Source organism: Microchirus variegatus (assembly GCF_963457635.1).
Source record: "Microchirus variegatus genome assembly, chromosome: 5".
Taxonomy (NCBI): Eukaryota; Metazoa; Chordata; class Actinopteri; order Pleuronectiformes; family Soleidae; genus Microchirus; species Microchirus variegatus.
In genome coordinates this window covers 35,573,126-35,645,214 of record NC_139806.1, presented here as the reverse complement: position 1 = coordinate 35,645,214, position 72,089 = coordinate 35,573,126, and the positions used below count along the sequence as shown (strand labels likewise).

The window sequence follows — 72,089 nt, the reverse complement described above, 5'->3', positions numbered from 1 at the left end:
CTACACTGGTTACGGAGACCCCTCTACGTCACCGGAGAGCCTGTCGCAGAGCCTCTGCGTCGTCTCAGACTGCACGAAATATTAAGTGTTAAGTTAAGAGGGGGTGAGCAGAGGAGCAGTTCTTTGTGGTAAATTTCAGCCTCTCCTCTAGATGGCACTATAAACTACTTACTTCACCTTTAAGTTATGTGTGATTCATTGTGCCGACAGTGGCTATGCAACCGCGGCCCGCGACCATGTTATTTTACATGACTTTTTGAAACACTACGAAAATGAATCAAAAAACTATTATACAGCGACTAGACAATGCAGGAGCACATAATATGTATAAAAAAGTGGATTTTGGGTTATATAAACCTATAAATACTACACAGTGTCCCTTTAAGTGTGATTCATTCACAATGTCACACACGTCATACAACCTTAGAACAGTATGTCATGTTGTGGTATACTGTCTATAAGTCACGTGTTGTGTAGTAACTAAACTGAATCTAAATGACACGTGTTTACCTTCTGTACACATGTTCAGCGAGCCAAATTCAAACACGAGACAACAAACATAATAACAAACATTGTTGCTGTGTTAGCTGCAGTATAATCTCCCACACTCGACAAACGCACTGACACGCGTTTGACCAACACAGAGAGAATTAACAGAGCGTTTAAAGTGTGAACTTCTTCAGCAAAAGACACAGGACACGTTCTGTCTTTGAAGGAAGGAGAAATAAACACACACTTACTGTGGGAGAAGTCGTCTCACAGCTCGGAGCATGGGAGCCGCCATGTTTGTTTCGCTGACGTGTTAAACGGAGCGCGCGGCGATTGGCTGCATGAGTCGTTCCTTGTTGCAGCCCGAGAGACGCCATTGGTCACCTTCAAGAGGGGGGGCGTGGTCAGGAAGACGGCACATGGGAACGTAAATAGAAAAAACGTAATGGGGGCGGGGTCAATAGGGACAACTGTTTTTTTTGTTTTTTTTTTCAACTTTATTATACATTTTCCAAGACTAATCACAAGACTACACCAGGTAGAAAAGGGGAAACAATATAATTAAATGCATGGAAAACATAATAATTTGATATTATCATTTATTATTATTATTAGTAGTAGTAGTATTATTATTATTATTTATAATAATAATAATAATAATAATACAGAAACAAGTGATTATTAATTATATTATTAATTAATATTATTATTATTATTATTATTATTATTATTAATAATAAAAATAATAATAATAATACACCATCACGGTTGCTGTAGTGGTTAGCACTCTTGCCTTTGCAGCAAGAAGACCCGGGTTCCTGGGTTCGAGCCCCGCTTGGAACAACTTCGGAACAAGGGCCTTTCTGCAAGGAGTTTGCATGTTCTCCCCGTGTGTGTGTGGGTTTTCTCCGGGTTCTCCGGCTTCCTCCCACAGTCCAAAAACATGCGATATGGGGATTAGGTGAATTGGTCACTCTAAATTCACCGTAGGTGTGAGTGTGTGAGTGATTGGTTGTTTGTCTCTATATGTGGCCCTGTGATGGACTGGCGAACTGTCCAGGGTGTACCCCGCCTATCTCCCAATGTCTGCTGAGATAGGCACAGCACCCCCCACGACCCTCTGGTGGAGGATAAAGCGGTAGATAATGGATGGGATAATAATATAATCATTTGATTCTGGACGAGTTTCCTCTTTATTTACAATGCAGTTTGGCCATAACAAACTCCAAGTTGCCAGTAAAGTACTCACATGTAACATACCAAGTATAAATCACACAACAGAAGCCGACCAGTATACAAGAAGAAAATGGGCAAGTTGAGGGAAACAAAACCTTCTCACGCATTCACTGCTCACTTTATTAGATACACTAACAGGACATAAAGTGCCAGGAGTGGCACCTGGTGTGGTCTTCTGCTGCTGTAGCCCATCTGAGATGTTCTTCTGCATAGTTTTGTGGAAATTAGTAGGTCATTTGAGTTACCATTGCAAGTTACAGTTGCCTTGTTGTCATTTAGAACCAGTCTATCAATTCTCCTCCGACCTCATGGCATTTTCACCCAGGGAACTGACACTCACTGGATATGTGTATGTCCCAGTAGATCAGCAGTTTCTGAACTATTCAGAACAGTCTGTCTGGCACCACTAACCATGCCACATTCGATGTCACTTCAATCCCCATCTTAAACGTTTGAATGCTCAGTTTGCACTTCAGATGGTCATCTTGACCATGTCTACAGGCCTGAATGTTTTCAGCCATGTGATTGGCTGTCATTTATTTCATTATTCAAACAAAGTCTGCAACAAAACTGCATAAGAGAAATGATGTAGTTTGATTAAGTCTCATTCTTTGTAGTTGACTTTTTGATGGCTTATTTTTTTTTTCTTTTTTTAACATCACAGATGGTCTCTGTCTACAATGACTCTGGTGTCCTTCTGCTCTATGAGACAGAAGGAACAGAGACAGGCTGAGGCTCACAACGAAGGGGAATCAAAGGAAAGAGAGAAGAGAGATTTGAGCACACGGCACGTCACCCCAGGGGCTCCCTCTCACAGCAGTGGTGAATTACTACCACTACCATCAGCCAGGTCCAAGTGTAGTGCACAAATGACACGCAATATTTGCCATGATGAAGTCAGCAGGGGATTTGCTCCAAATGTCAGCATTCAGAGGACAGCCATTGGGTTGTGGGTGTATTTAAATGTGCACATGCTGCTGGACTTCACCATACTTTATGAAGTGTTGTGGAGTCAAAGGTATTTGGTGGCCAACCTTGAGTTAAATAAAAGGTACAGATAATTTCCTTTCTTGTTTTTGCTTTAAAAGGAAATCTTCAGGTTCAATAATCCAAATATATTAAAACAGATAAAACAAAGGATTCGCCCTTTCTTCAAGTTCACATATTTCATTTAAGATAAGATAAGATAAGATAGCTTTATTTATCCCACAGTGGGGACAGAACAGGGTTTCAGCAGCTCCGTATACAGATAAACAATTACACAATATTATAAAAACTGTACATGGAAAGAAATAAGATAAGAGTGAATGTAAATAAGGTGCCTATTAGGTTAAGACAAATCTAGGCAAACAAGACAAACAGGACAACAACTGTAAACAATAACTAAACAGACCAGCTAAAGACAAGGAACAAAACTGTAAACAATAACTTAACAGACCAGTAAAAAAACAAAAACTGTAAACAATACCTTAACAGACCAGTTAAAAACAAGAAACTGAACTGTAAACAATAAACATAACATTTATTTTCACTTATTGATAAAAGGTTTCCAAAAATATTGATTTGTAAGAAGGAAATATCTGTCTTATTACTCACAACGCATGCAACCCATAATGTGACTAGGGCTGACTAAAGGGCGATTTGCCATTATTTACAGTCCCAGTCATTTGTATTGAATAATGTCCCTTCTCTACCAAAGGCCCATAAGCATATCATCACAAATAACAGAGACATGAGTGATCCCTCCATTTACACAACATCTTACATGACCTCAACGTATAAATAGGTCACTGGTTTTTACAATAAATGTTTAATACGTCTTCGCATGCTTGCTGCCTCGCCACAATATCTGTGTTCAGGTAAAAAAAAAAAATCTCCAATATAGACTTTACTCCTGAACAAAGGGAGCTTATGTGCACATCAATTCCTACATGGGATAAAAATGCATTAGAGTTGGGAAATTCCATCCATCGGTTCCTTGGAAACTGCTTCTTCCCCCCCACCCTTCCGCTCATCGAACACAATTGTTGTCTACTAATCCAGTTTTGATAGCATTTGGCACACTTTCTTTGGATCACAGCGAGATGCTCAACTTCCATTCTGGTCTCCCCGAGGAACCTCCGAGCCCAAGTAAGCAGCCGACACCAGGTCTCGCCAGAGTAGGGGGGGTTTCTCTGTGTCCCCATAAAGGACAGAAAATTATTATTTTGATGTCACCCCGCTTGCCACATACACACTTGCACAAAATTATCAGTCTGGTAGTTAATTTCTGATATATGCTGAATATGTGTTTATTCTTGTCAGTCTGTTGTGTTGTTAAATGTTGCAGTCACCTAATGACCCCCCAGTAAGGCAATAGAATATAAAATAATATGTCAAAGGCAAAAGCTTTTTTTTGCCTTTGTCCCCCCCCCCCCCTTCTGTACTCCCTGATCCAAATGGACAATGCATCACTAGGCCTTGATGCCTCAGAAGTCTGGGTTCATTAAAATCTTGAACGAGTGCCAAAGCTGTAGTCATAGATAAAAGGAATATGAAAGGATAACGAAATTTATGGATGGCAAGTCACAACCTCGCCCTGGCATTTATAATAAACAAATGGTTTCTCTTTCCAATTTAAATTTCTCATTATACTGTGACTTTTGGAAAATGTGTTTTGATTTACCAACATTTTATCTGAAAAAACTGTATAATTGATTAGATTTACATGGCTCTGATTTTAATGCCGATCGCCCGCCTTCCTGAACAGCCCCCACCCACAGCCCGACACTCACCAAAAAAAAAAGAATGATCTGAACAGCTCCTGAGGCACATTAACGTCATATAAAACAAACCGACATTTCAAACATTTTATTTTCTGATAAAATAATTGGCTTTAACCAGCATAGAGTCCAATTCATCCCTTTGAACGGAACTTCTGTGAGAGCACCAACAAAAAAAAATGGTGAGATAGACTTCACAGCCCGAGTGAGATGGACATCAATGCAGTGTGCCAGCAATGGCTATATTAACCCATGGCTAAATCCCATCACACAAATGTCAGTGTATCCGTTATGAAACCATGACATTTAGATCCAAGGTCTCCATTGTGGTTTTAGCGGGAGATGATGTTTGTCCATTCTTTGCATCCATCAAACTTGCACACGGCCTCACAGCCAACTGTACTCTCACTAGAGAAAGGTTAGACTGGGTTTATCCGTATTATTTTTATTGCATAATACATTATGTGTTCGTACATTTTCATTAATAGCACATTTTCATTTTCATTCTTTCCTTTTATCTAAATGACAGACGCACAAATGAAGTCATTATTCAAAAGTAAATTATTATTAAAATCAAATATACAGTGATTTATTGTCCCCTCATGGACATTTGTGTTAAAAAAAAAGCTGTAGAACCACACGACAAAAAATATTGCACCTGTCCTAGAAATGAGTATTTGACAAAAAAAAAAAAAAAAGATCACCAGCAGAGCAGGACCACCAGAAACAGCATATGACCATAAATTGTACAGCATGTACAGAAACAAACAAACAAACAAAGAAACTTGACTTATGTGATTGTGCTGAAACCTGACAACATCTGACTGACTCCTTACTTACCCCGTATAACCTCCCTGAACATCATCACCATCACTACAGTGCACTAGAACAAGCCCGAACTGACACAACCCGTCCACTCAGAGTCATGTGCAATGAAGAGCAAGAGCCAAGTTCAAGAATGGGACAATGTGTCACAAAGGCCTCATGTTAAGGGTGCAACACCTATAAGCCACTTGGCTGAGATTCACGAGATATTTAATTATTGCCTCCTTACATTAGCTTGGATTTCCCCCCTCAGGCATCCGTTTTGGGGTGAGGGTGTGGGCTTGATGGGGGGGTGGGGGGGGGGGGTCGACAGTGGTGGAGATGGTGAAGGGGAATACGACCCCATCATTACCAGATCCCTCTCTCACTCTCTACTGCACTCTCTGCGACCAACGGCAAGTCCAGGATCAGGAGTTACAAATGATATCATGACAATTTTTCACGCTCTTCGGACCAGTGATGTTTTACCGACTCATTTGCTATGATACCTTGTTACGGCTCCAGCTGTGAATCAGGGACGTGTCATGGGGCTAGAAGCCCGCCTCCTGCTGAGCCTGGCCAATGACCTGGAAGGCAATAGGGGATGCCAGTGCCTGCAGCATGTGCTGCACTGACAAAGCAGCAGGGCACCGTCAAAAACCCTCTCGTACAAACTTCGCAGATCACTCCGTTTTTAACAGATGAGTAAGCACTGGTGCTGACTTTTTTTTTTTTTTCCCTCTGCCCCAACACGAGGATTATGGCTTTCTCTTCGCAAGTCTGTGTCTCTGGTTGACGCCTAGGAAAACCATTGCCTGCGAGCGTAATAGTGCAGGATCTGGGATCTGGGGTAGAAGGATGTAGATAGCATGTGGCAGGGTCACTGCGCAGGTTAAGCAACAATTCAGTTGAGTGCCTGCAAGGAAGTGGAGTGTGGTTGGAAAAGACCAGCACACCAGCTAAAGAGGCTACACAATCCAGATTAAACTTTGGCCTTTGCACAGAAATGACAACATCCCTTTAACTGGCACAGTGGTCTATGTTTATGGACTTAAACGTGAGCAAATCTATTCAAATATTCCTCACGTAACACGTCTGAAATTGAAAAAAATAAGATTGTAATCCAATAAGAAGCAGCTTAATCCAATGATTAATTGTTCTGCATTCTTCATCAGGAATTCAGTGAGGTTAAGGTTGTTTTGGGTTTCCAGATGAGAGCCCCCACGCAATCCTGGGCCCCAATGACTTCTGCATTACTAGAATGATGCGGCTAGGACTGATGGACCTCAGAGTGTCAGGAAACATTAACCTTTACAGCCCAAAGCTGGTGGACAAAAACCCAAACTGTGCCCCCTGACCCAACCCACCACCCGATTATTGACCCAGCAATCATGAGAGCGAGGCAATGGAGCAATGTTGGGGGGAAAAGCAAAGTGAGAGAAATCAGATGAATATGCATTTGCAATGTGAGGAAATCAGGGAATGAATGAAGGGAAGACAAATACTGAACCACTGAGTTTTCTGCATGTTACCCAAATCTCAGGAAATGGTTTTAAGGGCTTTTTTCCTGTTCGGTTCACTCTGATTCCCCTCTCTCACTTCATTTAACTGAATTAATGAGCAGGTCCAGCCAGACCTCAGAATATCAACATCTGGGCCGTCTGTTATTGTGTTGAACGACTTAGCTTTTGTTGTTCAGTTATTGTGAGGAATATTTTTACAAGAAACAAAACTGTTTATTTTGGATGTAGATGAGCTGGAACAAAACGTTTAGTAAGGATTAACCCAAGGCAAAAACAATATACATTAAAATCAGAATCCAATATGTTCTGTTTGCCCCGATGTGAGTTTATGAATGAACGCTGCCGTATAGTGCCCCATTCAGCGCACTGACGTCGTGGTGCAAAACACAGTGGGACGGTGGCCTTGGAACACATCACCGTGCGGACAGAGAAACGCCGACATCATAGAGGACCTAAAGCTGTGTACACACGGTTCACCTCAGGACAGACGCGGTTACAGCACCATGTCAGTGCCGAACTCCCTCTGTGCGCTCTGTGGAAATGCACCTCTGTGATGGTACAGCAGAGACAGTGTTCTCATGGCATGCTGCAGGCGATTTATCATATAGGATACAGTACTGCTGCAGTAAAAAGCTGTCTTCGTTTTAACACTGAAACTCAGCAGCGAGAACATTATTTCCGTACGTCGTGCATCCTATTGGACTCGTGAAATGTTATGAGTTAATTCGTTATTCATATTTGTGGCGGAGTCATTACCAATTTTTCCATCAGGCTTACCTGCTGACAGTGTAAACATTATGAAATCATGGTTTTCCTACAGTGGAGAGTGGTCACGAAATGAGCATGCTGGAGGAAAGCACTAAATGCCATAATAATAAGTGAACTGAGAATTCTTAAAGGGACAATATGTAGTATTTATGGGTTTATATAACCCAAAATCCACTTTTTTATACATATTATGTGCTCCTGCATTGTCTAGTCGCTGTATAATAGTTTTTGTTTCATTTTCGTAGTGTTTCAAAAAGTCATGTAAAATAACATGGTCGCGGGCCGCGGTTGCATAGCCACTGTTAGCAGAGAGACGCCATGTTTCTACCGGAGCCTGTAAAGGACAAACGCGAGAGAACAAATCAAGCGTCTCTTTACTTGTAGCAGGAAGTCCCGCCTCCTCTCTCTCCGCTTCGTCTGCTACGGCCACGGTAGCTCCGCCCTCTCCCTCGCCTCGCGAACCTCATCCTGCTGACACGGAGAAAGACGACGAGGACGACATTTGACCGGCTGAGGACACCGTATCGCTCGGGGAAGGGAGGGGGTGAGCAGAGGAGCAGGTCTTTGTTGTAAATTTCAGCCTCTCCTCTAGATGGCACTATAAACTACTTACTTCCCCTTTAATACAAGCAAAGAGATGACAATAAAATAAGTGACATGACATGGAGGAAAAATGACAGCAGGACTGAATATTAGTTTATATTATTAATATATTCTAAATATGTAATATATGAATATAATAATATATGAATATATTAGTGTTGAGTCGAGCCTGAATCAGCACCGGAACAACAGTGTGTATAACTGTTAACTCAAAGTGAGCAGTTGTCACACCAAACCCCAAAAACAGGCAATCAGCAGGTTCCACTTTAGAAGTGAACTTGCTCGACTGCAGGGAATATGAGTTTCACACTACAGCCGACTTAGTTGTAACTATAAGCTAATTTCTCACAGGCCTATCAAGACCTATTCAGTGTTGATCCTGTAATTACCAGAATGAGCTATAAGGGATAACCACCCCCTCGTCCCTCTATTTCCCTGCAGCGATGGTCAGCCTGTAAATCCAGGATGTGTTGGCAACTTTATGATATAAATACACACACACACACACACACACACACACACACACACACACACACACACACACACACACACGTACACACACACCCTGGGCATAAGAAAGCTGTCAACAGAACATTTGTTTTCCATTTTTCACCACCCAAAGCACTTCAAGCTGACGGAGGGTGGAAAGGAGACAAGGTGATAAAAATGCACCGCTACACTAACTATTTTGCCCCTTGGTGGATTTTGGTGCTTAAACAGATGGGGCCCCCCCGAATCGGTTTTTCTTTTATTTGGTGCAACTGGATTGTCCAAATTTCTATTCAACAAGCTCTCACCTACACACATGATTGGTTTCGGGCTATCGCACACATATTTGAGGCATAAACCAACAGGCAGTGCATTCACACATCCTTGACAAATGCATCTACGCACACGCTCACATAGCAGCTGCTATCGCTGTATTCTGCTAATGCCCATTCATCACTAAACCTTTTTTTTTTTTTTCCCTGACTGAAAAACACAAGTGCACGTCAAGCGAACTGAGTGAGAAGGGATGTCAGAGGTGCGTGATTTGACCCACGCATGGAAGTAAGCTGTTATAAACCCCTTGCCCCATCCATCGTACCGTAAATAGATCAAAGCACATCTGTTTCTGTGTCCAGCAGCCACACATCTATAATTGCAAACTGGCCTTAATGGCTTAGAGCGACCCATCAGATGCTAAGCAGTTTGGACACAGGAGATGCTAAAGCATATGAACGGAGTGCTACCATCACTAATCGCTGGACAGGGAATTCTCTGGAGCCACTGTGGCGGCTGTCTGGTCTCTAGCGGACTGAAATAGATATCACAACTTCAGCCGAGGGGATGGAGGCCCAGAGGGGCCAGAGCTGACCACACAGCTGTGATTTAAGAGCAGGGATCGACCAGTGGTCAGAGTCGGGGATACCACGGGGATCAAAGATCGTTGCGAGGAAGTTGTTGGTTAAAGATTTTCGAGGAAGGTCGTGGCACGAGATCCACGTATTCAAGGGATTCAAGAAAGTGCAGCAGGCACCTGACGTAACCTACAAGGTCCTTGATTTTGGTAAGAAAGAACCGAGCCAGAGCGGTTTTACGGTTTTAAACGGAGTCTGGGAGAGTCTGAGCCGGTCTTAACTGAACGGAGTGAGCGCTGAGTGATGGGAGAAGTCTCAAGTCGGCCACTTGTCACAGTGTGACACTGATTCGGCCTAATGAGCGTTGCGCTGTCACCACACATCTGCCTCTCATTCACTTGTAGAATCTGGCAGACTCCGGAACCTGCTGGAGTCACCGCGAGACGCTGGAACCTCGAGACACACCGCCACTGTCACCGCGTCGAGCCGCGGCGGTTGTTGGCAGAGGAACGAGGAACTAAACAAACTAACTTGTTCTGAAAATCCACAAGGGACACGAGAGACGGACGCGACAACTAATGCAAACATTTAGTCATGACTCATCGAAAGATTAAACTGTTGAAGCTGACAAGCAGAAGGAAAAGTTTGGATGGCTCAGGGACATTTATAATTCAATATGTCTGTGCAACACATTCTTAAACCACTGATAATCATAATAAATGTCTGGCTGGTTAAGAATATTAATAAAATATAAGAAAATTCATATTTTACTATAAATTGTGATACACACACATATACATACAAATGTGAATGTGTGTATGTGTATGTATATACAGTATATATACTGTATATACTGTATATATATAATTTTTATGATCCACATGTGCCAGTCGAGTAACTCTAACTCCTAATGCTTCATGACAACAAATGCCACACTGTTGACATTGACTCACTGTACATAATTCATCCTATATACTGTATATATAGAATGTAACAGTAATGAAAGTTGAGTGTATGAAGTTGATCTCAGGCGTGTCTGTTGATCAGAAGAGACAACGAGACTTTGAGGTGGACTGCGCGTCCTTTAAGGTGATAATTATATGATAAGGTCGCGGCGTCTCTGATTCACAGAGGACAGCGAGTCCTCCCGTCGGTCCTGACTGTGTAGATCGTGCAGCCACACATAAATTCCTCGTGGGCACCCTCCTGGAAAACGGCACAAAGGTTTACTAAACATCATTACGGCGGTGGCACCAATTATTGTTAATATACATCAAAGAGCCTCGGCCGCCGAGTCTGCGGAAACGGACTGATCACTCCAATGATGGCAACTGTCAGTCTGCACCCAGATGAAGAGAGCTGTTGGAATAATTAGTCCATGCGCTGTAAATAAAACAATAAATGCAGCAGCAAGAGATGCCATTCAAAATATGCGTGTTGCCTCAGATGACCTGGCTCAGACTTTGGAACAAAAATTGCAGCCATGGTCAGAGGCCACAGGTGAATACAGGCTTTGTGAATCAAGTCTAGTATGTACATATTGGTGTAGCGTCAGTGAAGAGAAACATTGACCAAACGCAGCAGTGGTCGGAAAACATCTTTTGTTGGAGCTTGTACTCGTGAGTTTTGATCTTTACACACTGTAAACATGAAGTAAAGGAATAACAGTTTGCTGCAATTCTAGCATGTATTTCAGGCTTCAATAAATGGGAAAACAAATCATTTAACTAAAATCAAAACAAAACAAAAATAGGTTCATAGTTCCTATTTAAAACACACAACAAAAGTTATATTGTGTTCTGTATCATTTACATATCCTTTCATTTTAATTTAAAAAACTCAAGACAGTATGTATCTAGACTGTATGTACTATGAAACATAAACAAAAAGCTTAACGTGGGACAAAAAGTTTATAGGGCGTAGAACAGAGAAGATTATTTGAACGCAGATATGCATTTCTGATTTTTTTCAGCAATTAAACACACACACACCCCAAACCACACATCGGTGAAAGGACAGTTTCGTGAAAACCTCACGTGGAGTGGTTTCAGAAACTGTAACAGCAAAATATTCACGCTGCTTTCAAGTTCCTGAACTCGCACTAAATGCCTACCAGCCCAGGGGGCGCTGTACAAACTTCTGACCTCAGATTCACCTATGGAGTGCAGCGGGCTAAAATCACACACAATAATTCATCACGTTTTCCATCACAATAATGAAGCAGACTAAAACTTTACTAATTAAACCATGTGTCTGAGTTTGTGAAAATGCTGGGTTTTATAAAACCTATATTTTCATCAACTCAAAATGCATGGGTTCGTTTTTTGTATTTCTATTATAAGTGATTTGTGCACAAATATGCTTTTGGAAACATTTTTCTTTTTACGAAAACAAATTCCCAGCTGCCGTAACCTGTGTGTGGTAAATGTAAATCATTGAACTTAGCCTTCACCCCACTTTATATAGCAGTGCTGTACATCTAAAATTTTCAAGAGTGGTATTTTTGAGCAGTCTTTTTGTCCACATTCTCTTGTATTGAAGCAAACTCTCAAAAATTCAACCGTTTCCAGTTTGACCAGTTTTAACAACAGCACCTAGAAATACAAACACAATAAAAGCCTTGAGAAATAACACTTTGCCAATACTGCACTAAATTACCACAGTACCATAATCAAATGTGTCCTGTATTGCGTCCCAAGTTACAACAGTGCCTCTTCTGTCCCATTGTTATCGACAAAGTTAAGTCTGCAAAATGTACAAGAGCTTCTGAGATACTAAACTATATTGATCAGATAGTTAAGAGTCACTAAAATCAATGTGTAACATTCAGGGCCTACCATCATGTGAGGAGTGTGGTGAGCCCCCAATGACTTTATGCACCATGAGATGTTTCTTAATGTCGGGGAAAGATGGTGTGAAGTCGTGAAGAGTTCAAAAAAAGACACCAATGAGTTGTTTTTCCACAACCTGCACCTTCACCATACATGAAACTATTCATGAAACGAAAGAGAGCGAACACATCCTTTGTTGATGCTTTCCACAGACACCTGTGACAAGCGTACGATGGCTGTTCTTCACACTCGCCCCGGCCTCTGCTTTGCTCAGACGTTGGGCGTGGAGCAGTGAACTTGGGTTTCAATGTGCTATAGATGGAAAGAACAACAACAACAACAAGTAGTTTATCACTAATAAAGCTGACAAGCGTGAAAGCAAAGTGTGAACGGAGAGCCTTCACACGATCACGGTGGAGCAAGGGACAGGGCCGTGAGCAGAGGCAGGCGGCGGCTGGTGCATGTGTGTGTGTGGGGGGGGGGGGGGGGGGGGGGCTGAATGGTGATGATAAGAACAGACACGAGCCACATGAGGCCCCCCTGACAATGTTGGAGTCCCCTGCGGTATATGTCCAGTGGTGGACACACATACGCACACGCACACGCACACGCACACACACACACACACGCACACACACACACACGCACACGCACACACACACACGCACACACACACACACACACACACAGATGCATGCATTCATGCAAACAAATGTAGCACTACTACATTGACTTCATAAAAGTAGTTTATTACAGCAAAACAAATACACACGCACACACACAAATGCGCGCACACACACACACACACACACACAAACCCACACACACACACACACACACACACACACAGATGCATGCATTCATGCAAACAATTATAACACTACTACATTGACTTCATATAAAAGTAGTTTATTACAGCAAAACAAATACACCCACGCAAACACACACATGCGCACACACACACACACACCCACGCACACACACACACACACACATGCATGCATTCATGCAAACAAATATAACACTACTACATTGACTTCATAAAAGTAGATACACACACGCACACGCACACATGCACACATGCACACACACACACACACACACACACACACACACACACACACACACACACACACACACACACACACACACACACACACACACACACACACACACACACACATATATATAACAGCTACAGTAACTGTCAAATGTTCATGAGAAAATATAACCGTGAAATATTTGATCACTGCTGGACTATTCCCTGATTTGTAATCATTGACCGCCCTCTAGTGGTACTCCGCTTTAAAGCAGTTAAGTTTTGGAAACCTGCACACACACACATACAGTGAATATTGTCTATACAGCACAGTGCATATGCAATCATACATAAAAATTAAATATTGCTGTATGTAATATTGTCAAAGAAAATATCGTCATCCATCAGTTTTTGCTCATCTGGAGATAAGTGTTCTCACGATAAAGCAGACATGTTTTTATTTAAACTGTGTTCGTGTGTGTGTGTGAGTGTGGGGGGGGGGGGGGGGGCGGTCATACACAATTCACTTTGGCAGCAAAAAACATCTCAAATTTGGTCAGGCATTGTTTGTGGAACCATGCTGGCTTTTCCACACATGTTGTGTGGACACCAGAAGTCATTCTTATTTTGACTCACCCACTCACCGCACGCTAACCCCTCCACCACGAGGGTGCCTTTAAAACGATATGCCTTCTGGGGTGTTTTTCTTTTATAGGGCTGGAGTTGCACCAGCGAAGATTGTATCATTCTCTTTAAATCAAGTCCACCCCCTCACACACACACACACACACACACACGCTTTAGCCCACCCCCGTGACACAACGACCAGAAAAAGGTCACATTTCTGAGAAGTGACTTCCATGCATGTTCCATGCTGGGTCGTCACTTTCAATTTCCTAAGACCTTTCGTGTCACACACACCCATCAACCCAGAAAACACACAACCATGTGCACCAGTTCAAACTTCCGTAGTGTTGGTGACAGTGGGAACTCTAGAACTCTTCTTCCTTCTCCTATGTTTGTAAAAAGTTGACATTGTGTATTATAGAAATATGAAATATGATCCAATTTGTAGCACGTATCTTTTAAATGTGAAATAAGTAGTTTATAGTGCCATCTAGAGGAGAGGCTGAAATTTACAACAAAGAACTGCTCCTCTGCTCACCCCCCTCCCTTCCCTGAGCGCTACGGTGTCCTCAGCCGGTCAAATGTCGTCCTCGTCGTCTTTCTCCGTGTCAGCAGATGAGGTTCGTGAGGCGAGGGAGAGGGCGGAGCTACCGCGGCCGTAGCAGACGAAGCGGAGAGAGTGGAGGCGGGACTTCCTGCTACAAGTAAAGAGACGCTTGATTCGTTCTCTCGCGTTTGTCCTTACAGGCTCCGGTAGAAACATGGCGTCTCTCTGCTAACAGTGGCTATGCAACCACGGCCCGCGACCATGTTATTTTACATGACTTTTTGAAACACTACGAAAATGAAACAAAAACTATTATACAGCGACTAGACAATGCAGGAGCACATAATATGAATAAAAAAGTGGATTTTGGGTTATATAAACCCATAAATACTACACAGTGTCCCTTTAAATTTAAACAAATGTCCACTACATTCAAACCAATGTCAAATGAGTTCACACACAATCCTGATGAAGCCTCATCGACTACACAGTGTCGCAAATCTCACGTCACCTAGATTGGTTGACATTCCCATGCTACACACAGGAAGTGGTGGTTTTTATGTCAAGACAGGCGGAGGCAACGGCAATATTGTGCTACTAGAATGAGACGACTGCAAAAGGTTGGATGATGGCTGAAAACATAAACAAGTGTTAAGCCCAATTTATACTCCTGCGTAAAGTGCTCTGCGTAGCTACGCAGAGTCCTCTGCGTCGACGCAGAACCTGTCGAAGAGCCTCTGCGTCGTCTCCGGGTGCACGGAATATTTTTTAAGTGTCCGTCACTCCGTCAAGGGACTACGGAGACGGCAAGAGCTGCGATTGGTCCTCAGGACAGGCCGAGCTAAGCTGCTCTGTGCCGGCTCTCAGTGCGCTCCGGGCGTCCTGACAGAGGCGGAGCTGATCCCCGCCGATAACGCCGCTGCCGAACTATAAATACGTCATATCTTAACACACACAGCACATGTTTAGACTCTAAATGGCCAATTTCTCGCCTCAAATTATCTTAAAACTGCGTTCCGTGACACAGAAAAGTGAGAAACGGCCACTTTTTCAACAACAACAGTCTTTCTCTCTCTTTCTTTCTCGGACGCCATTGCTCACTGTAGCCAGAAGCACAACAACCTTGCGCAGCGACCCCTACCGATCGGGCGGGAAATTGCAGCGAGTGTCCGTCACCACGACGCAGAAGTATAAATGCTCGAGGCGTCTCCGTGGTGACGCAGACGGATAACGCATACGCAGTCGGAGAAGTATAATGTGGCCTTTATAGACATATATGTAATTTTCCAGTTTCCTCCTGTGGCCAACAAGGAAACGAGAACCAAGAGATAACTCCCCTGGTTACAAAAGGAATTTGGTTTGCATGGAATTCTATAGGAGCCACGTCCCATTTGATTTATAACGTCAGGAAGCATTTCGCTGAGTAAATGATGCTCTCATTTATAGAGGAAAAGAGACATTAAAGCATTGGTTCTCAAAGTGCGGCCCGGGGGCCAATGGCGGCCCGCAGAAACATTTCTGGTGGCCCCGCAATGAATTACAGTTGATAGTTTTAATCCAGGAGCTACTAAGCTTGTTAAATGTTTATTGGACATTACTGGATACAGACCAATAAGTGTAAACAAAAATACTGGGTATTTACCTGGTTTCTATATGGTGATTTTAGTGTATTATTGTGTTATAAGCTGGTAATAAGCAGGTAGCTACAGCCCCCAATTACTAGCTATTTACCCAGTAAATATATCGTAAGAGAAATGTGTTACTTGGTATTAACCTGTAATTAGAAGGTAAGAACAATGGCCAAAGCGCAAATTACATTATATTAACGCTTATATTACTTAACGCTAAACTGTAAAACTGCAATCTGGTCATTAAAGTTATTACAAATGGGATTTCTTTCTGTTTTTTTTCCCTTTTTTTTCCTTTGGTGGCCCTCAGTCCAATGTTGGGGTTCCTAAATTGGCCCTCAGGTATCAAAACTTTGAGAACCCCTGCATTAAAGCATGGCACATATGATTAGACAGCTGGTGTTATCCAATAGGTTCCTGGTTGCAGGTGATTCAAATTCCAAATGGTGATGGTCACGACTGATTGTCACTTGTCAAGAACAGTAGTGGATTTTGCTGCTCATAAAGCCCAGTCTTAGAGCAGTTTGATGGGACAAATGCTCGCCCACACCCTGCACTGCTGGTGTATACACAAAAACACTCCCTCAGTCAAGTCTGATTGACTTTGTTGACAGAGCCCATTTTCTGGGGGAAGGACATCCTATGCAAATTATGTTCTGTTATTTCTCTTCACAAAGACTAAACAGAGGCAGAATAATAACATCGACCACAATACTGCCAAAAGTTACGCACTGCAGCTTTAAAGTCATACAAAACATTTATTAAAAAAAAATCACTACATTGTTGAAGTCGATCACCTCCTTCTTCCCATGTCCTCCTGTATGCCTGTAGTATTTAACTCTGAAACACCCCCTAGCGAGCGCTCAACAAACAACATGTCCTTTCCTTTCCAAACACACTGTTCAGACGGTATGAGATGTTTAACTCTGTGCGCAAAATTAATGGAGCATGAAATGTAGGCCTAAAAGTGCAGCAGGCTCCCGACCTGCAGGCGACAACGGGGCTACGTGAAGGCGCTTGTTGTGACCCGAGCGGGGTGTGTTATAACCACATTTGACTGGTGACAATTCCTGACCTTTTGCCGATCCAGCAGCACATCCATTTCAATTACGCCGACCTGGATGTTCCCTTTGTGGGAAATGGAGATGAGATACTGGAGTCAGTCTGCTTCTACTGTACCTCTACTGTGACACTGGCAAAACATGTCCTGGTCGTATATAGGAAAATGTCACATGACATCTCAGACAAATGAGAACTCTATGAGACACTAGACTCGAGAACGATTGAGTGTTTTATTTTATTTTTTTGCCTTTTTGTCCATAATGGTATAGCTTTAAAGCGGAACTAGACCGGAAGTTCCTATTAACGCTGTTTTTTTTGGTGTGTATCTGCGTCATTACCTTGTTTATGAAGCCCTGACGGTTCGAAACAAACAGTTCAGCCACTGCTGAGAACTTTGTGTTTTATTGTAATCTCGGGGCTCAACGAGATCACTGAAAATCCCGTAATAGTTACGTAAGCAGCGGTTCTCCTGAACAACCGATCCTCCTGCTCCGGGCACTAGTCCGGGCACATCCGGTTGCGTACATTGAACCGCAGAAGAAGAATAACGTCTGTTGTGGAGGTGTTTCACGAGCGACAGTGTCTTCTGACTCTGGGTCTGACTCCGGTTTAAAGTCGTCAAAGGGACTGCGGCGGGGAGTCGTGAAGAAGCTATTTTTAAATACTGTTAAAACAATGTTTTGATAATGAGGAGCAGTGCATCCACCGTTCCAGAGGGGGGCGCTGTTGCACATATATGTTAGTTATGGAGGTCTACTTACATACATTAACTTGTTTTTATGGTCAAAAACCTCCTAGTTGATGTAAACGAGCCGATAGAAATCTCTCTTTTCTGACGCTGTTCGCCAGCCGCGATATTTCAGACAAACTCTCGCACCCAGAAGACAGACTGTGTTGTGATTGGCCAGTACCCGGAAGTGACATAATCATCACACCCGCTCTCAGAAGCGCAGCTCCCCCCTCTGGAACGGTGGATGCACTGCTCCTCATTATCAAAACATTGTTTTAACAGTGTTTAAAAATAGCTTCTTCACGACTCCCCGCCGCAGTCAGAAGACACTGTTGCTCGTGAAACACCTCCACAACGGACGTTATTCTTCTTCTGCGGTTCAATGTACGCAACCGGATGTGCCCGGACTAGTGCCCGGAGCAGGACGATCTGCTGTTCAGGAGAACCGTTGTTTACGTAACCGGACTGGTTTTTTTCAGAGCCCGAGATTACAATAAAACACAGCGTTCTCAGCAGTGGCTGAACTGTTTGTTTCGAAACTTCAGGGCTTCTTAAACAAGGTAATGACGCAGATACACACCAAAAAAGAGCGTTAATTGGAACTTCCGGTCCGCTTTAAAGCTGCAAGCAACATCTAACAGGCCCTGGCACTGCAGGCCCGGGTTCTGGCTGTCGGCTTAGTTTTGCTTTACGAGAACTAGAGATGGACTTAATTGGAGCTTCCGGTCTAGGTCCGCTTTAAGAGTAATTTGCTTTAAAATCTTTTCTTTCTTTTTTTTATTCAGTCTTTATAACAGCGAGGTTTTCTACAAACCACGACAAAAGGTGTGGAGGAAATGGTTTTCCAGGAGTGTGTTTTACAAGGAACTTATCAAGCAGATTACTGCAGCTGTTACAACTGTCAGTTTCAGTGAAATTAGCCCCTGGGCTATAATCTGGTGCATTTACATGTACTTTTGTACATAAATAATAATAATAAAAAAAAAAAATCTTCTACTTTGTTGCACAAACTGAATGTGCTACTCATATAGTTCCTTTTTTATGAAATGTTTTAGCCCTTGTTCCTCTGTGCTTTATAATGATAGCTATACAGTTACAGTTATGTGGTACCTGCTAACAAAATAAAGTCTGTTTAGTTTGTTAAAGTGAAGCTGCTGCACTTCCCTTTGCTTGAAATAGTCTCACATTGCCACATTTTAACCACCGTGACGTTTCTCAGAATCCAACACCATTCTTTTTCTTTCAGTTGAGATTGTTCGCATTGTTAATCTTTTTTTGCTTTTGATGGTTGAGATATATAACGTGTGGAGCCGTGACACTCTTCAACAGTTAGTGATTCATTCACACATCACAGTGTTGTGACAGCGCAGGCAAATACTCGAACTTCCTCCTATATCTTCCATCAATTTCACCTCAGACTTTGCCTGCCTTCGCCTCAGCATCACAGAGTGCAAACATAAGAAACCTCAGAGGCAGGAGCATAATACGAAACCTCACCGTCTTTCTCACATTCAGGCTGCACCCACTGCAAAATGCACAGCGTACGATTAGCCACAACCTTAACGGTGTTTAATGTCGAGGCTGACGAGTGTTTATGACTCACACAAACCGCTGCTACGTGAAATAATGGAACCAAAAAAAACAACAACATTTTAAATCTCTTTAAATTACTGACAGTTCAGAATCTTTAAAATCCAACCACTAATACACACCAATCTGCCAATCAAACAGGTTTGCTTTTAAGACATTTATTCAAGATGAATTTTCAATTTTGAAACGCTAAATATCAAGATATTATGTCGATACGATGACCTTCAGTCACAAATGAATTGCATTCATGTGCCAAATCACAATTTAGATCAGGGGTTCTCAAAGTTTTGATACCGGAGGGCCAATTTAAGAACCCAACATTGGACTGAGGGCCGCCAAAGGAAAAAAAACCAGAAAAAAAAACAGAAAGAAATCCAATTTGTAATAATTTTAATGACCACATTGCAGTTCTACAGTTTAGCGTTAATATAATAACGCTTTATAACACTTTTTATAATTTACTGGGTAATTACCCAGTATTTTGGCCATTGTTCTTACCTTCTAATTACATGTTAATACCAAGTAACACATTTCTGTTACCATATATTTTCTGGGTAAATATCTAGTAATTGGGGGCTGTAGCTACCTGCTTATTACCAGCTTATAACCCAATAATACACTAAAATTCACCATATAGAAACCAGTTAAATACCCAGTATTTTTGTTTACACTTATTGGTCTGTATCCAGTAATGTCCAATAAACATTTAACAAGCTTAGTAGCTCCTGGATTAAAACTATCAACTGTAATTCATTGCGGGGCCGCCAGAAATGTTTCTGCGGGCCGCTATTGGCCCCCGGGCCGCACTTTGAGAACCAAACCATCAAATGGTGCTCTTCATTCAAATCAAATGTTTGTTCCAATACAGCAACTGGAGTAAATCTCATTACTCCTTAGATAGATAGATCTCCTTACAGCTTAATAACATCCATCCATTATCTACCGCTTTATCTTCCACTGGGGGGTGCTGTGTGTCTATTGCAGGGTCATATAGAGACAAACAACCATTCACTCACACTCTCACACCAGTGACAAATTTACCCAAAATCCCCAAATGTGTACGTTTTTGGACTGTGAGTGGTAGCCGGAGAACCCGGAGAAAACCCACGTACACATGGGGAGAACATGCAAACTCCTTGCACAAAGGCCCTTGTTCCAACCGTGGCTCTAACCCGCGTCTTCTTGCTACAAAGGCAAGAGCGCTACCCACATGCCGACCGCACGGCCCAGCTTAATAACAACCAGTTAATAATAATAATAATAATAATTATAATAACCATAATCCAACCACTACTCACATCTTAGCCTGAAACATAAGCAGCATCTCAGACAAGTGGCCTTACGACGTACAATACTGTCTTCTGTCCTCTGATTCCAAGCATGATAAAATATGTTGAGTTTGTGAGCGTGAGCGCCACCTGTGCTTGTGTCTGCAGCAGCATCAAATGTGACAAATGCAAATGTGACATACTAGACCAGGGGTCTGCAACCTGCGGCTCCAGAGCCTCATGTGGCTCTTCAGCCCCTCTGTAGTGGCTCGTTGTTGCTTTGTGGTTTTATTTTCCATTTTATTTTCATATTTGTTGACACTTTATTGTAGAGATAAAGGTGTATATAAAAGTGTTTTGATATTTTGTGCATTACACTCCAATGCGATATTGGAAAAACCTCCCTGAAAGCCATTACATTAAAGTAATGTGTACACGAAGAAGTACACATTTGGAGTCCTGTGCATTTTTAGATCCAAGTACCGTATTTTCCGCACTATAAGGCGCACCTTCAACGAATGTCCTATTTTATAACTGTTTTCATATATAGGGCGCACCGGATTATAAGGCGCATAAAAATAAAAAAAAGAAGATATTGCAGTCAAACGTTTGACTGCGGTTGCGTTATGCATCCACTAGATGGAGCTGTGCTATAGGGAATGTCAACAAAACAGATAAAGTCAAACTTTACCAATTAATCCTTATATAAGGCGCTCCGGATTATAAGGCGCACTGTCGTTTTTTGAGAAAATTAAAGGCTTTTAAGTGCGGAAAATATGGTACGTATGCCATGCAGGTTTTCTCAGTCATAAACTACATAAAATCATTTTATTTCATTTTAAAGTCTATTGAAGAGTTTTCTTTCTGTAGTTCTAAAATGTCATAAATGGGACAAACTGTAGTTCTTTAAATATAGTGTACGTGTAAAACTTTATACGTGATATTAACAAAGTTTTTTGTGGCTCCAGATTAATTGTATTTGGGTGGAGAAGTGATAAAATGGCTCTTTTCATTCTAAAGGTTGCAGACCCCTGTACTAGACTGTACATGAATCAGTCAAATGTTATATATATATATATATTAGAGCGATTTAAAGGTACAATATGTAGTATTTATGGGTTTATATAACCCAAAATCCATTTTCTCTTTTTTATACATATTATGTGCTCCTGCATTGTCTAGTCGCTGTATAATAGTTTTTGTTTCATTTTCGTAGTGTTTCAAAAAGTCATGTAAAATAACACGGTCGCGGGCCGCGGTTGCATAGCCACTGTTAGCAGAGAGACGCCATGTTTCTACCGGAGCCTGTAAGGACAAACGCGAGAGAACAAATCAAGCGTCTCTTTACTTGTAGCAGGAAGTCCCGCCTCCACTCTCTCCGCTTGTCTGCTACGGCCGCGGTAGCTCCGCCCTCTCCCTCGCCTCACGAACCTTGATGGTTGAGATATAACGTGTTTGACGACGACATTTGACCGGCTGAGGATATCGTAGCGCTCAGGGAAGGGAGGGGGTGAGCAGAGCAGCAGGTCTTTGTTGTAAATTTCAGCCTCTCCTCTAGATGGCACTATAAACTACTTATTTCCCCTTTAAAGTCCTTTGAGAAGCTCATGAAAAGGCAATACAATGGGGAATGGAACAAGGTATACAGTATAATCAAATGTTATAGAAGAGTGACAAGAGTCCACTAATCCCCTAAAGTTAAAGTTAAATTATAGATAATATTATACAGTTGTGTGAATGTACAAAGCTCTAAAACAAAACACACAGGTCTCAGTGCATCAGATATGTATGACAGTTACTATAGAACAAAACACCTATGATGTCATAAGGGAGAGGTGGGATTTGAACACTGCTCACAACTTTTTTCTGAGGGATTTACTGAGTTGCAGCTCAGTCGACAAACACAACCAGAAGATTCAGCTGCAGTCACTGAGCGTTCAGAGCTCCAATTGTAAGTACTTTATATTGTGAAGATCTTTATTTGTAACTCACGCTTTACTTTCCTATCGATCCTCTCAAATTGACAGGTTTGCTCGGCCGTTGACAACAATCACCATCATGATCTCCTCGACTTTAAACTCTCCGAACCAGAGCAGCTGTGACGTGTTTGTGTACCAAAGAGCCGCAGTGGTCCTTTTCCCCATTTTCTACTCTGTGGTTTTCGTAATCAGTGCGTGCGGCAACAGCCTGGTTCTCTATGTGATCTGCCAGAGGAAGCACAAGCTCAACTCCACCTCCATCTATCTGGTCAACCTCGCGCTCTCCGACACCCTGTTCACGCTGACACTGCCGGGCAGAATCACGTACTACATCCGTCACTTCGACTGGCCCTTTGGGGACTTTCTTTGCAGACTGACCACACTCCTCTTCTTCGCAAACACCTATGCAGGTAATATACGGTACATGTCTAACATTTGTTCAAGTGTGTCTTTATCTGCAAGCTAATCTTTGAATGTGGTTCAGTGAATCTGTGCGTGAAAGGCATCCATGTGATGTGACCCGTGGGTGTCCAAAGTTTTGTTTAACGAGAGCCACATTTGATAATGTGAAGATTTCCAGAGAGGCCTGTGGTCACTTCAGAACTTTTTTTTAACACTAACATTTATATACAAATGCACTGTTTTATAAAAATGTATTTTCATTGTCACAATTATCATTTTCAAATGTAAATGTAACCAATTCTAAGCCTTAAGGCCACATTATACTTCTCCGGCTGCGTAATACGTTATCCGACTGCGTAACCACGCAGACGCCTCGAGCCTTCATACTTCTGCGTCGTGGTGACGGACACGAGCTGCAATTTCCCGCCCGATCAGTAGGGGTCGCTGCGCAAGTTTGTTGTGCTTCTGGCTACAGTGAGCAATTGCGTCCGAGAAAGAAAGAGAGAGAAAGACTGTTGTTGTTGTTGAAACGGTGGCCGTTTCTCACTTTTCTGTGTCACGGAACGCAGTTTTAAGATAATTTGAGGCGAGAAATTGGCCATTTAGAGTCTAAACATGTGCTGTGTGTGTTAAGATATGACGTATTTATAGTTTGGCAGCCTGTCACAGGTGGGTTACGAACCCCAGACTCTTTAAAGCGGTTTTAAAATCAGAACTCCCCACAGCTGAGCCAATGGGATGATGTGTGACGAAGGTTTTGTGACTGATTTTTTTTGTCGAAGTCCCTCCCTAGCCATAAATAATACATTGTTTAAAACCGAAGCTGCAGTTCCGTACAAAATCTCACAGAGGGCTGCGATTGGCCCGCGGGCTGGACTTTGGACACGCCTGATCTAACCTATGGGACAAGATAATAATTTATTCCATCTAAAGAGAATACATGAATTATAATAAATGAATAATATACATAATGACAACAATTAAAGGTGCATTATGTAATAAATCTAAAGCAACTGGCCATAAAATCCTCCTAATATGTCACAGAGACTCAGGAATAATGTTCATATAACAAACTGAACTCACCAACAACAACAACAGTACAGACAAAATATTTGCATTAAAAAAAAATATTTTGCAGACTGCAAATCACGTTTATGTTTTGAAATCATGTTTTGGCGTCATGTGGCGCCACCTACCGCCGTCTACCAGTCATTGCAGCCAGTAGAGTCTCAGCTGCCGAGTAACCACGGGTTGCCAGTTACGTCAGAAAACGAAACCTAAAAGACCTCTGTATTTTGAATTTGAATGCAGTAACTGTTTTTGGCCACATTCTTACATATGGCACCTTTAATGATTCATTATATACAATAGGGAACAAATGATGACCAAAATGTCGCTGGGAAAAGAGCTTGTTAGCTGAAATTAAAATCTCTTGTTCTCTCAAGCTTTGGTTGTTTTCTCTGAAATGTATTTGTCTTCTCAGCCTTTTTTTTTAAGTGTTAATCATAACTTATTGCATAACCATCATATTTCCACTAGGCATTGGGTTCATGACCTGTATCAGCTTGGACAGGTATCTGGCCATGGTGCATCCCCACCAGCTGCAGTGTTTGCGGAGTGTGAGGGTCGTTCGCAGGGTCTGCTGCCTGGTCTGGGCTCTGGTCTCCCTGCAGATAGCCCCCCTGCTGTTCCGCAGCATGCTCCACGAGGACCAGGAAAGACTGACCTGCATGGAGTACTTCAACTTCGAGGGCTCCCACTTCACCCCGTACCTCCTGCTTCTGGCCTGCGCGTTCTCCTTCTGCTGCCCGCTCGTCATCATCATGGGTTGCTACGCCAAGATCAACCTGAAGCTGCGAGCCGCGGCCAAGCAGAACGCCGTGACCGGTCGATCGAGGAGGAATCACAGGGCCAACACCATCATTCTGCTCATTCTTCTCACTTTCATCACGTGCTTCAGCCCTTACCACCTCAATGTGATGCAGTTTATGGCCAGAAAGATACACCATAAGCCAACCTGTGAGGATCTGAGGGCCTTTAAGATGTCTTTACAAGTAAGAACTGCGTTTTCTTTAAATTAGTATCACCACAGAATCTCCTGTTTTCTAATTCATATCCATCTTCTGATGTGCAGATCACAGTTTCACTCATGAACTTCAACTGCTGCCTGGATCCTGTCATCTACTTCTTTGCCATTAAGACCTACAAGAAGCGGGTGATGAGACTCTTTAAGGACTACCTACATACCTCCGGCGCTTCCTCCAAAGCGACGACAGAGAACAGCAGCAGCAACACCTGATCGAAAAACCACAGCTGAGATGTGCCAACAGCCACCGTCACAGAGAAAGCCTCGTTCGCTCGTTTTCGGTTCGCACAGGCCCGTTTTTGTATCGCTGATCTTACGTTGTTCACGTCATCGCTGGAAATGACTCGATTTTGCGACAATTGGACATGTTTAGGTGTACAAAATGCATGGTAGAATGCAAAAAAGACACAAAAAAATGGTTTAAAATGTACTTCAAAAATCTCTTTAACCTGCTTAAGTGTATGACATCCCTGTATATACTGTAATGTGCCACATAATGCTATTTTTACATTTTAATTCTTGTTATTGAATGCAACATTTTACTGTAAAGGCCATACTGTATGATGTACAGATGTTATAATTGTGTACTAATAGCCTCATGTGTATGTAAGCAGGGTAAAAATATATATATCAGAGTGGATGAATAATCTAAGTTGTTTTATCTTTTTGCGTAAAAGTGTTGCGGTCGAACAGCAGCTTTCACTTCTGTAAACATGCATGTTGATCAAATATTGTTGCACCAATATGAGTCAAGCCACGTGTGTATGTGAAGGTAATGTGCTTTTTAGTTGACATTTAAACTAGCGCCAGAGAAATCTATAGCATCTTGTTTATTGGTTATGTGTTATGGTCTATTTTTGTTTGTGCAAAAAAAAAAAATCTTTGCCAAAATGAGAGCATGTCAAGCAGCTAACTTCCATAGCCACATCTGACTCTGTGTGGGTGTGTAGAGATAAATACCAACACCACTTCCTCACCCACCTTTTCCTGCTCCCCCTCACACGGGTCTCGTTCCTCCTGGGTCCCACATATTGTGGTTAAAGGAGGTGTGTGTGCACGCGTGTGAGCAGGTGCAGGTTGTACGTTATATATAGTGCAAAGTCCCATATTTAAAATGTTTGATTTCCTGACTTTGTCAAGATGCCTCCCTTTGAGCTTGCAGAAGTAAAATGCAATGCAATGCAATGCAAATAAATACTTACTTGCCAGGACTACAAAATCAAATAAACCTGAATTATTTTTATTAAGAGTCTCTAAAAACAGGATCTAAAGTTGTCAAATAAATTGATGGTCAAGATAAAATAAGGTTTTTTTTTAACATTTGACAGTGATATATAACTAAATGGGAAAAAAATACGGATAATGTTTATATTTTATCTCTCTTTTTTTTTGAATGTGAAATAAAAAACTGAACCAAAAATCTAAGAGTTGGAACAACATACTAAAGCAAAGTTTTAAAGGACAAACAAAATATGTCACAACATGCACAGCTCAAACCACACATATATCACATGTATCACATATTTAAAAAAAAAAAACAGCCTCAACTGCTGGTTCAATGGAACAAGGAACTAAACTATAGCATAACACTTAAATGATTAAAACAGGAGGATACAACTGAATTGACAACATACACATCTTGAATGAATGAATGAATAAATAAATACATAAATAAATAAAGTCTTTAATCCAGGAATTGGTGCTGGACCCAATCAGGAGAAGATGATGGTGTTAAAATCATGAAATGATAGAAATACAATAGGAAAACATGTCTCCTTATAGGGTCACTGGTGAAATGGAGGACAAATCTATATTAGGATTAGTATGCTCTGACCAGTCCATTTTAGACTAGTACTGGATTAAAATGGGATACTGGATGTATCCATCTATAAAAGTGGTGATTAGAAACGATTATGCTAATTTTGAGAATAGTACAGATGCTTCTTACTCCTATTTCTGACACAGACATGTTAAAATACTTCAACAGATTGGATTTGCAGTATTTAATTTGACCTGAAATTGTATGAAATTTGATCAAAGATCTTATTCAGTTAGAACACAGTTTGCCGACAATTAAGACATTGCTGCCATCCTGTGGCTCAGTGGAGTAAGAACACCACAGATCTTTGGATAATGTAAACAGGAGTTTGTGAACCTCTACAGCTGCAGTACTTAACTCTTGCCAGTAGAGAGAACTGTCCATCCAGGAACATGTGACTGATACTTTTTTTTTTTTTTAAACCACAACCAACATTTTTGAATCTTGTCTTACAACATCACAAACCGTTGTTACGTTGAAATAAGAGCCACAACTTCATCATTACAACACATCCTCTGCTCTACTTGGAACTAGTTTCACGAACCTAAAGCAAAAGGTCATCGCAGTTGCGTGATGTTAGACAGCTACGCGGTGCAGTTGCAACATTTTGAGACGAATTATGTAAAAAAAAAAAAAAAATAGATAGATAGGAAAAATACCTTCAGACATGGAGTTGAAACACAGGGAACAGGAACAGGGTCCAGGAAATAACAGGCTGCACTAAAAAAGACAACAAAGACACTGAGGAGCAGGCACTAAATATGCCAGGTGAATCACATTAGGCGAGCGCACACAATCAGAGGAGGGTTAACAGGACAGAAAGTAAAACTAACCAAGGCACACACACACACTGAAGAACTCCAGAGTAAACCAGTAAACCTCACATGGCACAAGGAAAACCAAAAACCAGAAAAAAAGAACTAAAAACCAGAGGTTTTACAAAACAAAACAGAAAGAACGACACTGCAACAAAAAGTCCAAACTGATTTAGGGCCAATTCCAATTCCTATCTTAACCCTCATGCTCAACCCTTAAGGCCACATTATAGTTATCCGACTGCGTAACCACGGACACCCATCGAGCCTTCATACATCTGCGTCGTGGACGGATACGCACTGCAATTTCCCGCCTGATCAGTAGGTGTCGCTGCGTAAGGTTGAGCGCAACGCATCGCAAGAGAGAGAAAGACTGTTGTTGTTGAAACAGTGGCCGTTTCTCACTTTTCTGTGTCACGGAACGCAGTTTTAAGATAATTTGAGGTGAGAAATTGGTCATTTAGAGTCTAAACATGTGGTTTGTGTGTTAAGATATGACGTATTTATAGTTTGGCAGCGACGTTGTCGGCGGGGATCAGCTCCGCCTCTGTGGACGCTCGGTGCTCACTGTGAGCCGGCACAGAGCAGCTTCGCTCTGACTGTCCTGAGGACCAATCGCAGCTCTTGCCGTCTCTGTTGTCCCTTGACGGAGTGACGGACACTTAAAATATTTGAAATGGGACACCCCCTTAAATGCAGATACAACTTCAGACTGTGGGGGGCAGAATAATGCGAAAGCTGCGTCCAGTCTGTCAACTCCAAAAAAGACAAAGAAGAAGAAGAACACATTTACGTCACGATTATTTATTATGATCCGTTTATATTCGTCCATATTCAGCTGACAGTTACCACACACCACGGCTTATTGAAAAGTAAACGATAGCAAACGATCGCGTGTGCGCACCGGCCGGCTATTGACAAAAGATCGTAAAATAAATGTTACGCAAAAATGACGTCACTAATCCATAATATGGGCCTAAACTAAGACAATACAATGGTTTTCATCATTTTTTATATCTCTATTAACAGAGAAAAGACTTAATTCGTAGCGTACTCGTTTCGCTGATTTTTCGGCGCCATCTTTGTTATGTGAAAACACGCAATGCATTCTGGGTAGGTCTCGGAAAAAATCTCAATATTGAGGGCGATACAGCCCTTAAACTTGTCCCTCAACTTAATATTTCTGAGAATCAGGACAGCACTTACACTAGAGGGAGAGCATTTTTGAGATTGACGGTTAAGCAAGGAATTGGAATTCACCCTAAGTGTCCAAACAAAAAGCACCTGTAGTAACCCAGGGGTCATGATGACAGTATGGATATGACTGTACCGCCATCTGTTTTATATTTAAAAAAACAAGGTGTTAGCAACATCCACAAACAAAGTGTATGAGAGAGAGGAAGAGGGAGAGCATTGGCTAATCTCGTCTGAGTCTCCTGCACCAGCACGTCTGTCGCGGTCTGTCTTTAGCTTCCCCTCACTTTGTTTTCTCCACTGGTTGAGGTGTTTTTTTTTTTATGTGGTCATGAGGCTTTTTAGGTTAACCTTAGCTAAAGTTCCCCATGTCGCTCTCCTGTCTGAGAGAGAAGTATCGGCACATCTGTCCCAGTCTGTCCTCAAAAACCTCTCCACTTTAATCTCCATTGCAGACCCTGAATGAATGAATGAATGAATGAATGAATAGTTTTATTTCGGTTACAATATAAAATATTTAAAATGATATGCAATTAATCGGCAAATATTACCACAGACTTACAGTCAACATTTGCTCACAACAAAATTATAAAGAAACTCTGTAACCGAAAAAGGAATAGGCTGAAGCCGAGGCTTATTTTTGCCTATCCTGTACATTCCGTAAAATTACCCAAAATATCAGAAATACAATGAAGAAGAAAAAAAACAAACAAACAAAAATTAAGAAACATGACAAAAAATATACTCTAAATTCTTATTTCTTTATCATTTCACATTTCAGTCATTTTACATTGTAGTCCTTTATTATTTTACCTTTCAATGTTTTTTTTGAAACTGGACAGTGTTCTACACAATTTCAGTTCATCACTAAGTCCATTCCATAATTTAACTCCCAAAAATGAAACACATCTATATTTAACATTAGTTCTCACTTTACATATTTCAAAGACGCACAACCCTCATTTTTTTCTTCTCCTCTTGGTGAAGACATTTTTTCCAGGCTGTTTGCTCTGGTGGCATCTGATATGTACATAAATGGAGTATGCAGCAAATGGAAATGTGTTTTTGTGAATATAAAATGGTGGCTGCACCAGTGCACCAATTTAGCATGTTTCCTCAATCTTTGGTGACACATCATGGTCATATTATACTGTATATCTTATAATAAATATAGTGGTATGCAAAAGTTTGGGGATTCCCTGTAAATATGATTTTCCTTTATAAATCATTGGTTGTTATAATGGTTGGATAATACATTTCAGTTAAATATATCATATAGGAGACAAACGTGAAATAAAGTTTATATGATTTACAGAAAGTGTGCAATAATTTTTTAAACAACATTAGGCACCCTTGTCATTTTATTGATTTCAATACCTTTAGCACTAATTATTGGAACTCAAAATTGGTTTGGTAACCTCAGTGACCCTTGACTTCCATACACAGGTGATTTCCCATCATGAGAATTTAAGTAGGTAGGTAGTAAGTAGTAGGCCAGGTATTTAAGGAGGCCAATTGTAAGTGTTTCTCCTCTTTGTATCTTCTCTAAATAGTGGCAACATGGGAGCCTCAAAACAACAATGATTGTCCAACATCATGGTTTAGGGGAAGGATACAGAAAACTATCTCAGAGATTTAATCTCTCAGTTTCAACTGTGAGGAACATTGCGAGGAATGTGAAGACCACAGGAGAACAGTTCTAGTTAAGGCCTGAAGTGACAGACCAAGAAAAAGCTCAGATAAGCAGAGGCGAAGGACGGTGAGAACAGTCACAGTCAACCCACAGAGCAGCTCCAAAGACCTACAACATCATCTCGCTGCAGATGGTGTCGCCGTGCATCGTTCAACTGTTCAGTGCACTTTACACAAGGAGATGCTGTATGGAAGAGTAATGCAGAAAAAGCCTTTTCTCTGCACCCGTCACAAACAGAGTCGCTTGAGGTTTGTTAAAGCACATTTGGAATAAGGTGCTGTGGACTGATGAAACTAATTGTGTTAAAGTTGAGGGTCGCATGGATTCCACTCAATATCAGCAGATTCTGGAGAACAATGTCCAGGAATCAGTGACAAAGGTGAAGTTGTGCCGGGTCTGGATCTTTCAACAAGACAACGACCCTGAACACTGCTCAAAATCTACTAAGGCATTCATGCAGAGGAACAAATACAACGTTCTGGAATGGCCATCTCAGTCTCCAGACCTGAATATTATTGAAAATGTGTGGTGTGATTTAAAGCGGAAATGTCCAATGCTCGGAAACCATCAAGCCTGACTGAACTGGAGATGTTTTGTGAAGAAGAATGGTCCAAAATACCTTCCTCCAGAATCCAGACTCTAATTGGAAGCTATAGGAAGCGTTTAGAGGCTGTTTTATTCCTAATTTTGTTTAAATAATTCTTGCACACTATCTGTAAATCATATAAACTTTATTTCACTTCTCAAATATCACTGTGTTTTTCACCAATATGATATATGTATACTACAATAATGTAGTATTTATGGGTTTATATAACCCAAAATCCACTTTTTTATACATATTATGTGCTCCTGCATTGTCTAGTCGCTGTATAATAGTTTTTGTTTCATTTTCGTAGTGTTTCAAAAAGTCATGTAAAATAACATGGTCGCGGGCCGCGGTTGCATAGCCACTGTTAGCAGAGAGACGCCATGTTTCTACCGGAGCCTGTAAGGACAAACGCGAGAGAACAAATCAAGCGTCTCTTTACTTGTAGCAGGAAGTCCCGCCTCCACTCTCTCCGCTTCGTCTGCTACGGCCGCGGTAGCTCCGCCCTCTCCCTCGCCTCACGAACCTCATCTGCTGACACGGAGAAAGACGACGAGGACGACATTTGACCGGCTGAGGATACCGTAGCGCTCAGGGAAGGGAGGGGGTGAGCAGAGGAGCAGTTCTTTGTTGTAAATTTCAGCCTCTCCTCTAGATGGCACTATAAACTACTTACTTCACCTTTAAATGACATTTCTTATCCAAACGACCACTGATTTATAAAGGAACATCGTGAACATTCACAGAGGTGCCCAAACGTTTGCATACCACTGTACATATAAGCGCGATGACAACAGCACTGACTCCGTCTGTCTTTTCTCACATGTTTCAACAGAGATAAATTATTTAGTTCTTCTCTCTGAACATTTTTGTACCACAGGAAGCACAGAAAGAACACTGATAAATATCGTGTTTTTCTGTGAAATGCCACAGCCTCACAGACAAACCCACAATGACATCTTTTATGATTATTTTTTTAAGTTAATGTCTGTTCTAATGAGACCCCAATATGTGGAGTCACAGAGTGCAAAGACATTATACGTGTCTTGTCTTTGGTGTTTTGTCCCCATTGTCCTCTATGAATAGCCGTGTGCACCACTCGTGTTGTCTGTCAGCGACTGGTGTGATGTCTGAAGCCCAGTGAGTCAGACCCACAAGGCCAGGGCACGAGGAAGTTACACTTATTTCCTCTGCTTGTTTTGAACAAAGGAAAGTTGCGTATTTTATCGTGTATACAGCTGCATTTCAGTTTACAAACCTTACACAGAAACTAAGTGGATTGATTATGTCATTTCTTTTTAGACGCGTGTGCTTGATTCAAAGGTGTGAAAACCTCAGAGTGACAGTTTACGTGTAGAAAGCGCGAGTGTGTTTACAGCAAATCCTGATCTACATATTTTAAACAGCTGAACTTGTTGTTGTTTTTACGGGCAAAATACTTTTCAAAACTTCATTTAAGAAAACTTTAATGAACATTAAAGTGACTTGTTTTTTTTGCTGTGGTAGGCTAACTCTTTTTTTCTTCTTTGTAATATCAAAGCTTGACCACATGTGACATATAAACATGTCTCTGATCTCTCACTCCAAAGCATATTTTGTGTTTTCATCATCGGTTGCTTCTCAAACCAGCCCGTACTCAGGCCTTTTGATACCGAAATCCTTATTGGGGGGATTTTGGGCAGAGTACCGGCATCACACCTGCAACTACAACTGATACACACACGACTTTTATAAGTAAATAATCTCAGGATGAATATTAGTTCGGGTTAAAAAAGTGGTCAGAAGTGTGACTCTCGTTTTCTGAACGTCATTCTGAGCCAAAAACATCAAAACAAAGGTGCTGCCGGAGCAAAGGGGAACTTCTTCATTTTTCTCTCTCACTCATTTGCTTTTGTCAAAAAGGGGAAATTTCAGAAACTGAAAAATAGATTACGAATTTGAATTGATCTCAGAGAGGGTTTGATGAAAATGGGCAACTGTGGCATTCGTAAAAACATTACTTTTTCTTTCTTTTCTTTCAGAGGAATCAAACATGTTTGTCAGCCAGTTAGCCGAAGCCACATCCTGCTGAAAGTATTCACATGGCAGAGCACGTTGAATGAAATCTAGATTTTCTTTTCCTGTAGTATGCCACAGATTATTCAACACCCCGATGCCACACAAAAAAATCAGCCTCAAATCACATCACATAGTTCAGTTTAGTTTAGTTTAGTTTAGGGTCACGTTGCGTGAGATACTTTTTTTTTGGATTGCAAACTGTCAGTGTTTCAGAATTTTAGTGTTGAGTCTGAAAAGTTAAGCAAAAGGGTTGTGGGGGTAGAGAGACAGTCACACACACACGTGTAAAGAGAGCGAGAGAGAGAGAGGGAGAGAGAGAGAGAGCTACAACAGGATATTTTGTCACTATGGTTACTGGCAGCAGATACGGATCTTGATTTCTGTTTGTCACGCTGCACACGGTCAGTGCGGCGTGCCAGTCGTCTCCCGCTAACTCAGCTCTGAGAGATGAAATAAACCGTACGGCGAGTTTAGATATTTCATTCTGGAAAAAAAGAAAAAAGGTTTCCTCCATCTGTAAGGTAAGTCCATTTTTAATATATAATATATTATTTTAATTAAGTCCATCCTTAAAAGTAAAAAATACTCATATATGAAGTTTTATTTATCCAAAACTACAACATTGCATTTCAGTATATAGGGCAATAGCCACTAGCTTAAAGAAATATGAAATAACATGTTTTTTTTTATGAGGATATTTCATCATAAATGATTATATCAGATATATAAAGCAGCATGGAAGCAATATAGGGACTTTGGATCTTGTATATACCACTGATATCTATTAACATTAGCTGAGACTATAAAAACCAATTAATTAATCAAGTAAATGTATGCAAACTTATGTATACGTCAATGTTTTACATTAAAAAAAACCAGAAAAATCCAGTATGTTTGCCCCCAAATATGCCAGGAAATGTGTTTGTCCACTACAAAAGGAGATAGCCGGAGCGGGAGCGGGTTATAATTTTGGCTCAAACAATGCAACTTTCCTTCTGCCAAAACATTCTGAAGCACAGGACCCTGGGGAAGCACACTTCCTCATTTTGCAGGGCCATCTCTCAACACAAGCTCTTTTTTTATGACACAAGTCTGAGTATGAATGCTGCAGCTGCATTGGGCATCATTGTTCACACACTTCCTCCGACTCACTTTAAGTTAAAAAAAACCCCAAAAACATTGTTAAACGGACATCTATGTCCTGTGACTCATACGTGTTTGTAAAAGAGTGAATGGATGTGCTCAATAAATAGTTAACCCAGTTACTCTTATTTCCCCTAACAAACAGGCTCTTTCTTTGTGACGTCACGTGTATTCAATGTAAAAATGGTGGAGAAAAAAAATCTCAGCAAGATCAAAATTAGCAACAGTATATATGCTCAATAAGTTGCTTTACAGCTTATAAAACACTTTTCAATGCTGTCTTATTCTTAGAAATATCAAAGCTCATATGAAGAATAATATTAACTAATTCATTAAATGTCTCTGCTTTGAATCTTGATCCCCATCACGCATTGCTCCAAAGAACCCACAAGGTGGCAGCGCACACCACGAAATCACTTGTGGTCCGCCAACAGCAGATGTTACCTGATTTTACTGATTTGCCAGTAAAGAGTTCAGAGTTCAGCTGTTAAAAAAAAGTAGTAACAGCCACACTAATTACATACTTATAATAATTGTTCAAATGTAACGACGTCATTAATTCAAATCCTTCAAAGCACAGGAACACAGAGCAGAAACATCTGTTTAAAGTTTCACGTCTGGAAAGGAGTCATGCAAAACACGGTAACTTCCTGTTTGAAAGCATGGTTTCAAACCCATGCTCTTGTGCCAGGGAAGAGTTTCATTTCACCAAAGACTCGTGGTAGAATGAACTCATGACAGAAAACACTGTCTTATTGAGCTTCCTGGAACTTGATGCGTGCACATTACTCACAAATCACTGAGTTGAACCAAAGCCGTCACGTCACGTTTTTTTGTTTTCCTCCCTTTGCAGTAACCGGTTCCTGAAATACCAAGATGGAGTCCACCGCCGTTCCTGTGACCTTCACCTACTTACCCGCCAACAACAATGGCTCCAAGTGCAACACCCTATACGCCCACCGGGACTACGCCAGAGTCCTCATGCCTATCTTTTATTCCGTTGTGTTTGTGGTGGGACTGCTGGGGAACTGTCTGGCCCTCCACGTCATCCGCCCCAACCGGAAGAAAATGAACTCCACCACCTTATATTCCCTCAACCTGGTCATCTCTGACATCCTGTTCGCCTTGTCTCTGCCCCTGAGGATCGTCTACTACGCTCTGGGTTTCCACTGGCCTCTGTCCGAGGCGCTGTGCAAAATCTCGGGCTTCTTCTTCTACATCAACACGTACGCGGGCGTCAACTTCATGACCTGCCTCAGCGTAGACCGCTTCATCGCCGTGGTGCTGCCGCTGCGCTTCGCCCGCCTCAGGAACGTCAGCAACGTGCGTTACATTTGCGTCGGCGTTTGGCTGCTGGTCCTGGCGCAGACCGTGCCCCTCCTCGGCATGCCTCTGACCCACGAGGAAGAAGACGGCTTCGTCACCTGCATGGAATACCCCAACTTTGAGAAGATCGACCACATTGCCACCATACTGATCGGCGCCGTCTTCCTGGGCTACGTCACGCCCGTGATCACCATCCTGGTGTGCTACTCGGTCCTGTGCTCCAAGCTTTACTTGACGGCGAAGACCAACCATCTGACGGAAAAGTCTGGACGCAGCCGCAAGGTCATCGGCGTGATCTGCTGCGTGTCCCTGGTGTTCGTCGTCTGCTTCAGCCCCTATCACATCGACATCCTGCAGTACATGATCCGCAAGCTGGTGTCGAGCCCGGGCTGCGCCGACCTCGCGTCGTTTCAGGTGTCGCTGCACATCACGGTCTGTCTGATGAACCTCAACACCTGCCTGGATCCATTTATTTACTTCTTCGCCTGCAAGGGCTACAAGAGGAAACTGAAGAAGCTCCTGAAGCTGCAGGTCAGCGTGTCCTTCTCCAGCGCGGTGAGAACGTCGCCCGAAGGCTCCTCTAAGGATTTCCTCGATTCCAACAAGGTCCACCTCAATGGCTCTTCTACGGTTGCAACCAGCGAGAGACTGACAGAAAGACACCACGAGTTGCAAAAGATGTGAGAAAGATTTAAAAATGCAATCTGGACACAAAACTGAAATGAAGCGTGAAGTGGACTCATTCATTGTGGACTCCCGTGCAGCCACAGTTGCATCGACACCGACAGGAAACCAACAGTATTAGACCGCGTTAGTTTGCATAAAGGAAGTACATCGACACAACTTTGACATGGAAAACACAGAACCACTTTTGCTGCTGATAAAGAGCTAAAATAGAATAGAATAAGTCCATGCATGTTCCATTTTGTTCCATGCAGCACATTTTCCCTGAAACGCAGCCAAAATGAACGCTGCTGTTTACCCATTTGCAAAATGAACTCCCAAAGAAACGCCCAAAAGAACAACATATTTATTAAAAATAAAATAACAGTCAGACCTCACAACTGCCTGACCTCCTCCCACAATTATATTTTTAGGAACCGCATTGTTTACAGTCCATAACCTGAGGATTTAGATTAGATTGTTATCTCTATCTTACTGTCTCGGCTGCTTTTGCATATATTCAGTTAGATTAAAAAGTGAACTTCATTAAATATATTACATCATTGCTGGTGGATGGAGGTGTTTTTGTTGTTTTATGAAAATTAGGGCATTCAATGTTACAACAAGGTCAGTTACTGTTACAACTGAACCATTTGTTCACAGCACTGAAAGTGATACCATTGTTCATATGTTTTATTTGTATAAATCTACATTTTCTGTGTCTTATTAGATTTATAATTTGGGATTTAATGCCGTGTTGTGTATGTATTGTGTACGGCAGGTCAAACAGACTTCAATACTGAACCAAATGTGTATGTATGTGGTAATCTTCCAAAGGAAAACTAAACAAAAGACATGATGACACACCAACATGTTAGGAAATGCACAATGTTGCAGCGAAAATGATGAAGCAAGGTATACAGTAGTTGTGTTGGTGTGTTTCTCTGTTTACTCTTGATCTACCGTACCTTCTACCCAATTTAGTGCTAACATTATATTCTATTCTGAGATATTTTGAGGAAAAATTAAGGACAATATACATTTTAAACTGAATAAGCCACTGTACGTTCAACTGTTTATACATTTTGTAAATAGTTCATAATGTTGTTGCCATATTTGTTCTAAAGTTTGGATGTTTTTTGTTTTTTTTTATATTATTTTTTTTATTAATAATAATAATAATATTTGAAATTAAATAAAATGGTGTGTGCATACTGTCATATTCTCATTTCAGCAGAGCACAATACATAAAGTTCATCCATTGTATTATTTATATAACTTTTATTAATTTTCATACAACATACTTTTTATTTTAAATGTGTAAATTCACTTCAGGTCAAAGTAAATCAAAGTATAATGTGTGAATTCCACATTATATCTATACTGTCAGTGGGTCCTGATCATTGAACCTGTTGCACCACCACAAACCAAATACTGCTCTTTCGTGGCCTTTTCAAATAACCTCAGGTTTACCTCACGTTCTTTTTCTTCGTGAATGGGAAGGATGAGTAACAGACTCATTCGTTTAGTTGCAATATGTAACTCGATGGAGAGGCCACAAAAACCAACATACCAAACCTTTAATTTCTTCATTCTAAGTGTGAGAAACCCCAGAAAGAAGTGGTACAAATCAAATATACGACGCACAAACGACACAACAATATCAGGCTGCATACTGGATATTTTGCGAGACAAATAATGGTTGGTGAATTTAAACATTGGTAAAGTTATGTATATAAAACAAATAAAGTATAAGTTAAGGTTTAAACAAGGGGTCTGATGCAGAATGAGCCCAGTGTGTTAAATGCATTTATTAATGGATCTGCTTTATAATGACTTATATGTATTAAACGTACGAATCCACCCCACTGTAACCTGAACGTATCACAGGAAATTGTATATTATTCACAGTATTTCCTGTGTCTTAAAGAATGTCTTTACTCAAATGTGTGTGTTGTTTGTTGCTGCTTCACTGTGCACGATGACGTGCAGGATGTTCACGTTTACAGCTTTACAGCTGTTTTTTTCTTCATCTGATGAAGGATGAAAACATGCATGTACAGCATTGGTTCTCAAAGTGCGGCCCAGGGGGCCAATGGCGGCCCGCAGAAACATTTCTGGCGGCCCCGCAATGAATTACAGTTGATAGTTTTAAATCCAGGAGCTACTAAGCTTGTTAAATGTTTATTGGACATTACTGGATACAGACCAATAAGTGTAAACAAAAATACTGGGTATTTACCTGGTTTCTATATGGTGAATTTTAGTGTATTATTGTGCTATAAGCTGGTAATAAGCAGGTAGCTACAGCCCCCAATTACTAGCTATTTACCCAGTAAATATATGGTAACAGAAATGTGTTACTTGGTATTAACCTGTAATTAGAAGGTAAGAACAATGGCCAAAATACTGGGTAATTACCCAGTAAATTATAAAGCGTTATTGTATTAATGCTTAAATTACATTATATTAACGCTTATATTACTTAACGCTAAACTGTAGAACTGCAATCTGGTCATTAAAATGATTACAAATGGGATATCTTTCTGTTTTTTTTCCCTTTTTTTCCCTTTGGCCCTCAGGTATCAAAACTTTGAGAACCCCTGATGTACAGTATTCACAAGACTTTGTAAAATCACAAGTTTGGAGGTCGACCATATAGTTCAATATATACAGTAATATATAGACACATATACAAAGCTGTAGAGCGCAGTGAAAACAGACAAAATTCCAGGTTACATAAACAATTGAACATTGTTGTGAAAGTACCACGACAAGACATGGTTTATTAATTAAAGCATATTGTTTTAACATACCTTTAAACATTTCTTGATACATTTGATTTTAAATTCACTAAGTTGACCAGATCATAAATGTGGAAATTGTTACGACACGAATATTTTTAAATTGCACAGTAGAACGTTATAATCTGCAGCTAACGTTGTGATATCACAGAAATCAATTCATTCTAAAAACAAAAATGGTTAGTCAGGTGTGCAGTTGTATTGTTTAACCAGTAGAGGACAGTGTAAAACAGAGTAAAGAGCTGATGGTAGAGGAAGTAAAATGGGGTTTTTGACAGACATCATTCATGCTATCACAGTTTTAACAGATGTGACAAAATGTTGTTGAAAGTGTTCTTTTGTATGTTTGAAATTCTGCAGAAATGTGAGTATACGTTTCTGTGGAGAAGAAAAGACAAAAGAACCCAGTGATGCTCGGATTTCTCTCGGTGAAAAAACCTTATATTGTTTATGAGGATTTATTATGGAGTGGGGAATTCGAGGCAACACATGACAAGTATCAAGGAGAGGAGGAGAAAAAAAAAAACACACAGACTGTTGTCATAACAACATATTGCAAAGAACACAAAGTACCATCTGCTATGAGATTTTTAAGGCACATGGAGCGGACCATTCGATAGATAATTATTTCCCGGGAATAAGACTTCAACAGAATGTGTGAATTCTGCTTTTGGGAGCACAGAGCAAAAGGTTCCGGAAGGAAATGGCAAATAAGCATCAGCAAAAGAAAATATATGACAAATAGATGTAACCTTTTATTTCATGTGTCAAACAGAACAGTAGGAGCGTAGAAGAGGAAATGATATAAGTTGTGGGAAAGGCCAGTTCACTTCCTGTTGTGTATAAGTCCCATACCAGCGTTGAAAAGCACCAGTTTTGAGAAGAAGTTTTGATTTCACGGCATTTTCTCTTGAGCCAAAATGTCCCAATTCGTTGCTTTAACCCAGCTCACACACGCGCATTAATCACACACATTCATCGGTATTCAGTCCAGGTCCAGACTGACCTTGAGTGTTTCACCTGAAGTATGCGCGTTGCATCCATTAAGTCGACGTGGTGTAAAACCATCTCACAGCATCAGCGTGAAGTGTCTATTACCACCATCTTATTTCCTGTTTATATGGCAACTGCCTCAACATCCTGTTTTTAATTACTTCTCTCCAGCAGCAGATGCTTCTCACAGCAACCTGCTGTGGATTACTCCCCTGAGAACTAATGTGCTGTGACAGACCCCACTTTTCCAATCAATAACTCGCCCTAAATCTGCCATCTCTCTGCCTGCCAAACACACTCCCACTTCTAATGGCACATCATTTTCTTTAAGGGGGTGTAATTGCAGACTGTGGAAAGCTGTAGTCCTTTGTGTTTCCGGCTACGTAGATACTGTAAAGGCATCTCAAAGCACAGGAACTATACAGCCCACGGCTGACACACAGGAAGTGATGGGGGCTTTACACTGTGTTCAGTACTCGCCACCGTTTCCCATCACGTTGCCCTTTGAGAACGCGTTCACTTCCCTGTTGTGGCTGTTAAAGCGAAGCGCTCGCCGATAAATTGCCGCGCCGCTTCATAAACCTGTTGGTGTGCGAGCCTGACAAGATGTTTGTTTGATTTCTGTGGTAAGTGCAGACTTTTTTATTGTTGGAGCAAGACGACCTAAGCAGTTTGACCTTTGAGATTGAGAGGTGGGGGAAAAAAAAGTTATTTTGGCTGTCATGTGTTATAGCTACTTCACGTGTGTGCACATTGGTCCTGTGTGTTTAGATAAACTGATTTTTATCATCAAGTTTTGTTTTTTTTATTCCACATATTTAAAGTAAATTGTGTTGTTTCTGTTTCTGTTTCACTAGTAACAATCATCCCCAACACATAAACACACACGGTAACACTTTAGATTAGGGAATAACATATTCACCATTAATTAGGTGTTTACTAACATATATACGTAGTATACTAGCCCTTTATTAGTAATCATTAAGCACGTATTAACACCTTATTCTACATAACCTTATTCTACCTCTATTACGACGACGAATTAAGTTTTTTCCTACATAAGGTGCTAATACGTACTTAATATTCACTAATAAAGGGCTAGTATGCTACTTATACGCATGTTCGTAAGCACCTAGTTAATGGTGAATATGTGTTCCCTAATCTAAAGTGTTACCACACATAAATATATATATATATATACATTTATATAGTATAGAATAGTATATAGCACAGAATGGAAAGCACGCAGGGGGGCGGGAAATAATTGTAAAACACAGAAGTCACATGATTTTCTGTCAACAAACAGCATCAATTCTTAAGGCATCACAGTCTCACTTCTGCATTTAACAGTAAATCTGGTCACTGTATCGTGTAATGAATACAGGATCTGTGCTTATTTAGAAGCAGCTTCTGTCCGTCTCAAAAACATCTTCCATCTTCCAAAAACTAAATTGTTTGTCACGTTTCTCTGTAAAAATTCTCACTCATTTTTTATTTGTTCATTTTGTTAGTTTGCTTCCTCGCCGATATTTTAGTCTTGAGTGGACTAATAGAGAATGAATTAAAGATTCTGCTCAGGACATTTTCAACTTGAAATCTCATAAAATAGTGTTGCCAAAAAAAAAAAGAACATATGTTAAATCGGTCCCATTTTTGTAGCCGATATTAAGTCACAGGTTTATTCAGTTCACACATTGACGGTCGTCCAAAAACAGAACAAAGATTTCCATCAGTAAGACCTCCCATTATCAAAATAGACAGCCAGTAACCAGACGTGCTAATAACTCATGCTCTTTTCTGCTGAATTGTGTTAGTTTCACTATGAAGTTGGATGCGAACGACTCTAACATGTCAGAGGAGCACGGCGCTGCGAGGCCCGAACAGGGCCCGGCGGAGTACCGGATGGCAGGCCTCATCTTCTACTGCTTCGTCTTCGTCATCGGAGTCGTCGTCAACGTCACCGCTCTGTGGGTCTTCTCTCTCACCACCAAAAAGAAGACGTCCGTCACCGTCTACATGATAAACGTGGCGGTGGTCGACCTCACCTTCCTCCTGCTGCTTCCCTTCAGGATGGTCTACCACCACCAGGACTACTGGCCCTTCGGAGATCTGTTCTGCCGAGTCATCGCGGCGCTCACCATCTTCTACCCTTGCATCGCTCTCTGGCTGTTTGCCCTGATCAGCGCCGACCGCTACATGGCCATAGTGCAGCCGAAGCACGGCAAAGAGCTGAGGAACGTCCCCAAGGCCGTGGTGGCGAGTTTGGGGGTGTGGCTCATGACTTTGGGCGGCACCGTGCCCCTGCTCTTCGCTCAATCGGATCCCGATCGCAGCTCCAACTTCACCACGTGCGTCAAGATGCAAGACATCATCCACTTGCGCCGCGACAACCCGGTCAACTTTGTTCGACTCGTCTTCTATTTCCTGGTTCCTGTGTGCATCATGTTAGGCTGCTACGTCGTCATAGTGGACAACCTGGTGCACGGCCGCACCTCTAAACTCAAACCCAAAGTCAAGCAGAAGTCTATCCGCATCATCATCACGCTCATCGTCCAAGTGTTGGTGTGTTTCGTGCCCTTTCACGTTTGCCTGGTTCTCCGTTTGCTGGGAGAGTTCAAAGACGGCGGGTTCAACACGTGGGCAGTGTTCACCACCTTCCTGATGAACATGAGCACGGTGTTGGACATCGTCCTCTACTACATCGTCTCCAAACAGTTCCAAGACCGCGTGATCAGCGTGATTCTGTACAGGAACTATCTGCGAAGCGTGAGACGGAAAAGCCGGCAAACACAAGGCACGGGCAGCATCCGATCGATGAGCAACCTGACCAGTGTCATGATATGAGGCAACGCTTTGTGTCAAACAGCAGCATGAGTACATGTATATGTATATGTAGAGGCAACGAACCAGGATCATGTTTGAGACACGTGTGAGCTCAAATTTCCAAAAGTGCATTTCTTATAAACATGTCGACAGACAGTGATAGTGTTTTAACTGCTTGTGGTGATTTTTTTTGCAAATTAGGGTGAAAATAAGGTGAAAATAAATGTTTCTGGGCCCATGGTTGGTGTAGTGGTTAGCACTCTTGCCTTTGCAGCAAGAAGACCCGGGTTCCAGGGTTCGAGCCCCGTTTTGGAACAACTTCGGAACAACGGCCTTTCTGCAAGGAGCTCGCATGTTCTCCCCGCGTGTGCGTGGGTTTTCTCCGGGTTCTCCGGCTTCCTCCCACAGTCCAAAAACATGCGATATGGGTATTAGGTGAATTGGTCACTCTAAATTAACCGTAGGTGAGTAAATGGTTGTGTGTCTCTATATGTGGCCCTGTGATGGACTGGCGAACTGTCCAGGGTGTACCACCGCCTATCGCCCAATGTCTGCTGAGGTAGGCACAGGGCGACCCTCTGGTAGAGGATAAAGCGGTAGAACCACACTTATTCATATAGGACATTGGTTCTCAAAGTGCGGCCCGGGGGCCAATGGCGGCCCGCAGAAACATTTCTGGCGGCCCGGCAATGAATTACAGTTGATAGTTTTAATCCAGGAGCTACTAAGCTTGTTAAATGTTTATTGGACATTACTGGATACAGACCAATAAGTGTAAACAAAAATACTGGGTATTTACCTGGTTTCTATATGGTGAATTTTAGTGTATTATTGGGTTATAAGCTGGTAATAAGCAGGTAGCTACAGCCCCCAATTACTAGTTATTTACCCAGTAAATATATGGTAACAGAAATGTGTTACTTGGTATTAACCTGTAATTAGAAGGTAAGAACAATGGCCAGTAAATTATAAAGCATTATTATATTAATGCTTAAATTACATTATATTAACGCTTATATTACTTAATGCTAAACTGTAGAACTGGAATCTGGTCATTAAAATTATTACAAATGGGATTTTTATATATTTTTTCCTTTGGTGGCCCTCAGTCCAATGTTTGGTTCCTAAATTGGCCCTCAGGTATCAAAACTTTGAGAAACCCCTGATATAGGATATGTTTATTTATACTGATACGTCAAATACGAACTTGCTTTTCACATCTATGATGTGACGGAACTGTAAGTAACGCGGTGGTTATACGTTCAGCAACAAAAAGCACCATTTTTTTTCATATAGTCGCAACTAAATCTCCTCATAAAACAGCAACTCATTTTCCAGTGTTTGCTTTAGCTTTGGTCTGTAGCTTCGGCAGATGTCTCGTAATGTTTAAACACCACGACCCGCATTTTTGTGAACTTATATCTCACTTGGGAAATGTTGATATGTTAAGTATGTTTATGTGGCAGGTTTCACAAGATCGGGGGGGGTCGGACGGAACAGAACAGAACGTAACGTTTCGTTTTAATTATAATACAATGCGATGTTTTCCCCCCCTTTGGCTGAATGTAACACAGAATGTATCACCGTATATACTTCATTATCAAAAGGATCAACATTTTGCAATTAATTTCCACGGCGTAATTTACACTCACAGTATGTGAGTGCTGCTGTTGTGGCAAAAACATCTGTGTTCAGAGCTGATTGACTCACCCATGAGACTTGAGATGTTTTTTTGTGTGTGCTTTTTTTTTTGCATCTCTTTGCTCTGGCAGACGCAGCACACACACGTGTCTGTGGCTCAGGTGTAACAAATGCAGGGCTGTAAAAAATAAAGCTGGTAAATGACAAAAAAAAAAAAAAAAAAAAGCCGGCGGTATCTTGTTGTTCCTGTGTATTAATATCGAAACTCTTCTTTCTCACCGCACATCACATGACGACCACGAAGAGCCACAGGAAGTCATGGTGGGTTTTTTTTTTAATGGCACCTGTTTTGCTATACGCTATATGTGTGACACGGTAATAACACCTCAGTGATGCATCGTGACTAAGTAAACATAGCACGTGGAGTAATGTATCATTATAACGCACCACATGTGCATTGAAAGTTGCTGAAAATGTATTTGACCAGGTGATGGCAGCATGGCACAGCGAGATCACATCCATCTACCAGATCAAGACAGACAAACACGGCTGGTGTTGGATCTCTGTCGCTCTCTCGTAGAGTTTCTTATCCTCGTTCTTGTTATTTCAGCCACTTAATACATTTCGTTCGGGCACATATTTGCGCTTTTAACGCTGTGAAATCATCTTTCCACCTTTTTTGCCGCAGAGAGACGTTGTTAACTACGACCGTTAACAGCTTCCGCAACCCGGGGACCGAAGTGTGTTTATGGTGCAATGCGAATGATATTGATTAGATGTTAAATGATTCAGTCACTTGAAGTGCATTTACAGTAACATCCTCAAGAGATGTCAGCGAGGCTATTTTGCTAGATTTAAAGCAACCTTAACCTTAAGAGAGAAAACCCTTTCTGTGATCAGGAACACTTTGAAGTCAGGGGTCTCTGCACGAGTAAAGAACCGTGTTGTAACATCCTGTGGGTGATTCTTCAATTTATTCCTCGAATGACAAACACATGATGAGACTTTTTTTTCTTTCTCTGTGAGGATTAATTGAAATGAAGGAGGGAAATGAAAATGAATTGATAGGTGCCTCACACGAACATCACCCAAGCTGAGAATTGATTTGGTGTTGCCACTTGCCAAAATAATCAAGTTAGTGTGTGTGTCTGTGTGTGTGTGTGTCACACCAACACAGTCCTAACTGGATTAGACAGTGAGTCAGTGTAGCTGAGTAACTACATAGTGTCATGTGCAATTAGACAGGCAATGCACTTTTTTTTTTGCCTGTGGTGTAGGAAGCATTTACCATAACAATTTTTTTTGAACGGGGTTATCGTGTCTGCAGATCAGCTGCAAACTCGACCGAATAACCCGTTTATTCACGTTTTCAAGGTGCAGCGTGTAATATTTTGGGGGAGGGTTTTGTTTGTTTGTTTTGTTGGCAGAAATTCAACATACTTCCCATAAGTATTTTTAGATAAGCGGATAATCGCCTTAAAATAAAACAAGAATAAGGCCTGAGTCATACTCTCCACGCCCCCCCGTGCATCCACAGAGAGACAGAGATTTTGTCATCTGACCATTTCCGTTGTCCGTGTTGATCCTCTATGCGGACGAACAACCTGTGCTACAACTGAAACGGAACTATGGGTCGTTTTGGCCAGCTCCATTTTTTTAGTGAACCACTATTTTTCGACTCAACTCGGCACAAGTGTTAGTGAGGTTAGTGTTTGGGCTAAAAAAGACAGGGATAGGCAGTAAGTTACAGACAATGACATAAGCAGGGGTCTCAAACTTGCGGCCCGTGGGCCAAATCCGGCCCCCGAGTCGATGTTCTGTGCCCCTTCACATGTTTTAAAATTATAAAGAAAACTGTCTCAAACTGCCCAACGGTGAACAATATGTCGATACATACATTACGTACATATATACATTCAACATGTAATTATATGTAGTATATTCATTACAATTGTCTACACTACATTATTTTGATTTGCTATTTACAGATTAATTTTACATCACAATTATTTATTTTTTTACACTTTTACTTTACGAAATGGTTTAATATCATCCTAAATATGTTTAATTGCAACATCATGATGCGTTATCAAGATATCATTGAAAGTTTTTTTTAACCGAACTTTTGTGACTTGTTTTTAGGTCTCGTGTTTCTATATTTTATTTATCTCTGATGCACAGCACTCTGTTTCAGCTGTTGTTGTTGTTGTTTTTAAAGTAGTTTATAAATAAAGATGGATTGGATTAGATTGGATTGGATTGGATTGGATTGGACTTGAGTGACCCCTGGCCCCCTCCTTACCAGCCTAGAAGTTCACTGGCCCCAGCTTATTTTGAGTTTGAGGCCCCTGACATAAAGTAAATCAGTGTCGCGTGATATCGTGTGTGAAAGTCCAACATGGGAGTGGAACCTGTGTCAATCACACTTGCTTTAACCACTAAGTGAACTGATGTTATCTATACTACCACTTAGGGTACGGAGCCCCCGGAGTGACATGATAAAAAAAAAAAAAAAAATTGAAATCTCGAGATCTCGAGTTTCAAAGTCGAGATCTCGAGTTTCCAAAAAAAATCTGAAAAAAAAAAATTGAATTTTTTTTTCATTTTTTTCGGAAACTGAAAAAGTCAAAAAAAAAAAAAAGTCAAAAAAAAAACAAACATTTTTTTCTCATGTCACTTCGGTCGCTCCGTACTTAGGGTGCCTATTTAATAAAAAAATAAAATAAATAAAGATATATAATAAGTCTTAAACGAACACGAAAACACACATCCAGTTTGAGTCTGTGCAGAAAAGTCCATGCTCAGATGTAGCACTCTGTAAGACTTTTGAGTTGAATTGGTGGCGTTTCTCTTGTTTTTGGTCAAAAGAGACAACGGAGAAAACAGTTACCATGGAAATTTGCTTGAGGTCACGTGAGGAAGTCCGCTGGTTTTCACACATGTAAAACCCAGTGGTCAAACACATAAGAACAGACAAGAAAATGATGATCTCCGGGGAGACTGGTGAGATTGGTGCGCATGCATGGAACGCTAGAATGGTGCAGATGGACCTATAGTCCAAAAGGACAACAAAGCCATTTTGAGCAAAAAAAAGATGCCCACTGTAGTTTCCTGAAGGAGGTCGCAGGAGAGTCTCATCATTAGATGATGCTAAATGTTATATGCTGGACCCTTTCACGAGCGATCGCAGTTAAATTCACTGAGATGAGTTAGCGGTAAAAGGATAAGCTGCACTGAGTGTCCACATGGTTCTCGACTGGTTTGTATCTCCGTGGCTACATTAGCACATAGAGGGTGTAGATTTACACTGCGTTTAATCAGAGGCAGACTCCTCTATGTTTCCATCTTACATGGAATTCTGGGAAGTGCAGTTCATCACACGATGATGGTTTTATTGGCCGCCGGACTCCGAGTGGATTTATAACCAAGGAGTCAGAGGTTGAATGAAACATCAGAGGGTCATCTATCTGTCCCACCTGTTAGACATCAAAGAACAAGCAGACACCGCTGCTCACAGCAACTGGCATTTAAAACAATTAAGTTTCCTGTCAAGTCCGTGTGATGAATTATCCGGAAGCTTTACCAGCTGTAATTCTAAATCTTCACAACAAGTGCCTTTGTTGTAGAGAAATTAATGAAAACAAGATTGTCTTTCATAGGAGCTGATCTAACAGCGCGGCGGCCAGCTGCTCTTCTTTGGGAATAAAAACAGTCAGCATTAAGCACAGCTCAGACAAAATACTTCTTTTTTTTTTTTTTTTCTCTCCTACCACTCGTGTGGAAAACAAATCAGGCAGCGAGCACAGTGGCCATCTGTTTTGTTATTTGATATGTGTGAATACATGTTGTAATGACTTTGTTTGCGAATCACTCTGCGCGGCGGAACACACGAGAGCTCTCGAAGTGCTGGAGTGTTCAAAGCTAATCATATAATTGGACACAATAGTCGATGACAAATGGAGACGCTCGGAGGCAGCCAGCTGGGGGAAGTGAATATGTAATCATTGTAAAATCATATCATTTTTGCATATTTGAAGACAGCTTAATAGAGTTTTTGCGCGTCGGTACAGTATCAAATGATGATCAGAGGCATGTGTTGTTGTTGTCGCTGCTTTTCTGAACAGTGCTTTCTGTGGAAAAAAATAAAAATTAAAAAATCTAACCATGATTGCAGGTGTTGCTCAACTCTTAAGTGCACACTTGTGTCTAAGTATGTATGTTTTCTTGTCTTAATGAGCTGCTTTTGCCATTCACACGTTCATACAGCCCATGTGTTCATGCATGTGTGCACACATACACATATTAAGTTTAAAGGTACAATATGTAGTATTTATGGGTTTATATGACCCAAAATCCACTTTTTTATACATATTATGTGCTCCTGCATTGTCTAGTCGCTGTATAATAGTTTTTGTTTCATTTTTTCGTAGTGTTTCAAAAAGTCATGGAAAACAACATGGTTGTGGGCCGCGGTCGCATAGCCACTGTTAGCAGAGAGACGCCATGTTTCTACCGGAGCCTGTAAGGACAAACGCGAGAGAACAAATCAAGCGTCTCTTTACTTGTAGCTGAAGTCCCGCCTCCACTCTCTCCGCTTCGTCTGCTACGGCCGCGGTAGCTCCGCCCTCTCCCTCGCCTCACGAACCTCATCTGCTGACACGGAGAAAGACGACGAGGACGACATTTGACCGGCTGAGGACACCGTAGCGCTCAGGGAAGGGAGGGGGTGAGCAGAGGAGCAGTTCTTTGTTGTAAATTTCAGCCTCTCCTCTAGATGGCACTATAAACTACTTACTTCACCTTTAAGTTTAAGGCTAAGATTTGAATTGTGGTTAGAATATAGTTAGGGTTAGGTTTTTGTTTGGTAAATGTAAATCAGTGAAGGGGTTCAATGCAAAGGACTCTGAAGAATAGCTGCACAAACCTGTGTATTTGTGTGTATAATATAGTGTGTGCTACTTCATCATACATCTGCATTATTTAATAAATGGTGCGTTTGTGTCCTTTCTACTTAGTTTGTTCTCCCCGTGTGTGTGTGTGTGTGTGTGTGTGGGTTTTCTCTGGGTTCTCTATTTTCCCCCCACAGTCCAAGAACATGCAATATTGGGATTAGGTAGATTTGACACTCGAAATTGAAATGAAGGTGTGAGTTTGAGAGTGTTTGTCTCTATGTGGCCGTGTGATGGACTGACGATCCGTCCAGGGTGTACCCTGCTTATCGCCCTATGTCAGCTGAGACCCTCATGTGGAGGATAAAGTGGTAGAAGATGGATGGATAGTATTAGTAAAGCATTGGCCTGATGGTGAAAGCGCTGAGAGTTGTAAATAAACGTTTGATATTGTTACTTCATGGTTTAAACCTGGGGTCTGCACAACCTGCGGCTCCAGAGCCTTATGTGGCTCTTCAGCCCCTCTGTAGCGCAATGTATTGTACAGATAAAGGCGTATATAACAGTGTTTTGTGTCCTGTGCATTTTTATATCCATGTGATTATGCCAGGCAGGTTTTCTGAGGCATAAACTACATAAAATAGTTTTATTTCATTTCAAAGTCTTTTTTTTCCTACACTTTATAAGAGGTGGGGTATAAGCAGCAATGAAATGTCAACAGTTTTCTTTTTGTAGTTCTAAAATGTCATAAATCGGACAAACTGTAGTTCTTTAAATATAGTATATATATATATATATATGTACAATATACATGATATTAACTTAATTTTAAGATTCAAATAGGTTTTTTTGTGGCTTCAGATTAACTGTATTTGGGTGGAGAAGTGACAATATGGCTCTTTTCATTCTAAAGGTTGCAGACCCCTGGTTTAAACAGTTGAAACAGCTCAAAGTAATTAAGTCTTAATGGTTGAATTAAATGTCCTGTTCATGCCACAGCAAGTGGGAGTAGTATGAAAGGAAACTTTTTCAAAGCAAAGTAAGCAGTGGCATTTTAAAATGTGTGAAGAAATATTGGCTGCATTACTGCAACAACAACATGTGTTTATTCATATGATTAAATATCCACTTTTCAATTCAACATATTGTATTGAGAACATAACAGGGATTTTTTTCGAGATAGTTGGGTGGAGGTGTGAGACTGTAAAAGTCAAGTAGCATTGGTTTACAAAATAACGAGTTTAGGGTGACATAGAGTGGTCCTGTTGCACATAAATGTTAGTTATGGAGGTCTACTTACATATATTAACTTGTTTTTATGGTCAAAAACCTCCTAGTTGCTGTAAACGAGCCGATAGAAATCTGTCTTTTCTGACGCTGTTTTTCTGCTGCGAGATTTCAGAGTGAACTTTCACCCCCAGAAGACAGAGTCTTGTGATTGGCCAGTACTATCCAGCACATCCGTTCTCAGAAGCGCAGCGCCCCCCTCTGGAACGGTGGATGCACTGCTCCTCATTATCAAAACATTGTTTTAACAGTGTTTAAAAATAGTCCCTTTTATGACTTTAAACCGGAGTCAGACCTAGAGTCAGAAGACACTGTCGCTCGTGAAACACCTCCACAACGGACGTTATTCTTCTTCTGCGGTTCAATGTACGTAACCGGATGTGCCCGGACTAGTGCCCGGAGCAGGACGATCTGCTGTTCAGGAGAACCGCTGCTTACGTAACTATTACGGGATTTTCAGTGATCTCGTTGAGCCCCGAGATTACAATAAAACACAACGTTCTCAGCAGTGGCTGAACTGTTTGTTTAGAACCGTCAGGGCTTTTATAAACAAGGTGATGACGCAGATACACACCAAAAAAAAACAGCGTTAATAGGAACTTCCGGTCTCGTTCCGCTTTAACACCAGTTTGCTGACTATCAATACTGGTGTAAACCACAATAATGTGACCTCATTTATAACACATTTATACTTAAACGTCAAAACACACACACACACACACCTGCCACTCAAATGTGTTTGAAGCAGCAGCAGAAACAGAACGTGTCACAGTTTGGTTGAAAGCACACTTTTACTATACCATTAGTCTTCATATTGTTCCAATTAGAGCAGGAGGAGATGAAAGAGAGCCCATAACATTATATAGATACTGTACACATCAAGCCTCGCCTGGGCCTCTTTGTGTCTACTGTACGGTATTAGAAACAAGCAGCTGCCTGCGTTTACATCATTTAGCGTTTCTCTCTGGGCACTTTAATACAGAGAATCTCTCCCCTGGTAAACTTTACAATGGGATGTTGAAGGATACTCCCAGACTGCTATAGGAAATGAGAGGCACATGTGTGTGGATGTAGCAGCGGGTGTGATGCTTAGCTTTGGGGCTGCACAATGAGACTAATAGGTTCCTTTTGCAGACGAAGTGAAGCACATGTGCTGTTGTTTTTTAATCTCCAGGTAGGTGTGTACGACAGCGATATTTTAGGCGCAGCAGAAGCTGCGTGAGGTATTTCCTCTTTGTGCACACATTTTCACCCCGGGATTCACTTTCCAGGGGTAATCTTTTCCCTTTCGGCGATGGCAGTCTGCTGCTCCCACATTGTCTTTTGTCTCCATTAAAAGGAGATAATCGACTGCACGAGATTCAAATGCTACTAAGCTGACTCCAATTGACCCCACGGTTAGCGGAGACTGGGAGAAAAAGGAGGAAATGTATGGCCTTGATTACAGCTGTGTCTATTTTAGCAGATTGTTCTGTTGCTGATTCGCACACACACACACACACACACACACAGTCGACTACCATTAGTGCGTATAAATAATGTAAGGCCCTCATCCCTCTCTCTCTCTCTCCTTCTGCTTTTTTTCCCCCCAACTCTCCTACTCAGCTAAGTGGAAACCATGGCCTCCTCTTTTCTTGGTTCTACATAGATTACTATAAGATTTATTTTCGGTCCCCGTAAAAGGAGCACGTTCCACCGTTCCGGTGCACGTGGGAATGTTTTTTTTAATTGTATCACGTGAAGCCGCGCGTATGGGCTTTCCAGCGGGGACTATGTGCGTCGGGGTTGTGTTAATATTTAATCCAGTCTCACTTCGGTTTCCTCGCGATCTACGGTATCTTAAGAGCAGAAACGGTACAAGACGGATAAAGAGACACGAGTAAAGACATCGTAGCTGCGGGGGCCGCCGTCTCGCTCAGGACGCAGCGCTGTGAAAAAAAGCTCGTGGAGACGCGATTATGAGATTCCACTTCCCCTCTGCTGAGGCTAGTGTATATATAGTGCAGTGCATCCTGAGCAGTGAGAGATATTGTGGCAGGGTGATGCTAATGCACTCATTTGAGATGATGTGCATCTAAAGAGAGAGGGAGGGAGGGAGAGGGAGGGAGAGCTGACTGACAAATTTAACGTAAATAGCAGGTATAAAGAGGACGAGTGGAGGAGGGGGGGGGGGTTTAGTTGGCGGAGGCCAGACAGAGTTAACCTGTGTGCATAAGAGAGAGAACGAAAGAGTGAGAGAGAGAGTGAGAGAGTGAGAGAGAGGGCTTCCACTCCCTCTGTGTGCACATCACGTCTCTTCTCCCTGAGCTCAATTACAGGATTGATACTCAGAGAGGAAACTTCATCATGTCGTACAGATGTCTTCACTGAGAGGAAGACGAGGCATCTCGTCGTTTAACGCGACTGACACCGACTGTTCAAAATAAACAAAATGAGAAACAGTCGGACTTTGGATTTCATTAGCGGGGCTAATAATAATAAATACGGAGGTTACGGCGGTTAAGAGCTGGACCTCACGGCAAATCCTTACCGACAGGAGGAGGCCTTTGCCTGTTCCGTGAAGAATTGAACAATTCGGCTGAGTGAATTAATCTAAAACAATAACTTGTAAACAATAATACTCCTTCAGCGAGGCGTTCGGCTCCATCATAGTAAACATTTTTTATAACCCAGACAGCTCTATAAAGTGCTTTAGGCATCATTGGGCACTACCATCATTAGTCAGTGCCTGTGTGTAAAAATCGAGAGTAAAAACCCAGTGCGGTGGCGATGCGAGCGCAGACACACACACACGAGCCCGTATCTGCTTTATACCGCGTCTCGTTTCAAACGTGACACGAGCGCAGAACACACTCCACAACAATGGCCCGTGTTTTTGCTTTAATTTGATTAAGGTTTTTGTCTCAGCAAACGCCAAGTCCTGTTTCACCTCAAGAACATATCTCTTAATCACGTTCCATCCAGGCTGTGTCTTTCATCTGAATCTCACAGCCGTGGCTCACGCCCAACTTTATTTAGCTGAAAGGTAGAAAAAAAAAAAAGAACACACACACACACACAAACACACACACACACACTTTCAACAAGGGAATACAATGACAAAAGCCTAGCTCTCATCTCTGTCACATAAAGTGATGTTTTGTGTTTAGGTGTGTGCAGCTGAGGTGTGTGTGTGTGCGTGCATGTGTGTGTGTGTGTGTGTGTGTGTGTCTGTCTGCAGGGCTCAGATCCATGTTGTTTGGTTTGCTTCTCCATTAAGAGAGCTGTAAAGGAGAGGGAACAGATGGCTGCTGGCCCGCTCTGTCCTGCATCCTCTCACAACTGCCACACTTCCTGTGCGTCCATTAATCTTCCCTCACTGCTCCTGCAGCACAACTTTATTAAAACAACTCAGGAGAGAGTGAACAACAAGCCCGCGCAGCTGTCAGGAGCAAAAGACAGAGCCATTCGTCCACAAAAGAAACAGCCTCGGATTTCTAGTCGCATCTGTAAAAAAAACAGCCCGGGAAGAAAAACCGGTTGGCTTTGAAGCAGCCTCTGCAAAAGCGCTCGCTGGTAGTGGAGATGTAATAAATGCTCATTAGAACGCAGCTGGAGCTGCTGTTGTTGCAGAGTTCATAGGTACAGTTTGTCAAACATGTGAAGGCGCATTGGGCTCCCTGTCTGGGACTGACTACTGTTTTCCTCCTGCTCTGAGAACATGTGGGAACCCTGTGTGTGATATGGAAGTTTGGGCCTGAGTGACGGCTGCGAACAGGAATCCTCATAAACACTGGAACAGTTTATTATATCAAGTACTACGATTATACACGGAGAACAGCCTTTGTTTGTGTTCACTTAAACCATTGGTTCTCAAAGTGCGGCCCGCGGGCCAATGACGGCCCCGCAGAAACATTTCTGGCGGCCCTCGACAGTTGATAGTTTTAATCCAGGAGCTGCTAAGCTTGTTAAATGTTTATTGGACATTACTGGATACAGACCAATAAGTGTAAACAAAAATACTGGGTATTTACCTGGTTTCTATATGGTGAATTTTAGTGTATTATTGTGTTATAAGCTGGTAATAAGCAGGTAGCTACAGCCCCCAATTACTAGCTATTTACCCAGTAAATATATGGTAACAGAAATGTGTTACTTGGTATTAACCTGTAATTAGAAGGTAAGAACAATGGCCAAAATACTGGGTAATTACCCAGTAAATTATAAAGCGTTATTATATTAACGCTTAAATGACATTATATTAACGCTTATATTACTTAATGCTAAACTGTAGAACTGCAATCTGGTCATTAAAATTATTACAAATGGGATTTATTTCTGTTTTTTTTCCTTTGGTGGCCCTCAGTCCAATGTTGGGTTCCTAAAATGGCCCTTGGGTATCAAAACTTTGAGAACCCCTGACTTAAACAAAACAAAAAAAGAGAAACGTGCCTTGGGTTAATAAGTGGAACCCTGTTAGAGAAAGGTGATATAAAAGTCATTGATAAAAATACCTGATGCACCTGAATAATCGTTGCAAAAACACCAGGATTTTTTTTTCGTGCGGAAAAATCTACATGCGGAGTGTCGTCAGTGACAAACATTCTGGGAACGTTCATAGCTCTATTTGGCCCCGTGCTCTGTGTCCGTATCAGTCAGTGGGTAAATTGAAAAATCAATTCCAATTTAAATTATTGGAATAAAGAACTCCAGGAGTCAGAGATAAAAAAAAGAAAAAAGAAAAAGAAAAACCTTCTCCTTGTAGATCCCCTTTAATTGGAAAGTCATTTCTTCAGGGTATTCTAATGGTTCTGAGGGAAGATTGCAAAATAAAGTTGATGAGCTGAAGGGGGGGGGGGGGGGGGGGGTTAATAGCACACGCTCTGTGTGTGTGTGTGTGTGTGTTTGTCTGACCCGGTGTGTTTTGCTTGTGCCGCCACAGTGTTCATTCTTGCCCTCCCTTATGACAGAAGCCCAAATGAAGACTAATCCAACGGGCTCACACACACACACACACACACACACACACACACGCACACACGCGCACACACACATCCTCACGCCTGTGGTCACTCGCCTCATCCATCTGCTATCTGGGGGAGCGTCGGAGGCTCCTGGGTCAAACTAAATTAACCATCCCTCGCTCACAATTGTAAAAATGTAATTGACTTAATATAAACCAACCCTGGTGATTTGGATTCTCTGGCTGTGAGTAATTTTTGCAAAAAACCCACTTCACATATGAGGCAACTTCAAAAGCTAATATTGTGCCGGTGTATCTCTTGACAAACAGTAGCTGCTGAGAGCAAAGTTAATTTAAAAATGTTATTATTGTTATTATTATTATTATTATTATTATTGTTATTAGAGCAATTTCAATAGTTGATAATGAAACAAATACAATTTTTCCCAATGTTTACTGCAGAACGAGTGGAAACAAAGCATGAATAGTTTTTACATTGTGCCGAATATGTTCTTAACCCTAGAACACTATCGCTCAAAATGAAAGAGAAGCATCATGAGGGGAACTTATAAAAATGCTCCAAAATTACTGGAAAATTAGGAATTTGGGAACGAAAACAATTAAAAAAATACCTGGTTGTCATGAAAATCACATTAATGTATTTGCTCGGGTGAAAACCACCCAGCACTGGTGTTCTAGTGTTAAAGCAGCTTATTATATTGCCCTCACACAGCTACAGTCATATAACCCTGTGAGGTTCCTTGGCGCTCTTTAGTATCATTTAAAAAACAGCCGTAAAAAAAATAATATGGATAAAATTATGGGGAAAATTTGAATTAATAATGCAAAATTCAACACATTACAACCTCATTAATTCAAGAGGCATTCTGGATACGCTGCACCTGATGGTGAGCATACTGGAACGTTAAGCGGCTTAAGAGGTGGAGAACAAAGTCGGAGCGAAGAAGACGGTGGATACTGGAATTTGATTCATCAGGTCACAGGGTTACCCTAACCCTAACACAGGGGTTCTCAATGTTTTGATACCTGAGGCCAATTTAGGAACCCAACATTGGACTGAGGGCCGCCAAAGGAAAAAAAAGGAAAAAAAACTGAAATAAATCCCATTTGTAATAATTTTAATGACCAGATTGCAGTTCTACAGTTTAGTGTTAAGTAATATAAGCGTTAATATAATAACGCTTTATAATTTACTGGCCATTGTTCTTACCTTCTAATTACAGGTTAATACCAAGTAACACATTTCTGTTACCATATATTTACTGGGTAAATAGCTAGTAATTGGGGGCTGTAGCTACCTGCTTATTACCAGCTTATAACACAATAATACACTAAAATTCACCATATAGAAACCAGGTAAATACCCAGTATTTTTGTTTACACTTATTGGTCTGTATCCAGTAATGTCCAATAAACATTTAACAAGCTTAGTAGCTCCTGGATTAAAACGATCAACTGTAATTCATTGCCCGCGGGGCCGCCAGAAATGTTTCTGCGGGGCCACCATTGGCCCCCGGGCCGCACTTTGAGAACCAATGCCCTAACCCTAACCCTAACCCTTAGGGTGGCCTACACAATGCCTAAGCCAAACCTTCACCTAACCCTAATCTTAGGGCCTAAACAGGTCATTAGGACCAGGGTTTGGTCTCCATGGGAACCACTGGTCCTGACAAGGTCAGTGTTTATGCTAGAAAACACCTGATTACCTGATTATTTCAGGACACATACTTATGTGCATGAGCTTTGAATTGTCACCTTAAGGCACAAGAACTAAAACAACACATGAGACACACTCCTGCCTTGTGTTATGTCAACAGGAAATGATATGAGTCCATACATTCTTGGGCAAATCAATCGACCGTTCTCTCTGACCACGTTCGTGCCAAAACCTTTTCTTTCCCTGCGCCGCCTCACTGACATTAAAGAAGCGCAGAGTCAAGACATTTCCATTCAAGGAAACTTGTTGACATAGTTATCAGACATCAAAGCGCCTTGTGTCATTTTGAAAAGGGCCTCGCGCGAGTAACGGAGATGTTAAAGGGCGTGTTGGCCCCGAATATCACAAAAGGGACAGAGAGGATATGAACAAGCTTTGAGTGAAAGACTAAAAGAAAGAGAGCATGGTGATAAAGAAGAAAATAACACTGAGATACATTCTCTAGAGAGAGCGAGAGAGAGAGAGTGGGTGCGAGAGTGTGTGTGTGTGTGTGTGTGGGGGGGGGGGGGGGGGGATGGGGGGGGGCTCAGCTCCATTTCCGCCTAAGAAGCGCAAAGTTAAAAGGTGGCCCCTGTACAAATGAAACTCAATTTCACGCCACATTATCCCTCCCTGTTCTCTTTCCTGGCTTTCATTTTCATTAAGACCAGAGACAATCATAAATTAATAATTACTGCCGAATGTCTAAGCGCAGGCCGCAGTCCTATAGCCCTCCCCTCGCCTCTGTGGTCCTCCATGTTCACGCTTGCAAAATGTTAATTTAGGTAATGTGGCCTGGCCCCTTGTCAGATAAAACTGTTTTGTAGTTTCGCTAATACATAATGGTCTATCTGATTAGGTGACATTAGTCCTATCTTTCAGTCCATCAGCCTCGCACCTTCCTAATGTCTCTCCACAGACTCAGGGCACCACTGACTTATCAAGGGGACATGCAAAATTACCAGTTTTCACTAAATGGCCGTTCTCCCGCTTTGAGCGACGACGAGCGAAAGAATTAGCAGGGTCAGGGTTAACGCCGCGATGTGACACTATACGCCCGAGTATAAATACAACTTCATTTCACTCTTCTGAAACTTTTTCCTTTTTACACTTCACAGCGTCAGGAATAAAAAAAAAAAAAGGTCACGCAAGCACAAGGCACCGAGCAACGTGAGAAGACAGGATCATGCGGAATGATCGCGTGTGGACGATGGTCTGTGTGAGCACACGTCCACGACATGCCAAGCAAATAACACACACACACACACACACACACACACACACACGCGCACACACATTCTTGTACTTGCTGCATACTGAGGACCGGGTAAAAGAGCTGACAAAGTGAGGACCAGCATTTCCACTTTATAAATCAACACAATTACAAATATCTACTTCATGACATCTACTAAAATTTGACCCAAAATGTTTGGTCCAAAATTTGAAAAAAAAATTTGACCCAAAATTTGACAACGTCATACTATACTTTCATCCAAAATTTGAAAAAAAATTTGACCCAACATTTTTGGTCCAGAATTTGAAAAAAAAATTGATGCAAAATTTTTGGTCCAAAATTTGGAAAAAAAAATGGACGCAAAATTTTTGGTCCAAAATTTGAAGAAAAAAAATTGGACCCAAAATGTTTGGTCAAAAATGTGAAAATAAATTTGACGCAAAATTTTTGGTCCAAAATTTGAAAAAAAAAATTGGACCCAAAATGTTTGGTCAAAAATTTGAAAAAAAAAATTGGACCCAAAATGTTTGGTCAAAAATTTGAAAATAAATTTGACGCAAAATTTTTGGTCCAAAATTTGAAAAAAAAAATTGGACCCAAAATGTTTGGTCAAAAATTTGAAAAAAAAAATTGGACCCAAAATGTTTGGTCAAAAATTTGAAAAAAAAAAATGGACCCAAAATGTTTGGTCCAAAATTTGAAAAAAATTTGACAAAAAAATTGATGCAACATTTTTGGTCCAAAATTTGAAGAAAAAAAATTGGACCCAAAATGTTTGGTCAAAAATTAGAAAATAAATTTGACGCAACATTTTTGGTCCAAAATTTGAAAAAAAAAATTGGACCCAAAATGTTTGGTCCAAAATTTGAAAAAAATTTGACAAAAAAATTGATGCAACATTTTTGGTCCAAAATTTGAAGAAAAAAAATTGGACCCAAAATGTTTGGTCAAAAATTAGAAAATAAATTTGACGCAACATTTTTGGTCCAAAATTTGAAAAAAAAAATTGGACCCAAAATGTTTGGTCAAAAAATTGATAAAAAATTTGACGCAAAATGTTTGGTCCAAAATTTGACAAAAACGTCATACTATACTATGTCGTCCAAAATTATTATTTTTTTTTTTTTTGACAAATTGAGTATAGCATGTTATAACAACCTAAGGAAGTGATTTCAATGAAAACAAAGTGAGGACCGACCAAAATGTCCTCACTCCATAAAAATGACCTCACTTTGTTGGTTAAAAACCCTCACTGGTTTCTCAGTATGCCGCAAGTACAAGAACACACACACACACACACACACACACACACACACACACACACACACACGGCCCTTCACTGCTCTGAATATGCAATCAGTGGCGCGCTTTCCACACTACAGCGGAAAAGTGCAGTGCAACAACACAGCTATAATGCACATTTGGTATTTAAAGTCTTTGTGCCTCATGGTCATATTTGTACTGAATTGAATTTATTACAAAATGTGCAGTGATATGAAACATGTAGCTGCGGGGCCTTTTTCTCTCAGATGCTAGTGCAGGGGGGGGGGGTGGTGGGGGGGGGAGGCATCAGATAGAGAAATAAACAGAATATCTGGAGTAATAGCTGTGAACAGCTCACGTCTCACGAGCTCATTGGCAACGAGTGGAGTGAATCTTGAGAAAAGGTGTGTGGGGTGGGGGGGGGTCATTAAATGGATGAAGTGAACGTGATGTCAGAGTTTCTCTTGCTTCAACCGACAGTCGCGCGTGTGTGTGTGTGAGTCCGAACACGGTTTGGTGATCGATTGCCCAGCGAGTCACACACACTTATTTCAGGGTTGATTTGCAAACTGAGCCTAATTTTTTTTAAATAAAAGGAAGAAAAAAAAAAGCTTTGGAATAATATCAGGCCTTGAGATTTCACAATGCAGCATTGAATTATGCAGCAATCAGTCAATTATTCATCTCTGTGGCTGTGTTATGTTATGGCTGTGCTTTAAAAAAAAGCATGCAGGACGGGAATGGGCCGAGCGTTAGTGCTGTGTCAACACATTTCCCTCAGAATTGCTTACGAGAGAAATTTGTGTGTCTCCCGGTGTCGATTTTTGTATTTTTACATGTGTTTCGTGAGCTGAACCTGTTACAGCTGTAATGTGTGTGAAATGATCCCAGCGGATAAACCATCGTGTCTTTTAAATAGCGTCACTCAACGACAGTGAGGGAATAATCAAAGCAAGACAAAAAAACAAAAAAAATGATGATACATGACCCTACACGATGTACAACTGTTTTTTTTATTATTATTTTGCTCATTGAAAGTATATATAATTGTTTTTTTTACAGTCAGCTTGAGCACACACTCATTTTCTCTTTTCATTTACCCAGGATTAAAACCCTTTAACACCGAGCGAATCGCTGACGTCATGTTTGCACACGTGCGCTTTGTTTGCTTCACCGTAAATTGCGCAACGGTTCGTGCTATCATAAAAACATTTCAACGCTTTCTGAAAGCCGGGTCGAAGCCAATGACGTTTGGTCATTTACGGTAATTTCACTCGCGCTGTTGCAGGAATCGGCGTCTGTCACCAAAGAGGAGAGAATTGGAGAAACATTTTTGTAGAACTCAAAACATGTTATATGTTTAATACTGTTTTGCACAGTATTTTAACATGCAGTAAATTGTAAACAACTGCCAGATATTGGAAGTTATTCTGGGGAAAAAAAATGGGCAAAAGCACTTACTTACAGGACATTTTCTGGCCCTTTTTCTGGATAAAATAAGAAAAAAAAAATCCTGACAGACATTTTGAGGGTTCGGTGTTAAAGGCTAAACGTACACCTGCAAGTCTAACACACACATTCTTGTACAGCATCCTTAGTGAGGACACTAATCCTCCCTTACCCCAACTTTAACCATCACAACTAAATGCCTTAACCTAATTCTAACTAATTCAGGTCTTAATCCACAATGAGCTCTTTAAAGTTATCCAAACTGTCCTCACAGAGATAGGCGTGTCCTCAAAGCCATAACGTTTGGTCATTTACGGTAATTTCACTTGCGCTGTTGCAGGAATCGGTGTCCGTCACCACAGAGGAGAGAACTGGAGAAACACCTGAACATAGAATTTTTTTTGTAGAACTCGAAACATGTTATTGTAATATTTTTAATACTGTATTGCACAGTGTTTTAACATGCAGTAAATTGTAACTAATTGGAAGTTATTCTGGGGGGAAAAATGGGCAAAAGCACTTACTTACAGGACATTTTCTGGCCCTTTTTCTGGATAAAATAAGAAAAAAAATCCTGACAGCCTTGGTGAGGACACTAATCCTCCCTTACCCCAACTTTAACCATCACAACTAAATGCCTAACCCCTAATTCTAACTAATTCAGGTCTTATTAATCCACAATGAGCTCTTAAGCTCTAAAGTTATCCAAACTGTCCTCACACACGCGGTGAAAGAGAAGGAAAGACTTACACAAGGAACTCTCATCACTGATGACGCACACACTCCTTTTCACCGCGGTATAACAGGAGGGAACAATGTACTCGTTTATTTGTCCTGCAGTGTATTTATAGGCCCTTGTATAATACACAGAAATTAGTAAAAAAAAAAAGAAAACCGAGGGGCTGATTGTAAAGGTCTCCAAAACAAACATGCAGAGAAAGAGCAGCTGCCCCCGAACACCACCACCCCCCCCACCCCGCCATCACTCGCCGGCCCGTCTCACTGGTGATGACCTCCATGTTTGTGTGTTAGCGGCCGCGTGTGAAGTGTGAAATGTTAAGTCACGTACGTCGAAGACAGTTAAACTCACTCGCTGTATCATCAACATGTTAACTTTATTTGAATTTGAAATACAATGAAGAGATGATTTTTTTCGAGAAGCTATATAAGTTATCAGTGACAACAGACCTAGACACTCCATAGAGAACAAAAAGAACAAACACATTGTGAACATGGGACACTCTTCCTCCTCCTCCTCCTCCTCCTCCTCCTCCTCGTCTTCCTCCTCTCCTGATTGTAACACATAAGGTCTAAACGACTGACATCAGCTCATGTCTAGAGAATATACACAGGTGTTTCAGCACTGAAATTCAAAAGTCTGTAGGGAAAGTAACAAGAAACGTTATTATGAGTTTTTCTTCTCATCAGGATTTCGTGACACACTCTAAAAAAAGTTTGTGTGTGCGTGGCTCGACAGAGATTCGAGCATTAAATGGTGTGGAGATCTGGAAAAACCACCGTCACGACCGATTGTTTCTTAACATCCTTTTTTTTTTTGTCTTTTTTTAAAAAGTACAGAGAGGTGGCGATTTTTTTCCGAGCGTGTCTCGTGACAAATGTACAGTAAATTCCAAGAAATATTACCTCTGTTACAAAGATTACAGTACTATCAACAGCAACAAAAGAAAAAAAAAAAAAGGTCTTCATTTTTGAAAGTGAAATGTTCGAGAAGTTATGTTTTCAAAACCAACCTTGGGCTCGGGTGAGTCAACCCTAGTATTTGTTCAGCACAATATAGGATTTATTAAATATCATAATTCCAGGACAAACATTTACATGCCTGCATGCTTTCTCACCAAAAATGGCAGCTATAGGAAAGAATGATGGCTCAGAAATAGAACAGAACAAAAACTGTAGGTTTATATAAATTGTGGTATCGTTTGCCTAATAGCTCTACTGCATACACAATACCTCTTAACGTTATATACACATACCTTATCAATCCACTGGGGTTCGATAGAGGGAGAGTTTTCCTATCATTATCATCCAATCTTGTATGTACAACAATGGTAAAAAGGAAACTTGATTGTATTGTCATCTAATTTAGAAAACATTAAAATCAAAGCGTCGGTCTTCTCTTTTTGACGACGAGCGCGTGGATGGATTCACATTTTTTTCCCGTTTCGCTTCGTCCCCACGCGCCATTTTTTAGCTTCTCAAAATTCAATTTGAAATACAAAAGAAAACAAACAAAAAACTTCAGTCAAATTCTTCTTTTTTTTCGAAGCTTTTCTCGCTGGCTGAGATACAGTATAAAAAGATCTTCAGTGCTGTGAATTTATGCGTTTATTACCAACAGTGTACCACGGGTACGTTTTTTTTTAACTGTGCTCAATATATACGTTTATCCTTCGCGTTGGCCAATCCCGCTAATGTCAAAAACTCGCTTCATCAAACTAGCTCACGTTGGCCGCCGTGACGATCTTAATCTACATTCACACACACAATCTCCTCCAGCGTTTGGGTTGAACACAGCATTTCCACTGAACTCCTACAAGCAGCTTGACTTCTTTCCACTATTAAATCAGCCTGGATAAGGGCTCTTGAGAATCTTCATGGGTTTTCTTGTCTTCCTCTCGTTCTACTTTTTTTTTCTCCTCATTTTTTTTCTCTCTGAAATTTTGATTTCCTCCGGCTCCTCGCGGCCCTTATCAGTACATCACGGTGGTTTTCAGGAAGAGTCTTCCATCTGCAACAGAGGACAAACAAACACAGGAGCCAACGATTAGCCAAACAAGAGTATTCAGAATGTGACGTTGATGAAACTCAACCAGGGTATATCCTCAAGTTTATTTCATTACCTTTTTAAAGGTGACATAGAGTGGTCCTGTTGCACATATATGTTAGTTATGGAGGTCTACTTACATATATTAACTTGTTTTTATGGTCAAAAACCTCCTAGTTGCTGTAAACGAGTCGATAGAAATCCTCTTTTCTGACGCTGTTTTTCTGCTGCGAGATTTCAGAGTGAACTTTCACCCCCAGAAGACAGAGTCTTGTGATTGGCCAGTACTATCCAGCACATCCGTTCTCAGAAGCACAGCGCCCCCCTCTGGAACGGTGGATGCACTGCTACTCATTATCAAAACATTGTTTTAACAGTGTTTAAAAATAGCTTCTTCACGACTCCCCGCCGCAGTCCCTTTGACGACCTTTGACCCGGAGTCAGACCCAGAGTCAGAAGACACTGTTACTCGTGAAACACCTCCACAACGGACGTTATTCTTCTTCTGCGGTTCAATGTACGCAACCGGATGTGCCCGGACTAGTGCCCGGACTAGTGCCCGGAGCAGGACGATCGGTTGTTCAGGAGAACCGCTGCTTACGTAACTATTACGGGATTTTCAGTGATCTCGTTGAGCCCCGAGATTACAATAAAACACAACGTTCTCAGCAGTGGCTGAACTGTTTGTTTCGAACCGTCAGGGCTTCATAAACAAGGTAATGACGCAGATACACACCAAAAAAAACAGCGATAATAGGAACTTCCGGTCTAGTTCCGCTTTAAGACTTTTTCAAGACCTCAAAATAGTCACGTCAAGTCAAATTTATTTATAACGCACATTTACAAGTGGCTGAGCCGCAACCAAAGTGCTTCACACTGTTATCAGCAACACATATTTAACTTACAATACAGTTTTAGTTTGCAATAAACTTACATATTCCCATTATCTGACGATCTCGGAGTTTATTTCACGTGATTTCGGATATTATTTTGCGCCAGGAGAAGCGTGTTTGCTGTCGCACGTGTAACCGCCGATCTTGCAGGGTGAGCATACCTGCGCATCGTTGTTTCGTATTTGTATGTAAGTATGTATACTTTTAGCAAACTCTATGGACAAAATAGAATACCTCATGAAATCGTGATTAAGACCCTTGAATATTAATACCCTGTTAACCCTTTGAAATATTGCCCCCATTATTCACAACTATGGTTTAAACCATCTGCAGTACTGTGCTTCATTTTCTAAATAGCAACACATGAAAAACAACAACAAAAAAACAGTATGTAGAAAATGTTACTTAATATTTGGTAACATCTTACATTCGCTAATAATATCATATATTTGTAATTGCAATATTATTAGTGCGGCAATAAGGAGGAAATATGGTGTTTTCATAGTCATAACTAGGTTGGAAATCAGTGCAATAACTTCATATAATAGATATATATGTATATATTATATACAAAATACTAAGTTGGTAATTACCATAGTGTTACTTTCCTATTTCAAAACTATTAGCACTTTCCTAATAGTGAAATTCAAAACTGTTCCACCTTTGTGTTTAAGCCGATTTTAAGTGCATACGAATGTTATTACACTATTACATGCATACATACATTTTATTATCAGCCGAACACACTCTGTAAAAGCAGCTGTGCTATGATAAGGTAACCGATCTGTGTGCTGCAAAGTGTTTAAGACGTCTCTATTGATACGCTTGTTTGAACATATTACCGCAGTCATGATGTAAAGTGCTCTCAGAGTGACATTTCCTGCGCGGAAATAGTGTTTATTGAAAACAGCAGACATTCCTGCGCGACGTTATCTCCACACACACCTCCTAACACCTAACGAGCTTTGTCCATTTGCAGCGGGGAAAAAGCGCTCTTGTCTGAGTGTTCGCCCGAGCGAGCAGCGCCGCCGCAACCGCTCGCCGAGCTGGTAAAAGCATCTGTTAGGCGCAGCTCAGGAGCATGTTTGACGTTTATTACCTTCACATTTTCCTCTGCCGGGGAGAACGCTACAGTAATGCCTTTAAGGAGCGCAGCCTCTCCGTGGCCCGTGCGCGCCCTAAATAATTCAACGTCGAAGAGAGAAACGCACACAGAGACATTTAAGCGGGGCGCTAAATGTTGTCGGACGTGACGCGAGCGGGTGTGTGTGACATCAGACACGTCGGGGTCCTTCGGAGGTGGGGAGAACACACCTGGTTACCTCTGCTGGCAGCAACGGGACAATAAAAGATAGTTTTCTGTCTGCTGGAGGAACTGTGGAAATCAAAATGCAAACCACTACCATGTTTTCTGGGACTGTTCTGTCATTAAGGACTATTGGCGAGGTATACATAATGCCCTACAGGATATCTTCAACTGCAAAATACCCCTCGAGTGTAAAGCCCAATTTATACTTCTGCATAAAGTGCTCTGCGTAGGTTACGTAGAGACTCTGCGTCGACGCAGAGACTGTCGAAGAGCCTCTGCGTCGTCTCCGTCTGCACGAAATATTTTTTAAGTGTCCGTCACTCCGTCAAGGGACAACGGAGACGGCAAGAGCTGCGATTGGTCCTCAGGACAGGCTGAGCGAAGCTGCTCTGTGCCGGCTCACAGTGCGCTCCGGGCGTCCTGACAGAGGCGGAGCTGATCCCCGCCGATAACGCCGCTGCCGAACTATAAATACGTCATATCTTAACACACACAGCACATGTTTAGACTCTAAATGGCCAATTTCTCGCCTCAAATGATCTTAAAACTGCGTTCCGTCACACAGAAAAGTGAGAAACGGCCACTGTTTCAACAACAACAACAGTCTTTCTCTCTCTTTCTTTCTCGGACGCCATTGCTCACTGTAGCCAGAAGCACAACAACCTTGCGCAGCGACCCCTACTGATCGGGCGGGAAATTGCAGCGAGTGTCCGTCACCACGACGCAGAAGTATAAATGCTCGAGGCGTCTCCGTGGTGACGCAGACGGATAAGTATAATGTGGCCTTAAGGCTATGTTTTTCGGACACATACCTGAGGAATGGCCGAAAGGAGATAAACATTTAATAAACATCCTGCTGGCGGCCTGTAAGAAGAGTATAACCAGGAAGTGGTTGTCACAAGAGAGCCCAACTTTAAATTTATGGATGGACATTACAACGGACATTTATAAAATGGAGAGAATAACTGCATTTGTTAACCACAAATTGGAGAAATTTACTTCGGACTGGGAGAACTGGGTCAAATATGTCACACCCCATAGGCCTGATTTTACTTTCACAAACCAATGACTGTGCGATACGATAAAGGATCACTCCCTACCTGTTTATAGTCATATTGTTGTTGTTTGTTTTTCTTTTATAGACATAAACAAAAGTATTATTTGTACATTTAGAGCAGACAACAGATGTAAGTTGTAGGTCTGTATATACTGTATGTTATATCGGATGTGAATATGTGACTCTGAATGTCAATAAAAAATAAATTACAAAAAAAAAAAAAAAAAAGATAGTTTTCTTCTTATTGTATTAGCCTTTATTTAAACTTCCTTCTTTTGCCAATTTGTACTCCATAATCTAAGTGCTTTTCTCTCCTTTTGCCTGTATTTTATGTACACGGTGGAAACAACTAAGGCTTGTGTGTGTGTGTGTGTATATATATATATATATATTTATATGTGTGTGTGGAGGAGAAGGGGGGGGAGGGGGGTGTACAAATACACAGACTAATTACCCAGCACTGCCGTCGGTCTCAAAGGCATTGCACTCTGGCTGCTTCTGTTCAAGCAACAACTACTGAGTTTCTGTGTAAAAGTCATTACAGCTCGGATGCCGCGGTGACGGCGGAGGCCGGGTGTACGCGGCGCCTCGCGACACACGCGCACGTGCTCAGACACCATCGCGCGCACGCGCTCACCTCACAGTTTGGACCACTTTGCGAGGGCGTTAATGAAAACAAACACGGTCTGATTGTGGGCGATGCTTAATAAGCCGCGGAGAGAGGATGTGAGATTTCGCAGCGTTTCTCTCGCGAGACGTTACATTTATCACGAGGAGACGGCGACGGGGAGGATTGATTGATGACCGCGTCTCGCTTCGAAATCCATTTTCACGTCAGCGCGTAATAATATTGTAAGCGTCTACTTTGCGGACGCGACGGGAGAAATCGGTGACATCTCCGTTCGGCGTTTTGTGAACGAGCGTCTCGTTAAAAATACGTTCAAACTTTAGCATTTTCGTATTCAAATCAAGATGAAAAGTTCATTAAAGAGAATAAATATTTCATTAGATGCTAAATAAAACAAAGGGAATTTTTTGGCTTCTCTCAGCACAAAATTCCCTTTGAAAGATTAATTAATACATGTAAATTATGCAAATTATGCCCATGCAAATATTTTATGAAGACAATTAAGGGATCCATTAATTACAGTCTTTTTTGCTTCAGTGACATTCATTCATTTAAATTTAATTTCACTTTAACTGTTTTGATGTTTAATCTTGCAACAAAGAACTTTATCTCTGCGCACAGGGTCGTGTAAACTTCGCCGGAACACGTCGAGTGCGAAGCGGCGGGGAACCGGAGAAGATACTGGGGGAAGATATTTTCGCGCGTGCTACCGTTGCCAGGCAGTAACTGGCGAGGTAGAGTCCCAGTCGCTCTACGCGCCTGCCTGTGAAAAGAGCCACGTTCCCACTTGGACCCGATTCAAAACACTGTAAAAGCAATTAATAAACACAGACTGTGTTAATATCGCAGAATTAGAGAAGTGTGACAAAAGACAAATAGAAATAATTAGTTCTCTAAAATTATGCCCTCATTATTTTTTTTTTTCCCACTCTCTCTCGCTCCACATTCGCCTCCCTGAGTTTGGAGTTGTGAATATACCCACACATTTCTCTCGGCTTTCATGCGAGTGATAGGCTTGTTTTTTTTCCCCCCCCTTCTGCTCGTGTAATTTATCAACATCATTTTTTGCCATTTGAGGTTAATTATACAGCGAGGCTTGCAGAGTAGAGCAGAGGAGACATGGGTGGCAGACAAATGCTTCTCTAATTGAACAAAAACACAAAGTGCAGTAACGTTATTCAGTTTCCTCCTTCATTCTGCTCTTCAAGGCAATGATCAGAGTGATTGAAAGACCTCAAATATGATCTGTCCTACGCAGCCATTGATTTAAAAAAGAAAAACTAATCAAATTCTGCTTCACACCGAGCTAAACGATATGTTTAAGCAGGACAAAGGCTGCGTGATGTAAAGCTTTAACACGTTTAATTTGATACAATTATACTACAAAGAGGCTCTTGATTTAAGTGTAAAATGTTCAGATATAAAACGGCTAAATATACTCATTTGGTATTAAATAGGAGGCTATAATTATGCTGTATATGGAATTTATCTCTCTTTTTAAATGATGACATATGGATTTCCTTTTTCGGACGTCAAACTGTGTCAGTCCCCTGCAGTGACCGCATGACATTTAATTAGGGAGGAGTCATCGTTTCAATTGGCCCGTTTTCTGTCTTTTTTTGGCCTTTCGCTAAATATCTGCAGTATGTTGTTATAATAATAATAATAATAATCACACGAGCAGATTCGTCAAACATTAAAGAACTAAAAGGGGACAAAGTTATTCACGCACACAGACGTGAATATTTTTTCCCCACTTTTCACAGCAAATTACACAGAGCATTTTCCCCAGATAAAGTGGGACCTCTCCTGCTGATAAGGTTGGTTCTGAGCGAGCGCAGCTGAGGCGCATTAAAGGAAGACGTTTCGAGTAATAATGAGGATATTCAACCTCTGCAAGGTGTCTTGTATCTGGGTAAACACAGATAGCAGACAAGTCTACGGAGGTTATCGCTGGAGCACCCTTCCCCAAACACATACTGCACCCCCAAGGCTAACAAACAAACAAACCATTAAAAATGTACAAGGCTTATTCATAAAATGGATTGATTTGCACCGTTTATTACTATCAAAGGGGGGATTCCACTGCTTTTTGTGGTTTTATGACTCATTAATGCTTCCTGGGCTGTAAACAAACCACTTCTTTCACTCTTTCTCTGCATCCTTACGGCTTACGCGTTGTTACTGGTTCACTTGCGCAGACTGTGCACATTTTTTTTTTTCTAAGCAGAAAAAAACAACAAAAAAGAAGAGGGATCTGTTTCCTAAAGGAATCGTGGCCACTTAAAGTCAAAGTAAAAGAACAATATTATTCCTACGGAAAACCAATGATCTTGACCCAGCGCTGTGGCCCAGATGGTGAGCTGTATGCCTGAACAGCAGGCACAGAAACACTAATGTTCATAAACTGAAGCAGTGTGTGCGTGTGTGTGCGTGTGTGTGTGTGTGTACTGGTGAGCAAGAAGAGAGAGAACAGGAAGGAGGGGGCAGAGAGAAAGAGAGCAAGAAAGAGAAAGAGAGAGAGAGAGAGAGATTTATTGTCTCATCTAAGCCCCTGTACCTTGTATTGTCCTTTCAGCATCTGTTCTTCCACTGCTGCGGTCACTCTCCATCTCAGGGGTCAGGGAGTCTGAGAGAAGAGAGGGATCACCACCGTTAAACATCCCTGACATCCACCTATCACCGCGGCAGCTCCACAGCATCGTTCATTCAAAACAAGGCGCTTAGCCTTCGAGCTATAGCTCTTCCTCGTGTGTGTGTGTGTGTGTGTGTGTGTGTGCATTGGGTGAATTGTGTGATTAACAAGATACTCAAATCCTTGATGTTACACTTCGGGATAATTATCCATTAAAAGTGCTCAACCGTGAATTCTGTTGTTTGCCGACATAAAGGCAGAAACGTGCCGGTAGTAAAAAAAGGTGTCAAAGGTAACATTTGTGTGAAATATTTACAGTTATATGATGATTTTGTTTCCAGCCTTATAACTCTACACTGTTCTGTATCGACGTAACTACACAACTACACTGTACTGCTTGTGTTTTGTCCTCAGTTGTCCCAATAAAACACACACACACAACACAAAACATTGCAAATACTTGGATGGTTAAAAAATAAAGCAATAGTGTCTCACTGTGGAGCTTCTGACCGTTGAGTGAGCGCATGCTGTCAGAGGGTGAGGGCTGCTTCAGTGTCTGCTCAGCCTGCTCTCGCCTCTTGGATTCATACTCCAGAGCTTCTTGGAGTTTCCTCTTGGCCTTCTTCTCCTTCTTGAGACGCTTCTGAACGATCGCTACGAGGGGGGGGCAGAGAGACCGCAGTTTTAATTACGCCAGACTTATTTTGACTGATTAACGCAGCTGTCGTCACGTCGTTGTGGCGGGAAAACGACGATCATCGTCGCCTCATTAAAAATAGAAGAAAATCTAGCAAGCGGTTATTATAAAAAAAAAAAAAAGCCAAATCAATTAAAGCTAAATATTTTATAATATATAAAGCTCATCCCCATAACACAAAATCTTAGCAAATACTGACTGTGGCTTCGCAAACTGCTAGAGGGAATTAAAGCAAATTGAAAAATTTATTGGGATATTTTTCATGAATTTTTCTCATTAAACATAAACGGCACAGTTAGCATATGAAGCTGATGCATTTAACATGAGACAGAGAGTGAATTTCTCTAAGTTAATGTGTATTTCCAATTACGTTAACTGACTATTAGAAAAAGAAAACTGGTGCTAAGCAGATTACGTACGACCAAGGAA

General features: G+C 41.3%; 5 protein-coding genes across 6 annotated transcripts in view; 3 read left to right on the top strand and 2 right to left on the bottom strand.

Annotated features, from left to right (window-relative positions):
• The window catches only part of clybl (citrate lyase beta like), a 65,553-nt gene extending 64,764 nt beyond the window's left edge, over positions 1 to 789 (bottom strand). For both annotated transcript variants that reach the window (XR_014592843.1, XM_083890406.1), the window contains exon 1: positions 741 to 789. Coding sequence is in view for 1 of the 2 variants with exons in the window: in XM_083890406.1 (XP_083746532.1) it covers positions 741 to 784 (44 nt within the window). In the remaining variant the exon portion in view is untranslated. The remainder of the gene's footprint in view (positions 1 to 740) is intronic.
• A 22,116-nt stretch (positions 790 to 22,905) lies between these two features.
• Positions 22,906 to 25,527, top strand: LOC310927457 (G-protein coupled receptor 183; the record flags this gene model as incomplete). The annotated part of the gene is made up of 3 exons (XM_083889752.1): positions 22,906 to 23,236; positions 24,768 to 25,282; positions 25,363 to 25,527. 3 exons carry the CDS (start codon positions 22,906 to 22,908, stop codon positions 25,525 to 25,527), a joined length of 1,011 nt encoding a protein of 336 aa, XP_083745878.1.
• Positions 25,528 to 33,909: 8,382 nt separating this feature from the next.
• On the top strand, positions 33,910 to 36,635 carry gpr183a (G protein-coupled receptor 183a; the record flags this gene model as incomplete). The annotated part of the gene is made up of 2 exons (XM_083889750.1): positions 33,910 to 34,003; positions 35,479 to 36,635. Exon 2 carries the CDS (start codon positions 35,502 to 35,504, stop codon positions 36,633 to 36,635), a length of 1,134 nt encoding a protein of 377 aa, XP_083745876.1. The 5' UTR covers positions 33,910 to 34,003; positions 35,479 to 35,501.
• A 5,591-nt stretch (positions 36,636 to 42,226) lies between these two features.
• Positions 42,227 to 43,255, top strand: gpr18 (G protein-coupled receptor 18; the record flags this gene model as incomplete). Its single annotated transcript, XM_083889900.1, has 1 exon — positions 42,227 to 43,255. Exon 1 carries the CDS (start codon positions 42,233 to 42,235, stop codon positions 43,253 to 43,255), a length of 1,023 nt encoding a protein of 340 aa, XP_083746026.1. The 5' UTR covers positions 42,227 to 42,232.
• A 21,030-nt stretch (positions 43,256 to 64,285) lies between these two features.
• Positions 64,286 to 72,089, bottom strand: part of dachd (dachshund d) — a gene marked incomplete at its 5' end in the record, with an annotated part of 89,619 nt that continues 81,815 nt past the window's right edge. Inside the window, 3 exons of the mRNA XM_083889173.1 lie at positions 64,286 to 64,405; positions 70,889 to 70,957; positions 71,474 to 71,617. Of these exons, the coding sequence (XP_083745299.1) occupies positions 64,368 to 64,405; positions 70,889 to 70,957; positions 71,474 to 71,617 (251 nt within the window). The 3' untranslated portion in view covers positions 64,286 to 64,367. The remainder of the gene's footprint in view (positions 64,406 to 70,888; positions 70,958 to 71,473; positions 71,618 to 72,089) is intronic.